This window comes from Chenopodium album, chromosome 2 (genome assembly GCF_948465745.1).
Source record: "Chenopodium album chromosome 2, dcCheAlbu1.1, whole genome shotgun sequence".
NCBI classification, from domain to species: Eukaryota; Viridiplantae; Streptophyta; class Magnoliopsida; order Caryophyllales; family Amaranthaceae; genus Chenopodium; species Chenopodium album.
In genome coordinates this window covers 21,751,291-21,823,379 of record NC_137835.1, presented here as the reverse complement: position 1 = coordinate 21,823,379, position 72,089 = coordinate 21,751,291, and the positions used below count along the sequence as shown (strand labels likewise).

Sequence of the window (72,089 nt, the reverse complement as noted above, 5' to 3'; positions counted from 1 at the left end):
GACTCCTCAAACATCGATCCTTGCCCTGTCATGATTGATATCTTCCTTCCGCTTGGAGTAGTCACTTTGATAGTCTTGCGCCACCCTTGTAGTGATCCTTCGGCTGGAGTAATTAGCTTCGAGGGGTCGAAGCTTTCACTTTTTAGGACTGCTTGAATGAGCGAGGAGTTATCTTCTTCATAAGTTGGCTCATTCTTTTCTCGCCCAAACAGTAATCCCATGACGTTAAAGTCAAAGCATGGGGGTGCTTTTTCCTTATGAACGGGAGTTGGGATTTCATCAGTGAAGTAGCAATCCAAGAAAATCTCGAATCCCGGTTGTCTTATGCCGTTTACAACAAATGGCTCGGGAAATTCATGGCATGGATAGTACTCTCCTTCTTTTATAAACTGACCATTAAGCGTAAGAGGGTACTGATCCATTGGAATTGCTTTCTTCTGAATGCGAGCGTCCCTATGTGCTTTCAACTTGTCCTGGGCTCGCTTGAGATCTTTCCGATTCGGTTCAAAACCAAGTCCGAAAGTGTCTAACTTAGGGAGGCCAGGTGACTCCAGCGGTTCTGCCATTCCTTTCTTCTTTCCTAAAGTCATCCCAGGAAAGTGTCCTTGTTTCTTCCGCATGGCGTTGACAATCATGTTGGAATGGGGGTCATGGAAAAGAGATGTCCTTTCATCCTCCTGGATTAAGGAGACTTCTTCGTTAAAGCCCCATAGGTCTTCATCGTCCTCGTCGTGCTCCACATTAATAATTGGATTTTCTATGGATTTGATTCTCATTGGCGAAGCATCGATGGTGATTGGAATTCCTCCAACTATAGCTTTCACTTGTTGGTGGAGAGATGAAGGGACGACCTTTAGATCATGAAGCCAAGGGCGTCCCAACAATAAGTTGAATGAAGCTTTGATGTATACTACTTGGAAAGTAGTAGCATGTTCTATTGCTCCTGCCGTTACATTTAGGGTAATCTTGCCAAGAGCTTGACGACGAGTATTATCGTAGGCTCTTATTCCTTGTGTGGACGGAGTTAAGTCTTCATCCCTTATGCCGAGCATCCTCGCAGTTCTAAGTGGACAGACATTGATAGCCGATCCATTGTCTACAAGAGTCATAGGAACGTTCATCCTTTTGCAGACTACCGTGAGGTTTAATGCCTTGTAATGTTTGTCACCTTCTGGGGTAAATCTTTGTCAGAAAAGGTGATCAAATTAATCGGACTAGGAAGGTCACTTGTGAGGAAGTTGGCTAGTCCCTCAGGAGTAGTGTTAGAATCTATCCCGATTTTATCCAAGGCATTCATTACGGCCAACCTATGTTCTCGAGATGTTGCCAGAAGTTTCCACACATTCATCTCAACTTTTGTCTTCTTAAACTGTTTAACAATGTCGTTGTCTTCGATGATAGGTATGGGAACTTGATGTACGGTTGGCATAGGTTGTGTTGAAACGGGAGGTTGCATTCTCCCAGATCTTGTGAGGACATCTATTGATGAATCTTCTTCAGCCCAAATGTCATTTGTGGTGTATGATGAAGAAGGTGAAGGTCCTACTATGTCCTTTAGATAGACATCTTCTTCATCACTGTCCCAAACTCCATTAATGGTTGTATCCTCTTCTTGTTGAACTTGGACTAGTTTCTTTTCATCAATCATTTTCTGTACCAAATCCTTGAATTTGAAACAGTTTTCTATAGTGTGACCCCCTGATTGATGATAGTGGCAGTAATATCTATCTGTCCTTTTTAATGACTCAAATGGTCTCGGTTCGAGAGGTTTGACCTCGCCACTCTCGGAGAGCATTTCAAACATTTGCGCATATGGGATCCCAATTGGAGTGTAAATTCTATTGCTCTTCTTGGGTTTTTCAGTGACTTGTAAGGGAAAGCGCTTTGCCTCATAAATCATTCTCACTGGTGTGAATTCTCTTTTAGGTTCTTCTTTTGGAAGTGGAAGCTCATCATATTTCTTATGGAGTTCGTTCATAACTTTGAGAGCTTCACGTAGTAATTGTGATGCCTCCTTCATAGACAATGTGAGCAATTGTATATCTTCCTTATTCGCCGGTTCTGGAAGACTATCCTTGACATCGAAAAAGATCTCCTCTTCTTTTTCTATGGCACTGATTTCTTTGACAGGTTTAATGAGAGAGGAGGGGTCAACCTCGTTTTCTTCATCGGAGATAGCTAGGGTATGAGCTAGAGGTGCATTGTTAATGCTTGGCTTCTTACTGGCAGGGGGCAACGACAGTTTGTTATTGTCGATTAGGTCTTGGATAGCTTCCTTAAGCTTCCAACAACTTTCAATGGAATGGCCCCTACCTTGGTGATAATTGCAGTGTGCATTGGGGTTCCGATTAACTGACCTCTTTTGAACTGGTGGGTCCCCAAATGGTCCAATAGGAGTTATAAGACCTTTTGCATTTAATCGATCGAATGCGGTGTCATAACTCATGCCAATAGGAGTAAAGCTCCTCCTAAATGGTTTCTTCTGTCCTTGGTTTTTCATGGCAAGAACTTCTCCTAAATTAAAGGTGCTAACATTATTTGAGTGGGCGGTTTTGGAAGAAGAAGGATTGTCGTTCTTCTTTCCTTTCCAGCCACTGTTGGAGTTATTGTTGGCAGCTTTTGACTTAGCTAAGTCATCTTCAATATTGATCCCAATGTCATAAACGGCCTTGAAAGTATGGAGATTATTTTGATATTTAAGATGCTTGGAATATTTTTCTTGGAGATTCTTGATAAACAGTCTCACAGACTCTTTTTCACTTGGCACCTCAATCATCGTAGCTGAGGTTTCTCTCCACTTGTTAAAGAAAGAGGTGAAGCCTTCATTCTCTTTCTGTTTGAGGATTTCAAGTTCTCTATGGTCACTCTCGACTTGAATGTTGCACTTGTACCTATCTACGAAAGCGTTTGCTATAGACTCCTAGGTAGAGGTCTTTTCTTTCTCGAGAGAAAAGAACCATTGTTGGCAAACGGTCTCGAGAAATAGTGAGAACAGAGAAGGGAAGACCTTCTTATCGATACCCTTGATACTCATTATGGTTTCGAATGCTCTTAAATGGAAGTAAGGGTTGTCAATTGCTCTGAATTTTGGGATGTCGTTGGCGTTGAACTTCTGCGGAATAAGATCCTTGTCCACCGAGACCCCTTGTGATGTAAGCTCTTGAAACTTGTAGTCGCTGGACAACTTGCTTAAACTCTCTTGCATGAGGTCTATCTGTTGCTGCTTCACGGGATCATCGATCCTAAGTGCGAGAAGCTTCAGTGTCTCAGTCACAGTAGCCAGTTGGTTTTTAAGATCATTGACTTCTTCTTGAGTTGCCATTATAGTCTTAGCTTTTCTCTTGCGAGCTATGGGTTTGTCAAAAAGTTGGACTTGTACGAAGTGGTTGTCTTTGATTAATCGTCCTTCCTTTCTTGACCACGCGCTGTAAATTAACCATTTTGTGTTTTAATTACTTGACTCGAACCATCTTGACTTTATGGTTAGGGAAAAAAGAAAAGGGTGCATATTTTTGGCAAAAATAATGTACATATTTTTAGGGAACTAAGTATTATTATTTTTTATTGGAGGATCAATATCCGACTTACCCCCCTAAAAAAAATGACAGAAAACGCGCACACAAGACTCTCTTAATCATGATCAAAGTATGTGTATTGGTGTGTGCGTTGAGTGTAAGTGACATGCTTGGACTCTTGTGGAAGACCATGGGACTTAGTGCCTAAACTCGATCATCGATTCAATTAAATATTATTGACAGCAAAATTAACCGAATTAAACAGAAGACTGATTAATTAGACTCTAGGTGATGAATCGACCAATAATCCGAACTGTCGGCCAAACGACAAGACTGGCGTCACACTGTGGAGCTTGGCGCCAGACAACATAGTTGTCGTCAGGCGCTACACTCCATAGTGTGGCGCTACAGCTCAGACCTTGGCGCCAATATTGGAGCTTTGGTCTGGGACTGTTTTCGGTGTTATTAGTCAACTGGGGTATGCCTAAAGTCGTACTAGGTCAATTCCGATTAAAACATTAGACTTTATTGACTCAAATTAATTAATTAGGCAAAGTTCTTTAAGTCATTAATTTATTTAGTCTCAACACAAGTCAACAAACGGTTAAGAGAAACATAGAATATATATGCACAACAAATAATGCACAATTAGTCAAGTAGGCACAATATGATGCAATGAGTTCGCAACCTAACCATGGCTCTAGTTCTCTAAAGTTCGGGATATGGTTTAGTCAAAGAGGGTCCATAGTTAATTGTCTGGATACAGCGCGTGGAAGCCTAACCGTACCGTGAAGGGTTGGCGCGAGTGGATGGGACACCGCGAGATTTAGAAAAAACTCGCTTCCATGGTTTGGTGAATTCAAAATCTCGGATGTACCCTTTGTTGCACGGAGCGTTCAATCGGGTAGATGGAGCATGAATTCCCAGAGGGTTATGTCCATATGTAGAACACATATGGGTTTCAGAAAAGTGAGAAAAAATTCAATCAGAAAGTAGGATCGAGCAAACAATACGAAAAATCGGTCGAAATTAGAACGCATATTTCTGGCTCGGTATTGGGGGAAATTGGCGCCAGTAAACAGAGATTAGCGCCAGCTTTTAACTGTAGCGCCTGGCGCCAATACTGGCGTCTGGCGCTACGGCTAAAAGTCTGGCACCAAGCTCTGGCCCCTGACGCTACTTCTCACATGCCTCAGCAGCTTTCTGTGCTCGATAAAATTTTCCAGTTTCGCGCGGTGTTATTTCAGTACTAGTTGTGAAAGACATTCCTCAAATTCCCTACGTGTAAAATCCTATGTTTTTAACTCATTACGGATGGTCTTTCCGTTGAGATATTTTTTATGCATATGACAATAATGTTAATCAAAATTACGCACATGAAATACTTAGAACTTTTCGAGTCTCATCCACTCATTCTAAATCATTGCCGAAACAAATTCAGGAATTAAAATAGAAATCCTCCCCAGTGGAGTCGCCAAAAACTGTAGGGAATAATTTCAAGCCTTTAAATCCCACTAGCTTGAACCCCACTGTGATCATACACTAAAGTACGGTGGCGTCCAAAAGGGAAGAAGATAGAGCAAAAGAGTCGCCAACAAGTTTTTTAAGGAACTTGTAAACCGTTCACGAGGTGAAGGTTACACCCCTTAACGATCCAAGAGATCGTCAACTCCATAAGGTCTAGAACCAAATAAGGGTTCGGGGATGAAGGTACAAATCCAACCTAAAAGAGATTGAACCTGCCCTAATAATAGGCCTCTACTTTACTCTGATCGTATTCATGTGCGCTTTCTGATTAACATGCAATCAATAGGATTAACCCTAAACCTGTTTATCTATGTTGGTTGAATTTAATGCACAAATAAATCTATTATTGGCGATCACTTGAATTAAATCATATTAACCCTAAACAAGATTATTAATTATCTTATTAAGCGTGATTACAAGTATAAAATTCCCTTTAAACATGCATAAAAGGTGTGATCAAGCAATAACAATTATAATCATAATCATGTTCATATTAATATTAAAGCATAATAATAATAGCAAGATCCTAGGCATGATACTAACAAGATTAATAACAAACCCTAGCATGTCACTAAGCAATCAAAATCAAATCTTTAACCCTAACATGATACTAACAATCATAAATATTAACAATACCCTAGACATGATACTAGGAATATCATAACAACAATATAAACATGATGTCTACATCATAATATCAATAAAAACCATTAAAGTACTTACTTTGATGCCTCGTACCTCTTTCTAATAACAAAATACACACGTTACTAACTTCAAGGAAAATAATAAACAAACAAAACAATTAAATCAAATAATTGAAAGAGAGATTTGGGACCAAACCCTCAGAAATTAAACCTTTCACGTCTAGGGTGAAGGCAACTTCGAATATGGCTAGGTGTTTCTAGATCTTGTGAATGCGGAATTTTGTATGAAAAAGCAAAGTTTTGAAAAGAATTGAATGAAAGAGAGAGATGATGAATGAATTAGAGAATACGAATGAAAACTGATTGTGAAAACTGACTATTGATTGTAGGTGAATGAGGAGAATCGATGAATCAAAACGGAGTTTTTAATACGATATTTATAAAGAAAATTAGCCAAAAGATAAAATAAACAAAACAGAGTCTGACGCTCAGAAAACAGAGCTGGCGCCAACCCTGGCTAGCTGGCGCCAGGCACCAACACTAGCGCCAGGCGCCAGGCTTAGTTCCAGGCGCCAATGCCCGGAGTCAGGCGCCAAGCCTGTTTTTAACGCGTTTTCGAAAATCAGATAAGTTTGCCGTACTGGAGGATAAAATCATATAATTTCCTCGAAAATGCTATTTGATTTTAATTAAAACTCTGAAAAGTCAACAAAAGTTAATTTATCAATGCTAATTGAATTAGGAATGAAAAGAACCTTCTAGAAGATTCTAGAAGACTAAAACCATTCCTAATGTAATTAGGAATGATAAATCATATTAGGCCCTCCCCTAGATCATTGGGCCGTACATAAAGCTCAAACCGGGCCCAGTTTAGTAAATTGGCCATAACTTCCTCAATATTCATTGGAATTGGGCTTATAATATATCGTTGGAAAGGTCTTTGCCAGCCCCATCCAACTACACTACTATTGGACCCATATCATGGACCAACCAAACTGGATTGGCTGTTTTCTTAAAATAAGTTTTCAAAAACAGAGAGAAGAGAAAAGAAAAATAAAACTTTCCGCAACACTAGACTTTCCACACTTTCGTTTCATTCGATTATGATTCGACGTGAAAGGTACTCATCACTGGGTTTGGTTTTGGGGAGACACAAATGGGTGTCTACAACCTGTTATAATCTTGACTGCTCACCATTAAGGACAAATTCCAAAATAGATCGTCGCAGGGCCACCATAAGAAAAACCCATGGCCAAAAACACAAATAGCACAATAAAACAACACACACACGTCAGCAAAAAGCTGAGTAATCACCACGTATCGGAATACAGAGTATAATAGGATAATCAACATTACTAGCTCAATTAAATAATGTAGTTCAAAGCTACATAACACATTGTACTCTAAAAATAACCTTTGTCTGACTCAACCTCGAATAATAATACGAACTTTTACTCAATTATTAGCTCATTTATCCCATAAGTGTGCCACACTCTTTGTTTTATACCTAGCCTTGGACATGAGTAATTCGAATAGCAAACCAACAAGTATAAAAACTTGAATACTCTCAATAACCAGAATACACCATGAACCAGACCACATACGGGCCAATTCCTATTGTAGGGGACTATAGAAAAATAAATAATAAAGATTGTACCTCATTCTTAACTCATGATCATTATCTCATTACAACCATGCCAAGGACTAAGGTATATAATGCCGAGCCTCAAACCAAGAACAAAATATAATTCTCAACCTTTTGATCTCATACATTGATCAAATAATCATTAACAAGCTAATAGATTATATCTCCATAATGGCACATGTTCCCAAATTAAATAACATAATAATTCGATTCATAAATATCTCAACTCTTAGGGAAATTATACTAATAACCCAAATATAATCAAATTTCAACCCAAAAATAATACTCTGCACTAATAACCCTAAAACCTCAATAAAACAATACTCCCTATAGAAACAACATTAAAAACCCTAGAAAGATAACACAATCAATAATACCACAAAAATAACACAACAATTGGAATCATATTATACCACACACTAATCATGTATATATATAAATCATGATCATATATAATTCACAAATTATAAAATTTACACATAAAAATACGGAGTACAATTAATATATACTAACGATCTATAATCAAACAAATCCAAAAATTAATTACGGTCGTGTGATTCCATAAAATAAATAATACAATCAAATTATAAACAAACAATTTAAGGGTTGATATATAGTGTGATTACCTTCGACAAATTACATTGGAATAACAATATTCAAGGCAAAAATTGCGCAGCTTTTTTATTGATCTCACCATGTAATGATGTAAATCATCATCATCATCATCGTATCATTATCATATCTAATGTTGGTTTGGTGTGTTTCACGCACAACCAAAGGTAAAGGACGTCTCTATTATTATTATTATTATTATTATTATTATTATTATTATTATTATTATTATTATTATTATTATTATTATTATAGTCTCAAAGCAACAAGAGTCCTACTTGATATTAAATTGGGTTTAAAACTTTTCGAACTCTATATAAAAAAAAGTGAGATTAGGAAAGTTATTTAATAAATAAAAATAAACTATTTTTTTTTATAAAATATAATATATAAAATTATAAAATATTCGAGTATTACAATTTTGGGACTAAAATTAGGCCAAAAGGGTCGAAGTTTTGAGGAAGGAGGGAGTACCATCTTAAGGAAATTTTAAAATGGTTATTACATGTCTCAGGTCGTTCGTTAGCTAGATCCATATTACTAATTTTCTATTAAGTCCCTTGAAAAACTTTTTTTCAGGATTCAAACTTATTTATACTGAACTGCACTTACTTTCGTTGAACTGAATTATGTTTTACTAAACTTAAATTATTGAAAAATTGGTGGAATAAGGTGATGAGAATTAATAATTAATAGTTTATACTAATTAAAAGGTTAATTTACTTATTTTCTATTGCATTTGTTCATTAAATCTACCAAGTTTATACAAATTAAAAGTTTAAAACTTTATTTTTACTAAACAAAATTGATGTTTACTTGTCTTAACTAACAAAATACTTTTATTGAATATTATTAGTATATGGTGAAAAGAACATGGCTTTAGTGCTTCCTTTCTTTTTTTTTTTTGGGTAATTCTCATTATTAGCCCTTTACCTTAGACCTTTTTCTTTCATAACCAATTTTTATTCAATCAGTATAAATAAAAAAATAAGAAAGAACCTTGTAAAGTTTCTTAAACAAGACATTAATGATGAAATTATTATTAAATTTTGTTTCTCTTTGTTTTACTTGACTATGGTAAAGTCATCAAGTTAGCTTGTTCCCTCAATCTTCTACTCTTTCTCCATCTCCTAAATTGAATCTCTAAAGTTCACCATCTATAAATTTAACCACCTTATTTCCACCATCACCACCACTTCGCAACAAAACCTGCATTGCCATGGATACTACATATTATACTCCATGGTGCCAATTAAGGCTGACAAACAGATCAAGTCAAGTCATTTTCGTGTTCGGGTCATTTTGGTTTTGGGTCAGAAAACCCCAACCCTAACCTGATCCATTTAGTTTTTCGGTTGAAAAGTATGACCCGACCTGATTTGCTTAATTTTTGGGTCAACATGAAATGACCCATTTAACCTTTTTTTTTAATGATCTGTGTAACCCAATTTATTTTGTTGCTTTGGGTGTAAAGTGGTAAAAAGCTACACATACATTGAATGAAATTTCATTGGTTCTTTTAAAGGGGCCCAAAATCCACTTGTTTTGATATTTCATTCAAATTTTGAATGAAATTTCATATTTGATTTTTTTTTTTGCAAAAAAATAAAGTAAAATAAAATTATGCAACACTCGATGAACAGGGTAGAAGGGAAAGGCCGAAATGGACAACGATGGAGTCTCGATGGAAGATGAACAAAAAAAACCTTAAAGTTGCTGCATTACAGTTGCAGAAGCTTAAATTTACATCCACCGCAAGGATTATTCGATTTAATTGAACAAAATAATCGTTGTTTACTTGAGAATATTGAGAAATTTAGAGTTAATTAAGTTTATGAAATTTCGATTTGGGGTGTTCAAATAGGATATATTCTAGTTAATTATGTAAACGTGTATATATTATTTGCATAATATATTGTGTTAAATATTTTGCGGTTTAATTGACTTATTCTTCCTTCATTAATCGTCTTCAATTCGTAAACGGGTATATATGTTTGCAAAATATACCCATTTTCAATTGAAGTAGTGAAATGGGTCTTCTCTTCCTATCGATTTCAAATGGATTTGGATTTTTTTGTTGGAATACTATAATTGTTAAAGGCACACAAGTAACCGAGGGCATATTGATTAATAAATAATTAGGAGATTTGAAGGCCAACAACAGCAGTGGTTGAAAATGGTGTTAGGTCGTCGACAATGGTGGAAAAACCCCCAAAATATTCAAACAATGTTAGTAGAAATTTTTTTAGTAACTCAGGAAACTATACTTAGTACGCACAAATCTAAAAACGACACAATAATTCATACTATATATGATTTTTAGTAACATAAGAAAGTATATTTGGTAAGCACATATCGAATCCGAGTTACGTTGTAATACCCCGTATTTTTTTAAGCCACTCACTTATTATTAACTATGGATTTTTTCGAAATATTTTATTATTATACAAAAATATTTTTATTAGGAAGATAATTTTATAAATTATACTTTATAAAGGTTTTAATTGTACGAGTCAAGTTAAAATTTGTCGTATCCAAATCAGATTTTCAACCGCTTATACCTTGTACCCGATTCAAACGACAAAGTATCAGATTTATTTTTAATATACTCAAGTCTAATTCATATTTTTAGTGTACTAGTACTACACAAAAGTACTACACAAAAGCATATGTCAACCTAGCATCCTTCTTCAATGCTACCTTCTCATCTTTCTCCTTATGATACGTAAGTATCATTTCTTTCATTCACCATAGCACCTTCATGGAAGCTCCTCCTCCATTATTACACACCTTTTACCTAATTCCTTCCTCTTAGTGTCAAAAATAAGTTGAAACACCATTAAAATTACCTCAATCCTCCTCCTACCATATGTGGCCTAATCATAATCATTCACTAAGAATGAATTTAAACCAGAATTTCCAATCCAAATTGCTTATAAATAGTAGAAGTTTTATGCTTAATTTCATCCATAATCAGTAATGAAACTCCAAATTCTTTCCCCACCTATTTGTCCACCCGAGTCATGCCGCACCGTTACCCCCACCCGCCTTGCGGGCTGCTGCACACACCACCTCCTCCTTCCTCCCTTGCTATTCCTTCCGTACTCCTACATCAATCAAGAAACCAAGTTGGCCTTTGTTTGTTCCTTGATAAATAAACAAAGAGTAAGACTTTCATTTGGATTTTGAACTATTAGTATTACAATACTATTGGTTACTACTACTTGTGATATCTAGTTATCTTCTTCTTCTACTACTACTACTACTACTACTACTACTTGTGATATCTAGTTATCTACTACTACTACTACTACTACTACTACTACTACTACTACTACTACTACTAACCACTACAATTAATTATTATCCTTATTACCTTGATAGATTATTAAAGATTGATTTATAAAAGTAACTATTAAATTATAAACGGGTTAAATTAATCAATTGTTCATGCACAACTATTGAAGTCGGTATTTTAGTTCTCGTGTCTATGAGTTAATATTTGATTAGAACTATTGGTTTGTTATAGGATGAATTTTGGGTTCGAAATTAGGAGTTCTGTACTTGTGTACAAGGACCAAGGTACGTACACGTGGCTAGATATTTTAAAAAGTGACTTTTATATACAACGTGATTTACATGTTAACTGATTTTGAACCATGTTTAAATGATTGTGAAATATATTTCTGTGAAAAATGTTTTAAGTGTTTGATCTCAAATGTTTAAATATTCTATATGGTTGATTATAAACTTCTACTAATACTCAAGATGTTTTAAAAAGTAAGTTTTATTGTTTAAATTATCCCGAGTATGGGATATTGGAAAGTTTATTTAACAGGATTTACTCCTTGAATTTTTAACTCCCACTATGCGGAGTAAGTTGAAGACTATGGACTTTGTATGACCTAGTCTTTCCCCTTGCTAGAACTATGTAAAGGAGTTACTAGCTTGGGGGGGGGGGGGGGGGGAGGGTGTGCACACTTACATGGGAAAATGATTTATGAAAATATGGATTGATCCACCCTATCTAGAATTATCTTTGAAAAGTTGGTTATTTCTAAATTGGTTCTTTTGACAAGCTTTTATACATGAATTTATATTCATGAATGGTTTGGATAAATTATGATTTATCAAAGTTAAATCTCTTTGAAAGAATGTTTAATTAATTAAACCGATTTACATGTCTAGCATTTGTATGTACTTAGCATTTTGGCTAATACGTATTTGTTTTGTTTTGGCTTGGCCCTACTTATCATTTTGATAAGTAGATAGGTGATGGCGATCGAACAAAGTGAACTATATGCAGCATTGGGAATGATGGACGGTGATCGCCTAGTTTAATTTAGTAAACATAGTTTTAGTGGTTTAGCTACTTTGAAAGTGTATCAAACTATTATTATTACTATTATTATTAATGAAAGATAAGTACTATTTTCCGCTGCAAAACTCTGTTAAGCCTTACGTAATCGCGTGGCGGTAATAATCCCATGCTACTCCCTAAAGTTGGATTATTATTGTTAAATATTAGAGAGTAATTTGGGGGTGTTACAAAGTGGTATTAGTTTTCGGGTCTTAAAAAGATAAAAATTAGTATATAAAACTGATGGGTATACCTAAGAAGGGCATATAGGATAGATTTTCTCATTTTTTTCTGAAATTATATATATTAAGTATATATTTAAGTAAAAACTACCTTCTATTTTAATATGAAGAAAGATTAATAGTGGGGATTTTTGGATTGGCAATGAGCTCTGGCTAGGCAGGACTTGGGCTCAGGGCAACGTTGACCCTAACCTCTTCTACCTGGGATCTCATTGGTCCAATTAATCCACATTATGAATCAAGTATTCAACTTATAAGTATATATAATATTTACAAAATTAAAGAATTTGAAACGTATTCAAAAAGTGATTTCGAACTTTACGTGAATTATGTGCATATGGACTAAGCAAACGACCAAACTATGTCTTAGAATATAAAGATTCGAATCAAATTTCGAATTGCATTAAGATTGATAGTCCTTTGGGAATTTTTATATTCCACGGTATATTAGTGAAGGTTCACGAATTATTATTCGACATTTATTCCAAAATTGGAAATGGATTGGAAGGTGAATTGCACTCTTATGTGATGATTTATATGGTGAAGTGTTTGTTGATTTGTATGTTATAATTGTATGAAAATTATGATAAATCTTGTAATGATTTATTTTGAGATGATTACATAGAGTTGCCTCTAAAATGGCAATTTAAACTTACTAGTTAATTTGATGAACGTTTAGTACTCAAGATATTTTGTGAACAGTAAAGTTATCACATCGCTGATTAAGTCTTTGTTGGATAGATGAACAATTTGTTTGTAAATTCATGTGTCTAATTACCACATTATTCAAAGTCATGTCTCTAAGGCAACGAATTAAGAAAAGGGAGTAGTTCCAAAGTCATCTCTGTCATCAAAAGGCTAACCAAAATAACCGAAAACATAGCTGGTATTGTCTCAAATCAGAGAAAAGCCCATAATGACCTTAGCTTGATGCTTTTGGGGAAGTTTTTAAAAGAGTAGCTGCGGCCAAACCACCCACTTACCTTGGCAAAGTCGACCCAGCAAGCTTAGAAAATTGGGTGAGAGAATTTGATAAACTTTTTGATGCTATTAATTGTCCAAAGGAATTAAAAGTCAATAATGTTGTTTATTACCTTAGAGAGGAAGCCGATTTGTGGTGGAGTCAAAGGAGGAATGACTTGTTGAGCATTCCTAATTTTGAGTGGGCTGAATTTAAGGAAGCTTTAAGAGAGAAGTTTTACCCTTCCTATTTGAGGAAACAGAAGTGCATGGAGTTTACGAACCTTAGGATGGGGAACATGACGATTAATGAGTATTATAGCAAGTTTATTGAGTTGATAAGATTTGCACCGGAGGTAGTACCAACTGAAGCACTTAAGGCACAGAGGTTTGAGCAAGATTTGACTTTGACCCTTCAAGGAAAACTAGGAGGAGTGACCTTTGAAACTTTAGATGAGGTTTATGGGAGAGCAGTGAACCTTTATGGGATCAAGGGGAGAGAACTAGAGGGAAACTTTTCCGGGGAAAAGAGGAAGCCTAGTGGGATTTTCAATGGGAGTGAGAAGAAACCCAAGGTTGAGGGGAACCCGAGTGGGAATTTCAATGGGAAAAGGGACAACAGGGGTAGTTTTGAAAGAGGAAATGGGAACCGAGGGAATGGAGACAAACCCAAGAGAACCTATTTTTGCAAAAGATGTGCGAAAAACCATCCAGGAAGGGATTGTGAGGGAAACCTAGTGACTTTCCGCTACTGTCAAAAGCTAGGTCACCGTGAGTATGAGTGTTACAAGAAGGCCTCTGATGAGCAGTCGGGTAAACCACAAGATGAGAAGAACCAACCCAAGCCAGCTCAGCCCAGTGGATTCATTCCTAAGCCGACACCCAACAACAGTGGAGCCGCTCCCAAGGGTCGTGTGTTCGTGATGAACATCCGTGAGGCTGTAACTGCTTCTGATGTGGTAATTGGCAATTTCTTTATTTGTTCTATGTCTACTAAAGTCTTGTTTGATTCAGGGGTGTCTCACTCTTTTATATCTAGAAGTTTAGTAGATAGACTCAAGTTAGAGAGTCCGATGTCTGTTTCCTTAGATATTGATATCTCATCAGGGGAAGTGGTGAGTTGCACTAAGATGCATCAGGGTGTACCTCTTGTTATTTCAAATATAGAGTTTCCCTCAGACTTTATTGAGCTTGACTTACAAGACCTCGATTTTATTTTGGGGATGGACTGGTTGGGCAATTATAAGGCCCAAATTGATTGCGAGGCTCAAAAGGTCACGTTGTGTGGCCCGGGCAAGGTTAGAGTAACTTATCGAAGGGAAGGGAAGAAATCAGGGTTAAAGATCATATCTGCTTTGCAACTTAAGAAGTGTGTAGCAAAGGGACATCCAGTGTATTTGTGGAGTGTCCAAAGGATAGAAGAAGGAGGTAGAGATGATGGGAAAAATATTCCAGTAGTAAATGAATTTATTGACGTTTTCCCGGAAGAAATTCCAGGGATGCCACCTGTGAGGGATGTTGAGTTTACTATAGACTTAGTGCCCGGGACATGACCTATTTCAAAGGCTCCATATAGGATGGCCCCGGCTGAGATGAAAGAGTTGAAGACTCAGTTAGACGACTTGCTGGAGAAAGGATACATTCGACCGAGTTCATCACCATAGGGTGCACCGGTGTTGTTCGTAAATAAGAAGGATGGAAGCTTAAGGCTATGTATAGATTACCGAGAGTTGAACAACGTGACGGTCAAGAACAAGTACCCGTTGCCTAGGATTGATGATTTGTTCGACCAGTTGAAAGGGGCGGGAATATTTTCGAAGATCGATTTGAGTTCAGGGTATCACCAGTTGAGGATAGTAGAGTCAGACATTGCAAAAAGTGCTTTTAGGACTCGTTATGGTCATTATGAATTCACTGTAATGCCATTTGGGTTAACCAATGCACCTTCTGTTTTTATGGATTTAATGCACCGAATTTTTAGGCCATACTTAGTTAAGTTTGTTGTAGTGTTTATCGATGATATTTTGGTGTATGTGAAGGATCAATATGAGCATGAGGATCATTCGAGGGCGGTATTGTCAACCTTAAGGGAGCATCAATTATATGCCAAACTCACAAAGTGCGAGTTTTGGCTGAAGGAGGTAGCTTTCCTTGGTCATGTGATTTCTAAGGAAGGATTATCGGTGGACCCAGCAAAGGTAAAGGCTGTAAGTGAATGGCCGACCCCGAGGAGTGTGTCAGATGTTCGGAGTTTTCTTGGGTTAGCAGGTTACAATAAGAGATTTGTTGAGGATTTCTCAAAAATTGCAAGGCCTATGACGAGCTTAATGAGTAAAGAATGTAAGTACGAGTGGACTCCGGAGTGAGAAGGCTTTTCAGACATTAAAAGTGAAGTTGACTACGACAACTGTGTTAGCCCTGCCTGATGGAAGTGATGAGCAATATGAGGTGTATAGTGATGCGTCAAAGTTCGGGTTAGGTTGTGTGTTGATGCAAAATCAAAAGGTGATTGCTTATGCCTCGAGACAGTTGAAGCCTTATGAGGTGAATTATCCGACCCATGAATTGGAGTTGGCCGCAATTGTATTTGCATTGAAGATTTGGAGACACTATTTGTACGGTGTGACATGTAGGATTTTCACTGATCAAAAGAGTTTGAAGTACATATTCACTCAAAAGGAGTTGAACATGAGACAACGGCGATGGTTGGGGTTGATTAAGGATTACGACTTGGAGATTCAGTATCATGAAGGGAAAACCAATGTTGTAGTTGATGCATTAAGTAGGAAGTCAAGTCATGCAGTTAATGCGATGATCCTACCAGATCAATTATGTGTGGAGTTCCAAAAGATGAATTTGGAGGTATTGGAACAAGGAGAGGTAAAGAAAATTTTGGGTTCCTTGTTAAGCAAACCGTCGATTTATGATGAGATTCGAGAAAGTCAACTTGGGGACGAGAAGTTCAACAAGATTAAAGAAAAGATCGAGGAAGACAAATATTGGACTTTGCAATAGCCGATGATGGAAGCATGAGTTTTAAAGGGAGATGTTTTGTTCCACATAATCGAGGTGATTTGAAGCAAAAATTGATGGAGGAAGCTCATAGCTCTCCTTATTCAATGCATCCCGGAGGGGATAAGTTGTATAAGGACATGAAAAAGACATTCTGGTGGCCGAATATGAAAAGGGAAGTGGCGGAATTTGTGGCTAGATGTTTGACTTGTCAAAAGGTCACGATCGAGCACAAGAGACCCCAAGGAACAGTTCAATCCTTGGAGGTGCCTAGTTGGAAGTGGGATTCGATCTCTATGGATTTTGTAGGATATTTTCCAAAGACTCGAGCAGGAAATGATACGATTTGGGTCATAGTGGATGGTCGATGGATTAATTAGGAAGAGTGTATGTGAAATTTGTGGTGAAATACCATGGTGTACCGAAGGACATCATCTCGGATAAAGACTCAAGGTTCTTATCTAACTTCTGGAAGAGTTTACAAAAGGCTATGGGGACTAAGTTGTTGATGAGCACTGCATTCCACCCAACAACCGATGGTCAAACAGAGAGAATAATACAAACTTTGGAGGATATGCTGAGATCATGTGTTATGGAGTACCAGGGTTCGTGGGAAGATCATTTGGACTTAATAGAGTTTTCCTATAACAATAGTTATCATGCAAACATTGGGATGGCGCCATTCGAGGCTTTATATGGGAGAAAATATAGAAGCCCGATATGTTGGAATGACATAAGTGAGACAGTTACATTCGGGTCAGAGATGATCGAAGAGATGGTAAAACAAGTAAAGATGATTCAAGAGAAAATTAAATCTGCACAAGATCGTCAAAAGAGTTATGCAGATTTGAAGAGGAGGGATGAGGAATACGAAGTAGGTGAGAAAGTTTTATTGAAAATATCTCCGATGAAGGAAGTGATGAGGTTCGAGAAAAGAGGAAAGTTAAGCCCGAAGTACATTGGACCGTACGAGATCATCCAAAAGGTGGGAAAAGTGGCATACAAGTTGGATTTGCCTAATGAGCTAGAAAGAGTTCACAATGTGTTCCATGTGAGCCGAATTCGGAAATACATACAGGATGTTTCCCATGTTTTACAGCCTGAAACCATCGAGATGGACGAGAACTTGACTTATGAGGAAAGACCTGTGAAGATTTTGGATAGTAAAGTGAGAATCACTAGGAACAAGGATGTTAAGATAGTTAAGGTTTTATGGTCAAACCATAAAACCGAGGAAGATACTTGGGAAGCCGAAGCAGATATGAGGAAAAGATATCCAGAGTTGTTTTCTAAGGTCAGTAGTCGAGTTACGGGGGAGTAACTCCTTTTAAGGGGGGTATAATGCGATAGAATTTCGCGTTTTTACCCTTTTTGGTTAGTTTTGAGTCATTTTGAGTTGTTATGTGTTGTGCCTGAGTCATAGAGTCATTATAAGTTGTGCATGAGTCAATTTGTACTAACTTGGATTACTTAACCAATTTTTACTCAAGTTTCGAGGACGAAACTTCTTTTAAGGGGGGTAGATTGTAATACCCTGTATTTTTTTAAGCCACTCACTTATTATTAACTATGGATTTTTTTGAAAATTTTATTATTATAAAAAAATATTTTTTTACGAAGATAATTTTATAAATTATACTTTATAAAGGTTTTAATTATACAAGTCAAGTTAAAATTTGTCGTACCAAAATCAAATTTTCAACCGCTTATACCTTGTACCCGATTCAAACGACAAAGTATCAAATTAATTTTTAATATACTCAAGTCTAATTCATATTTTTAGTGTACTAGTACTACACAAAAGTACTACACAAAAACATATGTCAACCTAGCATCCTTCTTCAATGCTACCTTCTAATCTTTCTCCTTATGATACGTAAGTATCATTTCTTTCATTCACCATAGCACCTTCATGGAAACTCCTCCTCCACAACTTCACCATTTAAACCTCCCCTCCATTATTACACACCTTTTACCACATTCCTTCCTCCAAGTGTCAAAAATAAGGTAAAACACCATTACAATGACCTCAATCCTCCTCCTACCATATGTGGCCTCATCACAATCATTCACTAAGAATGAGTTTCAACTAGAATTTCCAATCCAAATTGCTTATAAATAGTAGAAGGTTTATGCTAATTTCTTCCAAAATCAGTAAAGAACCTCCAAATTCTTTCCCCACCTATTAGTCCACCCGAGTCGTGCCGCACCGCCACCCCCACCCGCCTTGCGGGCTGCTGCACGCACCACCTCCTCCTTCCTCCCTTGCTATGCCTTCCGTACTCTTACATCAATCAAGAAACCAAGTTGGCCTTTGTTTGTTCCTTGATAAATTAACAAAGAGCAAGACTTTCATTTGGATTTTGAACTATTAGTATTACAATACTATTGGTTACTACTACTTGTGATATCTAGTTATCTACTACTACTACTACTACTAGTGATATCTAGTTATCTACTACTACTACTACTACTAACCACTACAATTAATTATTATCATTATTACCTTGATAGATTATTAAAGATTGATTTATAAAAGTAACTATTAAATTATAAACGGGTTAAATTAATCAATTGTTCATGCACAACTATTGAAGTCGGTATTTTAGTCCTCGTGTCTATGAGTTGAAAAATATTTGATTAGAACTATTAGTTTGTTATAGGAGGAATTTCAGGTTCGAAATTAGGAGTTCCGTACTTGTGTGCAAGGACCAAGGTACGTACACGTGGCTAGATCTTTTAAAAAGTGACCTTTATATACAACGTGATTTACATGTTAAGTGATTTCGAACCATGTTTAAATGATTGTGAAATATATTTCGGTGAAAAATGTTTTAAGTGTTTGATCTCAAATGTTTAAATATTCCATATGGTTGATTATAAACTTGTACTAATACTCAAGATGTTTTAAAAAGGAAGTTTTATTGTTTAAATTATCCCGATTATGGTTTATTGGAAAGTTTATTTAGCAGGATTTACTCCTTGGATTTTTAACTCCCACTATGCGGAGTAAGTTGAAGACTATGGACTTTGTATGACCTAGTCTTTCCCTTTGATAGCACTATATAAAGGAGTTACTAGCTTGGGGGGTGTGCACACTTAGATGTGAAAATGATTTATGAAAATATGGATTGATCCACCCTATCCGGAATTATCTTTGGAAAGTTGGTTATTTCAGAAATTGGTTGTTTTGACAAGCTTTTATACATGAATTTCTATTCATGAATGGTTTGGATAAATTATGATTTATTAAAGTTAAATCTCTTCGAAAGCATGTTTAATTAATTAAACCGATTTACATGTCTAGCATTTGTATGTACTTAGCATTTTGGCTAATACGTATTTGTTTTGTTTTGGCTTGGCCCTACTTATCATTTTGATAAGTAGATAGGTGATGGCGATCGGACAACGTGAACTATATGCTGCATTGGGAATGATGGGAGGTGATCACCTAGTTTAATTTAGTAAACATAGTTTTAGTGGTGTAGCTACTTTGAAAGTGTATCAGACTATTACTATTACTATTATTATTATTAATGAAAGATAAGTACTGTTTTCCGCTGCAAAACTTTGTTAAGCCTTACGTAATCATGTGGCAGTATTACTCCCATGTTACTCCCTAAAGTTGGATTGTTATTGTTAAATATTAGAGAGTAATTTGGGGGTGTTACATACGTGATTATATAAAAGCGATGTTTCTCCCTTTTATTTTATTTTTTTTTATTGTTACCTTTACAGTGATGTTGTGTAATTGTTTTTTTTTTTTGTTACTTATAACTTCCAAAGGTTACAAAAATGGAATTTATAAAGTATTAGAGCGGCGTTGACCTTGTATAATTGTACGTATTTGTTTAAAATAAATTCATGTTTTGAGGAAAAAAGGCCCACCTATCAAGTCTTTTGAAAATTAGATAATGTGAGAAAGATAGCATTAATGCAAATGATGAAAAAGTAAAGGTAATCAAGTAAATAATTTTTTTTCTTAATTTGTTCAATAGGTTAGTACATTAATTAGTAACCATATATATGTTAGAGGAAAAATGTAGAATATATAACTTGTTTTACTAGTAACAAGGGATGCTTATTCATGAAATTAGTTGTAAACAATATGGATTGTTTAGCAATGATAAGTTTTTCAATTGAAATAATTGTTTAATGTAAGATGTCATACATGAGAAAAATAATGAAATAAACACTATAAATTTTGTTGGACGATCATCTTCAACTCTTAAAAAGTGTTTACTTGCCAAAGGAACTTTCTATGCTGCTGAGTATAAAATTGTAATAAATGTATTATTTCTTTTCAAATCCTTACTAGCATCACAATATGATAAGTTCATTATAAAAGATAATCATTGGCTTGTATTTCATTCTATATAAAAGATTTAACTAAAAAGTCTTCATTTGTATATAGTCCTTATATTGATATACAATATATCTTATATATAATAATGAATGATGGTATAGGTTAACAATAATGCAATCTCTTTCTCTTGGAAATAGTGCTCAACTTGATCCCTTGTTAATCAACTTAGATAAAAGTTGTAAGCTTATTATAAACTCATCAAGCAAAGGCCAGATCATTTTTATTATTGTTTTTCTTGTGTTCTTCTTCTTCTTCTTCTTCTTCTTCTTCTTCTTCTTATTATTATTATTATTATTATTATTATTATTATTATTATTATTATTATTATTATTATTATTATTATTATTATTATTATTATTATTATTATTATTATTATTATTAATATTATAAAAAAAAAAAAAAAAAACCTACAAATTCAATCAATTTACAAGAAATTGGTAGGGAGCCGAGATACAATCTGGGCTCCCACCCCTCTAGCTATAGCGAACCCGATCCTACTGAAGATGTGAGCAGCTGCACGAGCACCAATATCCTGAGTCTTAGCGAACGCCTGAACCCGCTTCAGCAACGCAATAGCATCCTTGTCTAATTCCCCTAATGAAGAAAAGGAGAAAGGAAGAAAACCATAACCATTAGCCCTGCAACGTGCCCCATACTTGTCCCGCTTCCGCTGAGCCGCCGCCGACACAACACGGCCAGGAACGAAGTCAGACAACCCCGAATGTGTCAAAGGTGAAGACCCCGTCAAGTCGACACATACATCACGTCCTCTATCCCAGGAATAAAGCAACACATCTGCTGGTCGTAGCGCCCCCTCGTTCCCACCAGTTAACCCAACGTTGACCTCCTTTCGAGCAGAAATCCCAGACCGAAAACAAATATCAACAAGGGTGTCACGAACAACGTTGTGCCGATGTTTAATACCTACTATCCCAGCACAAGATACTGCATGATCCCCATAAATATCTCCATCAAAAACCCTTGAGCAAGTAGAACACGGTGTTGAAACGGAGAACAATGGAACACCCAATCGATAGCAAAGAACACAACGGTAAGTCTTACCATTCATAGTCTGACCCAAACCCGATATCGGGACCGTTCGCAACCAGGCCGAAGAGTGATTCCCCTGTTGGGACTTCCATAAGGCAACCTGACGCGGAGATAAGGAGAAAGTGGAATCCACAGATGAAGTGACCTTCGTGAAATATATATCTGCCAATTTTTTCATGAGTCTGGGGGCAGCGATCTCACTAGGGTTACTCAAAAGGTCAGTCTCCACAGTCCTGTTAAAAAGACTAAGAGCACCATCAAAGGCCGGTCCCCGACCAACAATACCAGAATCGCGAAGAAGCGTAGCCTGAAGACCAGAAGACTGGAGACGCGACGCAAGGAAAGCGAAATGCCGAACATCACCCGCCGAATATACACCCAAACCACCATAAGAAAAAGGTAAGGTGGCAAGTCGCCATTGCCAATCACCAAAACCAGGCCCCGAAGCAATTACAATACGCTCTAAAGAAGCTCGGAGGGCCACGTCAAATGAAACCTGCGCTGTTTCAAAAAGACGAGGAGGACAAGTGCGCATAGCAAAGTAGAGTTTTGAAACCCCAGTACACGCACGAAGAAGTAACAACTCGCATTGGGGATCATCGAGCTTAGCAACAGCATCCATTAGCACAATGGTCTTCGACACTCTCTGCGAAACAAGCTCACCACAGAAAGAGGAATCAGCACTGACAGGACCACCCAGCAACTTAACACCATGCAAAGGACGACCAATATTTGGAGGAAAGACACCGACGAGACGGCTACGAGGGTCCTCCAAGGGCCAGAATACTTCCGTTTTCGCAACGGTGACATGGAGTCCGAGACGAGGTCCCTCCGCCAAAATCAACTCCAAAACTTTCCCTACCACTAAGGTATCACCAATAATAGTACCGTCATCTAAATACCAAGCTTGCAAACATAAGTCAAAAGAATCCCTGATTTGGCACACTAACGGGTGAAGAACCAAAGCAAAAAGCAAAGGACCTAGAGGATCACCTTGTTGCACCCCCTGACATGACCATAAGATATGCTCCCCGTAAAACAACCTGGCTGGAGTAGAGTAACAGAATTCAACCCAACGAGAGAGAGAAGGACAACGGAGACGAACCTCACGCAACAAAGCCGACCGGTCTACCAAATTAAAGGCATTCTGGAAATCCACTAACAACATGGAGAGGCCAACATCACCACCACGCGCCTCAACCAAACGATTAACTGCATGAAGAATAGCCTCACCACCCGCCGGCACCCCAACACCAAACTGAAGACCTCCTAGATAACTTCCCAGACGCGGACCAATCAAAGCAGCACCAACCTTTGAAACCAGACGCCTCCAAACAGTACCCACAGCAATAGGCCGAATACCACCACCAGGCTTGACAAGTGGCGTAAGAGGAGCACTAGCAATGTATTCTCCCAACACAGCAGGACATTTCCTAGCGAGAAAAAGATTAACCACTTGCGTAATAGAGTCCACCAACTCATCCGAAATAGCAACTGCAGCACCACTCAAACAATCCATAAGGTGTTGAGCACGCAAGCCGTCTCTACCGCATGACGTACCTCGCGGAAAACCCCTAATCTGATCCAAAACAACAGCAGAAGTAGCAATAAGGTGCTGATCAACGGGAATATCCGGGAAGATAGGAGCCGGAAAGGAAGGGTGCTTAGCTTGTAAATCTGCAAGAGTAGCGTCATTGTAAGGGGCAAGACCATAAGACGAAAGAACCCTAACCGCAACAGTGTAATGTCCGTCAGAAATCTTTCTCTTACACTGCTTAATATTACACTCAGACAAATCATGGTCCTCATCAGCATCCAACAAAGGTGGAGACACATCAGCCAACGTGTCACGCACAAGCTACACAGAACCACCAGGCTCACACCAAGAACGAATAGTATTAGTATTATTATTATTATTATTATTATTATTATTATTATTATTATTATTATTATTATTATTATTATTATTATTATTATTCATCTTTGTTCATTTTATTAGTGTATTAATTAGTAATAACCGTTTACATGTAATTAGCTAGCCATGTTCAAAGAGCCTTCCAATTGTTGAAAACATTGATGAGGGAAAAATATCTAAACTGATTTTTTAGGGGTATAAATGTCTGCACTGTTCTTAATAGTTAAAAAAAAAAAAAAAAAAAAAAAAAAAAAAAAAAAAGAGATATGCAATTAACGGCAAATACGTAAATAAACATGTTAGAGGGTATACTCTATTAATAAGAGTTTAATCATTAAATCACACAAGGGAAGATATAAATGTTCTCACACTATTCATAAGTGTTTTTATCATACTTTTTAAAAAGTAGAGATAAGATATGAAGTTGAATAAGAGAATTGAGTTAAGTAATAGCCTATTTAGTTCAGCTTAATTTCAGTTCAATTCTAATCAGCCCAGTTCAGTTTTATTCAGTTCATCTCCAATAAGTTCAATTCCTAATTTCCTTCTCTCATAAACAATTCTTTTGATCTCTTTTCAGTTCAGTTCAAGTTCATTTATGTTCAGCCCAAATCAGTTTAGTTTAGTTTAGTTATTTTTAGTAAATCGGAACAGACCCTAAGCTAAATAGCAAACCACTTTCACATTAAAAAAAAAAATAATCGAACAAGATCACATGTACGTAATAATAATTTCTCAATACTAGCTATATAGTATGATCAAATATATACCCACATTATTGGTGCATAATAAAAATAGCAACTTTCTGTCTATCAGAAGGACATATATTCCCACATTATTAAATAAAATTTTCCCTTTTCCAATTTGGTTCATTTATTTAGTATCTTAATTTGTAGCCGTGTATATGTTATTGGTTTTAAAAAAGATATAAACCATTTTTTTAGTAACAACACTATGAATAATCAAATAAGTTTTAACATAAAAAAAAAAAAAACCTAAAATTTTCTTTGTTCTCTATCTCTTCAAACCTAGACATCATATTAAAATTTAAGGGCTACCGTTGATTTTTATCGATGGTAAGCCCTAAATTCTTCTTTATTTTAATGTATTTAGTCAATAAAGATCACCATCAGTATGATGATTATAGTCAGCCCCTCCATGTAGGGTTTAGTCAGTCCCTTCATATAGGGTTTAGTATTGTTTGTTTGTTTGTTTTTAGTGTGTGTAAGGATACAAATTTGGAAGATTTTTCTTGCAAATTTATGGAATTGCAAGTCTGGTATAGGGGTGCAGATTTAGAAGATTCTTCTTGCAAATTTGCAAATCATGATGACCAATCAAGTTTTATCACTTTTGCGACTATACATCAATGGAGCTCCGTCAAAAACGATGCAAAGACATCTAAATTATCCAGGAGCAGTTCAGAAGCGATGCCATTAGTTAGGGGTGTTTAATTCTTGTATTGAGAATTTAGATCTCTTAACTACTACAAAAAGCGTACTTTTTGGACGCTTTTGGTTCGACGTTGTTGGTGTGGCGTCCCCGTATGTATTTTGGTACCATCTTTTCTCGACGCTTTTTCTAGTCGAAGATTGACTCAACACTTAAAAGCGTCGGGAAAATCACGTGCTATGCACGTGAGTATGGATGCCCGCAATTTTGAAATTTTTAATTAATGAAAAACTTAGCGGGTTGTATTTTCATCCTCACTTGAATCAGGCTCCCAAATCCCCCAAATTCCCAATTATTCTTTGCATGTCTTCGATTTTGAGTTGGTGTAGAACAAGAATCGATCTCTTATTGCGAGGTAATTTTTTGCCCTAAATTGGATATTTTAATTTCTTTTTATATTGTTTTTTTTCGTGAATTCTGTTTTCAAATCCAAGGTTTCCATTTTTTTAAAAAAAAAAGTAGTTTTTTGGTTTTTGTTATGATTTTTATGGTGTTTTATGGGTTTTAGTTTGGAATTTTATGGGTTTTTGATATGAATTTTACAGGCTTTGAATTTTCTGGTTTTTGATATGAATTTTATGGGGTTTTGATATGAATTTTATGGGTTTTTGATATGAATTTTCTTGTTTTTGAATTTTATGGGTTTTTTATTTGAATTTTCTATGGTGATTTGGTGGCTGATGATTGCATTTTGTCTTCACATGCTTTGCTCTTAGAAGCAATACTCATTCCCTTATAAATCATTAGACAACAACCCCAATACTCACGGCCGATTTATTTTGAAGAGTACAGCTTGTAAGAAATTTGGATTTGCATTATATCTTTATTTGTGGTTGTTTTTATTTGCTTCACACAAGTGATCATCAGTGGTAATATTTTCTTTATCTTAGAGTCTTAGACCGAATATGAGATTATGTGCTTTATGTCTGCCTTTTAAGCTGGCTATGGTGTTCTAGTTCCTTAAAATCCCTTTTTATGTCTTTTAAACTTTATTTACTTTTATTATAGTCTTGTATTGAATTTATTGGAACAAATATTTTTTTTTTTTTTTTATATGCCACAAGAACTTTCAGTAAAACACACACCGGAAATCATAAAGAAGTTTTACAAACTACAGGTTACATACAAGAAAATCAATAATTACCTGGAAAAGAACAAGTAGTACCATAAGGATGATCACAACAACCATAACACTGCTATAGTAAAATATCAAAGACTCACTGAATGTGGAAGCCAGTGTAAGCAATAACGTACCCAGGTTTAGAAACACAATGCGATATGCAGAGAAATCTGAAAAACAAATGTAAAACAAGATCTGATGAATCAAGTCTTATTGTTAAGAATGTATAAGTTTGTTTGTTGTTTAAGATGATATGTTTATTGCTGAAGAATTAGGTTGAGTTGATAATGAAGGTTGTGATAATTAGCAGGTGTGAAGATCAATTTAAGTTGAAATACATTTACATAGTATAATTTAGAGCTTGATAAATGATAATGCATGAAACTTGTGACACTGTTATAAATCGCTCACTACTGTGGTACTGCCTCCCCTGGCCTAGTTCTCTTTCATTTCCCATATTTTAGCTCTTATTTTGGACCAAGAAGTTTGAGTCTTTATATGTGGGGTGGATTATCATGAGGAGCCTGTATGTATGATCTAACAATCCAATCCAGCAATTTCATTTGCCTAGAAACCAATAGTTACTGCGGAGCTGTACCGAAAAGTGCGTGACTCTCAGCTTGTAGGACTTTCAGGCTACTCAAAAGAGGTATTTTTTTTTGAAATTTCATATTTCCTTGTTGTTGTTGTTGTATTTTTTTTTAAAAGTTTTTTATGGGTTTTTGTGATGAATTTGATGGCGTTTTCTAGGGTTTTAGTTTGGGATTTTTCGACTATGTTTTGATATGACTTTCTTGTTTTGAAGATTGTTGGCTTGATTAGTGTATGTCATATACTTATATCAATTGTGTAGGCTTGATTAGATTTCCCTAATTGGATGTTTCATGTAAACTATCTTCTAATTGCTTGAAAAACTTGTATAACTTTTTATTTGTTGTTTCATGTTTCTTTCTAATTTTCTTCTTTCACCCCTCAACAAATTTGTAGGCTTGAATTACTTACATTATTTTTAAGTGGATAAACTTCTTGATATTATAAGTTTGATGGATGTCTATTTACTTAGTGAAAGTGATGTCCCTATTATATATTGGTTTAAGGATCCTTGTAACATGATTTTTTTTAATTTTTTTTAATGTCATTGTTTTTAATTAGCAATTAATTATATACTTCTTTGTAGACATGGATACTAGTTGGATTGATTTACCAAGAGGTGATCCTGGTTATTTTAAAGGTTGCATGAACTTCTAGAAACTTTCTAAAGAGACTCTTTTACTAAATACATGGGAAACTAAATGCCCATGTAATAAGTGCAAGTTAATAAAACGAATTCTGTAGAAGAAGTTGGAGGCCATATTTTATTTTATGGTTTTTATAAAAACTATAGAAATTGGGTATTTCATTGTAAATATGAAGGGAGTAAGACCTATGATCTAAATGATGATCAAGTAAATGCAGTAGGTCAAGATGATACGGACGGATTACTAAGAGAAGCTTTTAGAGTTAATACACGACAAACCGACAAAACTCAAGATCCATCATTTAATGAACAAAGTATTGAAGATGACAATTCATATGACATGGATGAGGGGTTTACCATTTATCGCGAGGTAGATGATGAGTATCAATCAACTTTCTCAAATGAAGAACAGGCAAAGTATAAAAATCTCATGGAAGCTTCTGAAAAAGGCCTGTATGAGGGGTGTACTACTTTTTCGAAACTTTCATTTCTATTGCATTTGTTTCACCTAAAGTGTATATTCCATTGGTCTGTAGAGTCATTTAATAAATTACTTGAACTTCTAATTGACGCCTTTCCCATAATTAAGGAGTTTCCATCGTCCTATTATGAAGGCATGAAGATAATAAATGATTTAGGGTTAGGATATGAGAAAATCCATGCATGTCCAAATGATTGCATGTTATATTGGGGCGAATTCGCAAATAAAAGTGAGTGTCATATATGCCATACATCAAGGTGGAAAAATGTGAAAGGAAAGGAGGGTGATGTAAAAGAAAAAGGAAAAGAAGCATGTAAGAAAGGCAAGGCAGCTAAAGTAATGCGGTACTTTCCCCTTATCCCTAGATTAAAGAGGCTTTATATGTCATCTAAAATTGCAGAGGACCTGATTAGTCACTTTAAACGTAAGGATGATAAGATAATACGACACCCTGCTGATGGCGAGGCCTGGAAAAAATTTGATGAAAAATATACAGAGTTTGCCGCTGATCCTCGCAGTGTTAGATTAGGCCTAGCGAGTGATGGTTTTAATTCATATCGTCTTATGAACACAAATTATAGTACATGGCCGGTGGTCCTCATTCCTTATAATTTACCACAATGGCTTTGCATGAAACCATCATCCTTTATTCTTTCTATAATTGTTCTTGGTAAATTTGGTCCCGGTATGGATATTGATGTGTACTTGCAACCACTAATCCATGAATTGAAATTATTGTGGGAAGGTGTTGATGCTTTTGATTCTTATAGTGGAAGCAACTTCAAACTGCGAGCAGCCCTACACTCTACTATTAATGACTTTCCGGCTTATGCTATATATGTTGTTAGGTTGGAGTACGAAAGGCTACAAAGCTTGTCCTTCTTGCACTCATTCTACTTATTCAGATAGATTTGGTGGCAAAATTATCTACCCTCGTTATCAAAAATGGTTGCCTATTGATCACCCATATCGTTCACAAGCTAATTTGTTTGATGGGAAAGAAGAATATGGTATTGCTCCGATTCGTACCAGCAGGACCGAAGTTTTGAAGCAACAAGAAGGGGTAAATTATGTATATGGGAAGACAAAAAAAGTTCCTAAAAAAAGAGGGAAAAAAGCTGCCAATGAACTTGATGATGATTGCGATCCCGATGGTGATGATGTTCTTTGGAAAAAGAAAAGTACATTTTTTGAATTAGAGTATTGGGAGCATAATCCTCTTAGACATAATTTAGATGTTATGCACATTGAAAAGAATGTGTCCGATATATTATTAGGAACTCTTTTAGATATGGATAATAGTAGGGATGATGAGAGTGGCAGAGAAGCCCTAAAGAATTTGAATATAAAACCTCATCTATGGATCAACCCTCAATGTTACATCCCGCCGGCTACACCATGTCTAACGAGGAGAAAGAACGATTTTTGAAAGTCTTGAAAAAGATGAAAGTTCCTGATGGATATGGATCTAATTTGCAAAGATGTGTGAATCTAAAGCAACTGAAACTTATTAATATGAAAACTCACGACCATCATATTCTCATGCAAGATATCCTCCCGGTTGCTTTAAGGGCGTCGAATGCCACAAGAGTTATTGACTTGCTTGAGGAGTTGTCTGACTTTTTTAAAAAGATATGTTCAACTTCTATAGATACAAGAGAATTAGATACCACTCAATCAAAGCTCGTGTTGACTCTTTGCAAGTTTGAAAAAGAATTTTTACCAACATTTTTTACAATCATGGTTCATCTACTAATTCATTTAGTGGAAGAGGTCAGACTAGGCGGACCGGTTCATTATAGATGGATGTATCCTGTTGAAAGGTACTTATTATTATTATTATTATTATTATTATTATTATTATTATTATTATTATTATTATTATTATTATTATTATTATTATTATTATTATTATTATTATTATTATTATTATTATTATTATTATTATTATTATTATTATTATTATTATTATTATTATTATTATTATTATTATTATTATTATTATTATTATTATTATTATTATTATTATTATTATTATTATTATTATTATTATTATTATTATTACTACTACTACTACTACTACTACTATTATTACTACTATTATTATTATTATTATTATTATTATTATTATTATTATTATTATTATTATTATTATTACTATTATTATTACTATTATTATTATTATTATTATTATTATTCTTTTTATTTGTATTATTTAATTTTTATATAATAATTTTTCCTATTCTTTCACATTCACATACAAAATCGTTACTGTAATTCAAGGTACTTGGCCTTTTTGAAATCTCATGTAAGCAATAAAGCGCAACCGGAAGGATCTATAGCGGAAGTTACCTTTTGTGGGAGACAATTGCATTTTGTTCGAGATATTTAGAAAGTGTTGAGACTATGTTCAATAGACCTAGAAGGAATGAGGATGGTGTATCAAACATTAACAACTATTTGTATAACTCTGGTGGTCGTGTTGTTGGAAAGAAAGAAAATGTCCGTTTGGATGATAGAAGTTTAAAGCAAGCTCATCGCTATGTTTTACTTCATTCTGATGAACTAACCCCGGTGCTCAAGTAAGTAGCATTATGTGTTTAGTTAAAGCGTCCAATATATACTTGTTACTAACATAAAATTTACAATCTCGATAGTGAGTTCCTAAAACTAAAGAGGCAAGAGAATGATGTTGGAGGAAGTCAAGCTGATGAATCTATTGAAAATCAGTGGATAATTGATGAATTTGCAGATTGGTTGCAAAGCCATGTCATATGCTTTTACATTTAGGGTCTTTTTATTTTCATATTATACAACTTTCTAATTCTAACTTTATTATTCTCGAATTATAGGTCCTTAATTTAGATGATAGCACGATAGATGGAAAGTTAAGAAAAGCCTTAGCCGGTGGCTTGAGTAACCGCGGGAAAAGGATAAAAAGTGTTATTATCAATGGTTACAAATTTGATATTGTGGATCGTGAGCGATTTCGAGTAACTCAGAATTCAGGAATCATAGTGGAAGCAGAGGGTTACGAATATTATGGAAAACTCAAAGAAATTTTGGAATTAGATTATTATGGTTCTTATAAGGTTGTATTGTTTTGTTGTGATTGGGTCGATATCCGTAGGGGTATCAAAAAATATCCAAATGGAAGTGTTCGTATCAATTTCTCAAAGTTGATGCACACTGGTTGATTTTTGCGTGATGATCCATTTGTTTTCTCATCTCAAGCAAAACAAGTTTTTTATATTGAGGATGAGATACAAAAAGGGTGGTGTCATGTTGTGAAAACTAAGCCTAGGGACTTGTTTGATATACCTGAATAATTTGTTTACAACTTTTATAATTTATTATAGATTTGAGTTCATAAATTTGGATGGTTGTGTATTTTTATATTTCATTTAGTTATTCTATTCATCAAAGTTTGTATTTTGTAACTTAATTTCTGTTTTTGTTAACTGAATTCTAGAACTGAAATCAGAACTGAAATTCAAATCTGAATTTAGTTCTGGATTTCAGTTTTGATTTCAGCTCTAAACATCAGAAATGAATTCTAGAACTGAAATCAGAACTGAAATTCAAATCTGAATTCAGTTTTGGAATTCAGTTTTGAATTGAATTCTGAACATCAGAACTGAATTGCAGCTCTGAACATCAGGATTTAAATCAGAGGTGAAATTCAGAATGCTTGTGTGTGTGTGTGTGAGTGTGTGAAATTCAGAGCTTGTGTGTGTGTATTTGCAAAATTCATGGGCTACAGTGTTGGGTTATTTTGTAGATGTGTTTACCTGTTTTTCTTGTGCTTCTTGTTTTTCTTTTTCTTTTTCTTTCAATATTTTACCAAATTTAGGGGTATCAAAATTATTGTGCTTCTTGTTTTTCTTTTTCTTTTGTTAATCTTTCTTGATGTGTTTACCTGTCTTCATGCATTTTATTTATACTTGCTGGTGCTTTATAATAAACATATGGATTATGGTGTGTACTAGAAGCCTAGAAGTGCTAGAAAACTTGATTGCAGTGACTACTTGGAACTTTTGGCTGAAGATGATTGCTTCTTTTGTGCTTTATGGATTGTTTTAAACCTAAATTACCAACTTTGTTTCAAGTTTTCAGAACAGCTGTCTCTAATGCCCTAAATTTACAACCATCATACATTATGCATAGTTTTGTGTGAATCTGCTGTTTTCTAACTTGGCATGCAGTTTCTTTGGTTAACTGATGTGTGTGTATTCACAGATGTATAGTTTAGATGTACATATATTGTCTTGTGTTTATATCAGTTTTGACATACTAATGTAGCTTATCTTATGGTTTTATCAGGTAAAAGATGACTTATCGAAGCAAGAGAGCAAGGGAAATACTTGCTGCCACAGCTAAGTCGCATGATCCACTGTTAGCACAGTCACCAATTACAACTACTGCACGTGAGTCATCTGCTACTGAAGTTGTTTCACAACCCACCAAAAAATAAGCTATTAAGTCACCACAGACTGAGGTACTTAAAGATGACAAATGGGGACCTTTTTCTCCACCCATTACCACTAAAAAATCTGACCAACAACCACCTAATAGTTTAGGATCCATTTGGAAAAACCCTCCTGGTTCAACATCGAGTTCAGTCAAAGAAGCAACTACATCAGGTTATCAGAAAAAATATCCAGCGAAAGTTTCATCAAAAGTCTCACCTAATATCCCACCTAACATTCCACAATCAATTAGACCAGACTCATCATCGAACTCCCTTTCTACTTCTCATAAACCTCTCAAGCAAGATGTGAGACGAGGAATTCAGAACCTTGAGACTGGTGCTGTTAAAACTTCAGCAACAACTCCACAGAATAATCAAGAACGACAAAACAGTGGAAAAGAATCAGAAAAGATCCCGAAACAATCTAAGTCTTTACGACCAAATGCACTTCTGGATTGGCCTGCAGACATAGATTTTGACGACAAGGAGGAGGTTCTAACCATAGGTAAATATTTTATTAAAGTTGTCTGCTGCTGCTTGTTGTTGTTGTGGTGTGTTTCTGCCCTATTGCTGCTGCTTGTTGTTATTGTGGGGGTGTTTGTGAATAGCTTTGGTAGAGTAGATGAGTACATACAAATACACATTAGCTTTGCAAGTGCATAACAGTTACATAATTACAAATACACATTGACTGATTTCTGGTATAATTTTCTATTAAAGTTTGCTGCTGCTTGTTGTTGGGGGGAGGTTAACAAAGGTTTTATGAAACAATTCAAAGCATCTAAGCATATTCCATGGTATATACAAAAGCCCTAGATCCTCAATAAGGAAGAGATCTTAATGTTTAGTCAATGAAATATTGTAAATTAGGATACAAAAGAACGGGTAGATACAATGTAGCTCAAATGTGTTTCATTCATGCCAGATTCTCAACAGAAGAAAACAAAATGCAATTGTAGAGATGTATTCAGCACTCTTAGAGTCTTAGCAAACAACAAATGGCATGTACTCCCCCCATCATAAACAAATAAACTTTACATTACTTTCTTTCCTTTTAAGTAAAAGCAAATAAAAATGCCCAGCATAGAGCGTTATATCAATCCAGGATAGTTGTCAAAGCTAAAACATGAACAATGAAATTATGATGTAATGAAATATGATAATTCAATTGATCTTTTAAACAACAATTTCAACGACTTTCCAACTATCTGGAACATCTGTTTATCAAAATACCAATGTAAATGTATTAAGCTTACTTGAAAGCACAAAGCAAATGGATAATTTATGTCACCAATAGCTAGGCACTATAAATAAAAAGGGCTATAGTCCTGTGGAGACTGTTGTAAAGGCAAGGGTATGGTGTAGAATCTGTAGATTTTTTTAAAAACCACAGTAACATGTATGCAATTATGTTATGTAAATGAGAGTAAGAGCAGTCAGAAATATGTTGAACTTATGCACTTATTGGATTTTGGCTTGACTGTCTTCATAACTTATGTTGAACTTATGCTTGCAATAAGTGTTTACCTTTATACCTTTGGCTAGTGCTAATTTCATGTTGTCTTTTGTTGGTCCGGAGGATTGGGGAGGTTTTTGTCTGAATCAACATATCTAGCATAACCAATTGGAACCGAACATGTTATGCTAGTTCAAGAAAAAAAAGTCCTACCAAAATGATAACAATAACATAGGTTTTGTTTGAATATAAATCTCAAGTAACAGATCAGAGGTAGTTGTATTTTGAGAGAGACAAAAAATGCATCAATGCATAAATTGCTTCACTGATTCATAATATAAGGAATAAAAGCAGAAATTATGCAAATTAAAGGCTTACATAATTGATATTTAAACAATGGCAGGAGCTCAGTTTACCATACATGCTAATTGAGAATCATCATCCTTGTATTCTTTTCTATGTATTACATTCTAAAATACTCATTATTCCTTGACAAATAACACTAATAACACATGCTTATTTACGGTATAAAAATCAGGTAAATGCTACATAGATCCTGTACTACTTCTGTTAAAAATTTCAGCCAAATTCCATATGGTAGAATTAGAGCAGTATGAAATTTTAAGATGTTTGGAAGGGTTGCCTTACAAATTACTAGCTCTGAAATTTCCAGAATGTTCAATAGTCTTTTTCATCTATTTGGTTTGAGGTATAACTAATAATATTACTTGTTGCTTGCCACTTAATTTGCTTGCTAATCCACTTAAACTGATTATTTCTTTTAACTTAATTTTGTTATTTTATTTAGATGCCAAGGGTAATACTACATTAGTAAGTGGTATTATTCTGCCAATTGACGTATGGAGTAATAACGGCGTCCAGTACTTTGTCGAATTCAATGATTTATGCCAGCAAATTAGGAAGGGTGGACATATTTTGGTTAAATTCATTAGTATGATTGCGAAGATGGAGTCACATTGTCCAGATGGGGAAAAAGATTGGCATGCAATCGACAAGCATTTTAAAGGGAAAATAATTAAAGACATAAGAGTAAGTATATTCATCCCTAAGACATCCCCTGTATTGCCTAAATACACATACTTAGCCGGTCTTTTACTTCTAATTGATTACTTATTTATATTTTTAACTAATTATTTTTACTAAAGGACTGTTTTGTGATTCCTACTGGTACGGAATATGACAACCAAGCTTTGAAGCATGCCAATAAATGTTGGAGGCAGTTCAAATACTCTCTGAAACTGATTTATTACAAGCCATTGGAGAAGAAATTGGATGATATTTGTAATAATGTGCCACATGGAATTACCAGTAGTAACTGGGTTAAGTTGGTAAAATATTGGGATTCGCATTACGGGAAAGGAAGGACAATATTTACCTTATTGTTTACTCTATTAAGCTGTAATTAATCTCTAACTAAAAAATCTGAAAATGTGATTGCAGACTATGTCAGTATGCGGTAAAAAGGCACGAGCTTCTCAAAATCAGATTCATACATCTGGCTCTAAAAGTTTTGCAAACCAACAAGCTGATTATGTATGGAATATATATGTCATTTTATATTTACTTAGGATGTTAGTAAGAGCAAAGCCAGGTTATATGCGTTATATACTATTGTACACATATTTAATGCTTGTTTTGCCTTATTATTTATAGGAAGATGAACATGGACAAAAAATGAGCTTGTTAGCGCTGTGGATTAAAACCCATATGGGTAAAGACGGAAGATTTCTTTCTGACATAGTCACTGAAGATTTTGTGGTATGGTTTTGTGACAGATTTCTGGTATCATTTTGTGTAGATTTTGTGGTGCGATTTTGTGTTATTTGTGGTCTTACATTACTCCTAAATGTTGGTATAGGATGATGTTAAAGCTAAGGTTGAAGAGCTGAGGATGATGCACCCTAAGATGTTTGAACAAGAGCTTGAAGATGAAGCATTTCAGCAAACTATGTATGGCAATGAGATTCCCGATCGCCCTGTGGGTTACGAATTAGGGGTTAAAAAGGGGGATATTTTCGGAGTACGTGGTGTGTTAAGGAAGGAAGGGTATGGAAAATTTCAAAAGAGGAATATTGTGATGGATAGTGTTAAAGAAGAAGTGAATGCTTTGCATAAAAAAAATGATACACTATCCCAAGAAAATGAAAAGCTGAAAGACCGGGTCGGACACAACAATCTTCTTCTTAAAGAGCTTGTTGGAAAATTTTCTCAGATTGTAGGTGCAGTTCGTCAAGAGAATGCATCTTCGGATCTTTTAAACAAAGCAACTGAGTTCTTAGAAAAGGCAAAGCATCAGGTAATCTCACATTTGCTTGCTTTGCTCTATGGTTGAAAACATTATTGTGGACCTGAATTCAGAGCTGAATTTAAGAACTGAATTAGTGCTAAATTTAAGAACTGAATTAGAGCTGAATTTAAGAACTGAATTCAGAACTGAATTCAGATCTAAATTTCAGAACTGAATTCAGAGCTAAATTTCAGATCTGAAGTTCAAAACTGAATTTCAGATCTGAAAATCAAATTTGATACATTTATACTTAAGTTGTTGCTTAGCAGACTAATCTGATTTCAATGTGTGTTTGGTCTTTCATGCAATCAAGTTCACTCTTGAGTTCTTGTATGCTTAAAGCTTATTTACAATTGGTGAATGAAATGGCTATTTTAAGTTGTTAATAATCTTATAAGATTATTGTGCTTCAAATGCATCTGAATGCACACAAATTATATTTGATGTGTTAGTATCAGTCATTATGGTATTAATTCAATTCATGTTGTTAATCAAATTGGTAGAATTTTGGTTCTATCTGATGGGTTTTTGTATCTAGTTGATCTGCAATTGTTACAGCCTGTGAAAAAGTTAGGGATTCTGAAGGGTGTTAATGTTGTTGCTAGAAGGGTTTGTAGTACTAAATCTGGAAATTCTAATTGGATTAATGAACAGGGAGTTAGTAGTAGTGGTAGTAGTGTAGGTGGGAGGCTTATGAAAAAGTTAGGTGGCGGGGTTAGATCGAATGGGGCGAGGGTTAAGGAATTCATCTCTAGGGGAGTGGATAATGATGGTGCCTACCTTTTTGTGGTGGCAATGGGGAAGAAAGTGGTGTTCATTGAGCTGAATTCAGGCAGTAGTAAGCATGATCGAGAGGTCGGGTGGGAAACGTAGGTTGTTCGTGTTTTGAAGGAAATGTCGTGTATTGATGGTGTGAAGAGTATGGCTTGGCTTAATGATTCATTGATTTTAGGGACTGATAATGCTTATAGTTTGATGTCCTACATTACAGGGCATGTTGATTTGATATTTTCACAGGCTATAACAATTGCGAATCCATGCAGATTAATTGCTGAGTTGGTGGTACACTGGTATTTGGTAATTCTGGTATTTGATTGCAGATCAACTAGATACAAAAACCCATCTGGTAATTCTGGTTTTTACAATTCATGTTGTTCTGCCTAACACGGCCGCTATTCCTTGTCTCAAATTGTTGTCAAAAGATATAAAGGTGCTTCTACTAGTTGATAATGCGGGCATTGTGGTGGATAATCATGGACAGCCCATTGGTGGTACCCTGGTATTTGGTTGTGCTCCTCATTCGATTGCTGATTTATCTTCGTATGTGGTGGTTGATAGTAATGGAAAGATGGAATTATAAGCTTGTGTGTGTATGTGTGTGTGAATAAGCTTATATTGTGTAATGTACTAATTTATATTTTGTATTTTTTTTTTTTTTGAAGATTGGAAAAGGCAATGTAGGTGCAACAAGAGAATAGGCCGGAACACTTGAGCATCAAAACAAGCGACTACATCGTCTATAACGCCATCATCTATCTATTTTGGTTTTTAGTCTTAATTATATTAGTGATGCATTTATTTAGGGACAAGCTACTATAATATGCGACCTTTTTTAAAAAAATATATATATAATTGTGTTGATGTTTTCGTTTATAAATTTGGTAATTTAATCTCTTATTATTGTTGATTTTTTTTTTTTTTTTTTTGTAATCTGATCTAGTTATATAGAATATTTGTTTACTCTAATTTTAATGTTATTAATTTAATTTATGATAAATTTAAATAACTATAATGTATGTATGATGGTAATAATTTAATAAAAGGAAAAAAAAAAGCTTAAAAAAAATTCTAGACGCTTTTTAATGTCTACATATTTTGCATATTTTCACATTTCAAAAGTTTCCCTCCATACCATAGGCTGACACGAATAAACGCAAGACAACAAAAAACGTCGCTAAATTTGAGTATGTGGACATGTAAAAGCGTCGCTAAAAACTACACAAAGTTGGGAAAATGCGCGAAATTAGTATTTTATGACACTTTGTATATTAGTTTAGACACAAAAAAGCGTTTAAATTCTTGACGCTTTTCTGTGTCCCTCAAAATTCTCGACTCACGGATTCTCGACGCTTTTTAGCAGCGTCGAGAAATTTTTTTTCAACGCTTTTTAGCGTCGAAAAAAGACCTAAAAAGCGTCCAAAAAACACGCTTTTTGTAGTAGTAAAGGGATAATAGTAAGTGTCGAATGACTATTATTATTTAATGAAATCACCACCTCCCTATTCCATTCAAAAAAAAAAAAAAAAAAAAAAAAATTAAGATAAGCTATGCTATAAAATTAGGAACTTAGGTAAGAAATACAGTTACTTTCAATTAACATAACCATGTATGTGTTGTAGTTTTGAGTAAATATATAAACCATATTTCTAGTAACATGATTATGAATAATCAAATAAGATGTAAACATAAGTTGCAACTTTGGTAAGAAATACAATTTCTAGTTACAATTTATTTTTTACACTAATAAGTTTAAACACTATAATTTGTACAATATGATATGTTTGAATGTTTTTTAAAATATAAATAAATAGCATGAATAATGGGTTCTTCCCTTCTTGATTATACTAACCAATAGGTACTAAAACATGTGGTTTGTTAGTTTGGTACTAAAATAATATAAAGCTTTGCAGAAATTGTATGAGACACAAATAATTACTAAAAATATGTGGTTTGTTACAAAATAAATGTGTTTGTTACTAAAATAATATCAAATTTTATTTGCAAACAATGTATAAGCAAGGGACGTTGCAATAAAAAAAAAAAATTTAAAGAAATGATAACCGAATAGATCATTGTCATTTGTTGAAGAAAAAAAAAATTAAATTGACCTAAACTAATAAACAAGCTTGCGAATTAATTTTTTATTTATTTTAATTTCATGATAAATTAACCGGTAATGGAAGTTGTCATCTTCTCCAGAGCTGACATCTTCTATATTCCTGCTAATCACCGAAAATGATTTTTTTTTTTTTTTTTTTTTTTTTTTGCTACACCGAAATCATTCACCAAAAATTGAAGTTGTCAACTTCTCCGGTGGGGGTATGTTCATCTTCTAATAATATTTCTGAAATTATAAACCTTTCACTGTTAATTGATTATTAAATATTTTCAAAAAAAAAAAAAACAAATAAAATTCCTGCAATAAATGTTTGTGTCTTGCAATAAATGCAAAGTTGACACCAAAAATTTACAGCAAATTGTTTCCCGCTCAGCTTCATGTAAGGCGCAAGAATGGGTGAAAAGTTTCCCACCCATTTTTCCCTCTTTTTTTTGGCTAATGCTGATGTGGCATCATTTCATTGGTAATGTATGTTGGGACCACATATGTATGTGTATCATTGTCCGTGTAAAGTGGGTCAACCCAAACATATTAATTAGAATATGAAGTTAGCGATGTTTATATATAATCATTGATTCTTGAATCATTGGCAAATAACAATACACAACCAATTAATAAAAGAAAAAAAAAGAATTAATATTTTGTTAGATTGATAGACGACGACCATGTTGAGACTTGGAATTGACTGACTTTTCACCAAGCAGACGGAAGTGGAGGTAAATTGTGGTGGCCGGTGTTTTTTGTGGAATATGGAGCAAACAGTAAAGAGATGAAATGTAAAAAAGAGATGGGATTTGAGGCAGCCACAACATTTGAAGTTTGAGGAAGTGAGAACACTGGAAAAAAGGAAAGGTTATATATACTTAGGGTTACGTTGAGAGTTTATTTTGGGCTGAATTTGTTGGCAGGTTGGATTAGTTTTACACTTGGTTTTGGCACATGATTATTTTCGTGTTACATGGGTCGTTTTCGGGTTGAAATTTTCAACCTTAACCGTCCCTTTAATTATCAGGTCGGGTTCGTGTCAACCCATTTAAGTTTGGGGTCAAAAACCTCAATCCAAATCCGTTATTTTTAGTTCGGGTCGGGTTTTCGGGTCGTGTCATTTTTTGCCAGCCCTAGTGCCAATGGTGCATTTTCTAAGTTCTTAATAAGAGTGATAAACTGGCTTAGACTTGTTCTTTTGAGCTTCTCTATTCAGCCCTGCTGAAATTTGTTATGCTCTGCTGAAATCTGCTCTGCCTACTCTACAGTGTGTGGAAACCATGTTTTGTCTGCTCTGCTGAAATCTGCTCTGCCCTGCTCTACAGTGTGTGGAAACCATGTTTTGTCTGCTTTGCTGAAACCATGTTTTGTCTGCTCTACTCTACCCTATTCTGTCGTACCCTGCTAGAAGCTCAAAAGAACGGGGTCTTACAACTATAGATTTCATATAAGGTGTACAAAATAGATGGGTTTAAGGCGTTGAAGGATGGAAGAAGAGTGATACAATTGCGGTTGAAGTTGCAGCAACTAGGGGTGTGCATATATAGAAACAAATCAGACTAGATCAGTCCATTAAAGATCGGTGCCCAAACCTAAGAAAAGTGCGATTTTGAGTTTTCAATACAATCTGGGTTAAAATCTATAATTTTTTTAGTTTTGACCGAAAACCCGATTCAATTGAGAGGGTAGCTTATGTATGGGTGGATGATATTCTTATTGTGCACCAAATACAAGCAATGAATTACATCTGATCAATCAAAGTTGTCCTAACAATAGCTCTATTAAATTGTACAAATAAGCCGCTAATCCAAATAAACTGTTGGCGACTCTACTAACCTAAACATCCAACTTAAGACTAGAACACTGGATCACCTAAAAAGGAGGTGAAACTATCTTCCAACTTCCAACCATACATAACAAAAATGCTTGAACCTTTCAACATTTTCTATTTCCAAAATTGATATCAATGATTATAAATAATATACAAGCCACAGAGTAGCTTCTGATTTTTGGTGGAAACCCAAGTACTTAGATCAACACATACATGTGATGCAGAACCAAGTTCCAGCATATTCAATTATGTGGACGGCAGCACAGTGAGATAAAAGGATTGGCCTGGAAAGATCCCAGAAGACTGCTTAGAGTCTGCATCACAAACATCACCTTCTGATTGCAACAATTCCCAGTGCAATTGGTAATTAGATATATCAAAAGTGCCCGGTGCAAATACACAAATTTGAATTGGTACTTCGGTTGTGGACAATGGTGCCACTTTGACTCTGGTAGAGCTTGATCCACACCACATAAATGGGGATGCATTCTCTCCAGACATTTGCTGGTCATGTCGAGTGTTTCCAAGGGTATCTGAGGTGATCTTACCTTCAGAAGCCAAGGAAACTTCATGCCATCCAGCTCGGTTTTCAGAAGAGACTGCACTAAAATTATTTGACTGGCTGGTGCTAGAGCCAGATTCGTTTGGATCAATGCGCACAGACACTGCAGCGTCAAGAGAGTTGTGGATTCTAATCCTTAAATTTATTTCACATAAAGAGGTACCAAAATTATGGTGAATCATTCTGGGCCCATCCATCATCCAACCAAGAGGGCCATTACTTGCAACACTACAAAGAAGGAAGCAGTTAGCACCAGAAAAAGGAGGAAGTGGTTTCAATAGGCAAAAGATGGAAAACTAAATACTATACAGAACGGATAATTAATCTTGACACAGATCTAACCTGGAAAGACAAATGTGATGAGAAAAAAGCCGAGAATGATCTGCAGACTCAGTGCTCATATTATGAGGATGAGAGATTAAGATGAAATCCACTGTTTCAGCATATCTCCGCTGATGAGCCAAAAGTAAACTAAGTCAAATCATATACAACAACAAAATTCCAAGATCCTTAGTTCTTATCTAAATCTATAAATCTTAACCCAATTTCTATTTTGTAGATCAATACATTAACAACAAATCACATTCACGAGTTAATGATACGGCAATGTTACAGCACAATATACTAAAGTGATAGTCAAGCAATATCTACGAAATTTTCTTCTAGATTGACCCAAATTTACTTATTTAAAGATAACCAATTTAACTTGACAATGCAGTGATTCTTAACAAGTTTGGTAACTTCTTCCGATGAAACATACTTGTCAGTAACAAAATTGCATTTAGGAGGGCAAGGGCCCTCAGGGCAACAACAGCTAGATGTATGCATCCTTATTTTTAAGGCAAAGACACTATCTCCTAGATGTTATACAGAGCTAGTGAAGCTAAAATTTAGTCAAATTTATTTTCAACATGTGACAGATCACATGTGGTGACATCTATCAGTGTACAAAAGTCAATTATAATGGTAAATTTTACAAGGCAAAAGCCATACAAACCTGTAGCCAAGAACTGAAAATGCATAAAAATACAGCCATATTAGGTTTGATGGGTTGGAGTTGTAGAAAAGAATATGCAAAAGATGGTGAATTTGGGTGCAAATTACTTACATAGAATCATAGATTACTGGAGTGGCCTGTAGCATGGGTTATCTATCAATGGTGTTAGGCAAGAAATGGTGAAATAACAATCACTCTGTACAATGGTTCATGCAAGTGTAGCGCTGAAGGCAGACACAAACAATTAAAAAGGAACATACCTGTTGACCTATATATTTCCCTTGGTTTCTATATTTCCTTGCACGTTTTTTTTTTTTTTTTTTTTTTTTTTTTGTTTGTTTTTTAAATGTATACACCGCTCTATTCAGATATAGTTCACTTTTCCTCTGTTGTAAATCCCAAATTAATTGTTAAGTTCTCTGTGGTAAGTTGGTAACAATTAAAGCATTTAATAAACTTATACAAAACTAAAGATACATAGCTATAAAAGAAAATTTCCATAATTTATTTCATTTTCCAAGTACTTATGAAAAAAGTCAATTTTCCAAAGTTTTACTCACTTAATGTAGCTCTAATAACTAAGATTCCAATTTAAACAAATCTTTGATATTGTCAGATTGAACAAAACAAATGCTAAAAAAGATAATCTTAGATGCCACAGGACATTAAGGTAGGAGGTGATTCAGTGATTCTTTCTCATGTTTGCAAAGACTGCACCATCTGATGGGACTAAAGCTCCTCTTAAGACTCTTAAGCAAAAAATTTCCCCACTACTGCAGCTCTAGTAATAATAAGCTACAATCAAAATGTCCTTTGAGGGGCTACAACAAAATTTAAAAGAGACTAAATCTAACAAGACTTTCAAGGCATTACTCCTAGAAAAGAATACAAGGGAGAAAACTACATAAACTAAAAACGTTCAGAAGGCTTGAGGTTTTTATCCCATGATGTTTGTTCTTGTGCAGAAAAAATCATCATTAAGTTTCTCTGAAAGAAAAGATGATGCTATTTTATATCTAGATACGCTAAGTACACCAATAATATAGCCAAGTTTCTTTTTTCCTATGGCTTTTAAAAAGACTCCAGATGCTTGTTCGGCTGTTCCTAACTACCCTCAAGGCCTTGAGAAATAGTTATCAGAGATAACCAAGTTAGTTTTCTCTTAGATAGTTCACACAATTGAGAAGGTAACTAAGTATGAGTCAAAAAATTTGTGTTAAGGAAACCAGTAAATATTGGCTCACATTGATCGTCATTGATGCAGCCTTTTCGCAGATAGATACGTGGATCATACAAGTTTAATTTGTTAAGGAGCCAAAGGAGAGAAAATTAACCTGCTCAAGTTTTTCTTCATGAAATCTTTCATGCTTATGGAAATCAACAAAAGGTGAGGCAGATACATCAAACAAATCTTCATTGTGAGCCTTAGCACCTAATCTTACATGGCTTCCTCTGCTTTCAAAATGAGAAGTTTCATCTTCTTTGACGGTTGCTTTCCTGCCATTCTAAAACCAAGGAAAAGAAACAGTTTAAGGAAATCGAATGATCAGGTATTTTCTTCTCTCCTTCAACTTTTCTTCCACTAATAATTACATTTTCTGATGTGAAGAGTCCATGGGTGGATAAGGGGAGTTAATAATTTTTATTTTTTGGGGTCGGGTGGGGAGTGGTGTATGTTTTCTTTTTGAAACAAGAGGCACAATGAGATCTCATAGCATGTACCAGAAACTGTTTAACTGACCTGCAGCTTGAAAAAGCAAGATAATGCTTGGCCTGCCATTATAGGAGAAGGGATGTTCATAGGTTGGAGCATTGTGATGTCCCAATGGTCTCCTAAACATGATAACTGATGAATTTCAAAACTCTGTGAACTAGCTTTGTTTACAAGATCCATGTGTACAAGAAATTCCCGCAATCTTGATGGGCAACGGCTGACATGGAAAGACACATCCAGCGATGGCAAAACCTATTGTACAAAGATTTTTTAGTTGGCCAATTTGTTACCAGGCACAGGTGTTCATGTGTTAACCAAACAAATATGACACTTTATTAACAGTCTTACTTAAAAGAAAAGACAGCTGAGCCTAAACTTCCCAAATTTTGGTAAAATGGAAAAGTATCATTAGTTTCTTACAAGTAGCAAGAGTATACTAGTTAGAGAAGATCTGCATAACACAGCATGAGAGAAGGAAGTGGTTTACCTCACAAATATGACACATACGAAGGGTACGATATCTCATGACGCTTGATACATCTCCCACCTCATAATAAATTGTTAAATACAAAGAAATCATTCCTGGTAAAGCAGCTCTAAACCATATAGGCCACAAGACTGGTTCTTCTCCTAGAATCACAAAATCCTGGAAAACAACCAACACGTAATAAATATAATGCACAGCAACTACTAATCAAGCATTACCTTATAGAGAACTGCTTTTACAGACCTCAGGAAATTGGAAAAGGGAAGTCGTTTCATCACTCTGAACAGCATGACCAAGTTTTTCATTATTATCCATCCGAAGACTAGCAGGAAACTCCAAATTCAAAGCTTCTCGACTTCCAAAAGCCAGGAATCTAGGATGACTGATCCTCACCTTCAGATTCTGCAAGGCATCCGCCTCAAATAAAGCTCACACATATAGGCAAAATGTTTATACTACAAACATACAAAATTCAGCTTATCCCTTTTTCATATTGATGTTCAATTGGAGAAACAAATCAGTAATAATAAAGGTCAATCATGAAGAATGATACTGGGCTAGCTAAATGTTAGAATTGCTTCCTGTCAGAAAACAATTCCTAAAATATGAAACACCTTGAAACAGTGAAAAAAAAGTGCAATGGAAATTTTCTAGCTTAGTGGCATTAAGCCATATACTGTAAAATTTACAACTCTTTGCAACGAAAGTATATAGACTTTCCTCATTGTATTTAACCACCGTTGCAAATTCTTTAGTAGCAAAACCGAATTAAGATCAATTAGCCCAAATTGTAGATCCGATTAATCTACAATGAAAGGTAACTTATTAAATCTAATCGAGTAATAATAGTTTATGAACAGTTCATCAGACAGGAGAGGGCATATAGTGTCAATAATTTCACAATGATTAGGAAGAACGTTGGGTGTACACCTATTGAATATAAGATGAGAAGAATTTATTAAGGTGGTCAGGGGCGGCGCTGGCATAGTGCACGTTGGGTGACCGCACAGGGCCCCACAATTAGTGGGGCCCCAACATTATATATAATCTTATTTCGAGTATATTGACTGATATAACTATATAAGTTTCCTTGGTTCATTGGTAAGGTGCTAGTACATAGAAAGGAAGGTTAGGGGATCAAATACTGATTCTAAAAAAATTTTTTTTTTGAAAAAAAGAGCCATTTAATTTGTCAGTTGTACCCTATTCACCTATTGTCCCCTAGTTGTAGTGTCGTACAGCGGTAAAACGGTAACTTTTTTTGTTTTTACCTTATTTAAGAAAACTTATATATCTTCATTATTTTATTTATTTACCTTGTTACTCTTTCTCTTTCTAATCTATTTGCTTCTATCTTCTCTCTATTTCTTGAATCTACTTTCTCTCTCATTCAAGATTTCCATTTTTTTAGTTTTAAACATAATGAGTCTAAAGTCTCAAATTCATCACAACAATTAATTTCTTGAATCTACTTTCTCTCTCATTCAAGGTTTTTTTTTTTTTTTTTTTTTTTTTTTGGTCATACCTTATTGTAACATATGACAATTTTGCAATCTTTAATTTCTTGTATTATCTTGAAGTATTTGCTACATAATGTGACAATTTATTACAAAGTAATATTTGAGTAATAATATTCTTTAACCGAATTTCGTTTTAAGGGCTCAATTTTAAGATATTTGCCCCGCCCTTGAAGGTGGTTTGGCCATGTAAGATGGAGCTTGCATGATGCATTGGCTAGGAGGCTTGAAGAGTAGCAAAGTGATGTATTTTGAAGGTTAGAGAATAACCTAAGAAAACTTGGAGGGTGATTGAGAGTGATATGAGTACACTAGGGAAGATAGTTGAATGGAGCAAAAATATTGCATAAAAGGTTTATTGGAGAATTAAATATTATGAAAAAGTGAACGTGGCTTAAAAGTTTATTCAAAAGCAAGAGACGTGAGTGGAAACATATAATAGTTAAACAAAGTACGAGTTGGGAACAACAGATAAGGAGAGATATACAAGCCCTATTTGGAAAATAGGAATGAGAGGTCAGCTATAAGCTAGTTATTTGTATGAGCTGGTTTGACTCGCTGCCTATACTAGCCATGTGCATAAAATTGTACAGTGTGCTTGAGTGTGTGAAGGTTAAGAAGGAATCATAACCATTCATTTGTAATCAACAACCACGATGGAATATATGCAACACACTTTTGTGCATATTTTCATAACCAAATGGGCATATTTATTAAACTAACTATGCAACTTTTTGAGCATGTGCAATTTATTTGAACATTGAACAAAATGTGCATATTTCTACATCAGGACATTGAATATACGCACATTAAGTATTATTTAATACAAAAAAGTTGCAAAGTTAACCATTAAACCCTTCTCAATTAAAGAATCATCTCATATATTATGGTTGGGATCCAATGAGAACATTCTTAAAATGAGAAGGATTAATGTGCAAAAAAAATATTCATTGAATGTGTATATTTTCAACTGAATGTGCAAATTTTGATTTTCAAGATGGTGATTTTTTCAAATTTCTGGAAGGATGAAAATTACTCACATTCAATTAAAAAAGTTATGCACATTCAATTCAAAAAAATGCAAATAAAATTATTTTCATCGTTCTCATTTTAAGGATCTTCTCATTTAATTTTTTTTATATAAGATATTTTATTTTAATTTCCCTCAATTTGCATATCTTCTTAGCCTTTTTGATAAAACGTCCCTCCTTTGGGTTTCTGCTTTATACCACCCTCGTATACTTGCTCCGTATGTTTTCTATCAATTTCTTCCACTTTTTCGCTCTCACTTTTCTCTACTTTATTTCTTTAACTCGTCTCTTCGTTTTCCTTCCACACTTCATGGACAGTTATTCAATGATGCACGGATACACCAATCTTCAGCCGTCTCCCATACTGGGGACGTATCGGGGACGGATACGGTACGGGTACGGCCCGGATACGTCCCCATGGAGTACCCTTGAAAAGTGGCACACGGAGATATTTTGGGGACGGGTTTTCTTCTTTTCTAACGCCCCCAGCCCATTTAAAAATAAAAATCCCAAATTTACTTATCTGATTTCAATTTCTCAAGAACCCTAAAAATTGGAGAAGCCAACTACAGAGTGCGACCCACGATTCCATGGAGGCGACTCCGGCAACCACCTACGATGGACACCAATAGCCGTAAACCGGCGACCAGAGACCAGCAGCGAACCTTGCCAATTCCTCTTTTCTTCAATTAAATTGATCGAGGTTTAGATTTTTGTATGTTTTTTTTTTCTTTCTTTTTTTATATGATTATCAGATACGAGTACAAAGTACTCTTTTTTGAAAGAAAGTACTTCGTATTAGTATTAGTAAGTTTTTTTTTTTTTTAATTTACCGTAGCTGTAGCCTGTAGCTTGTAGTTAGTAGGTGGTTTTTTGTTTTCTTTCCCTCTATTTCTTTTAATTTGTAGTGTATGGAATAAATTTTTTAAAAAAATATTTTATGAATTTATAGTTTGGTGATTTTTTTTGCCGTACCCATTTTTTGGAATTTTGATTTTGCCGTATCCCGTCCCCGTACCCGTACCCGTTTTTGTACCCGTATCCGTTTCCGTGCAACCTAGCAGTTACTTATACCCAAATTCATTTTGAGACCAATGCTTTGTTGATTTTGCTGTTGTTGTAGTACAGGACCCCACACATGAAATTCATGGTTTGAAATCTCAGATGCAGTCACGATCGCATGAACAGTGACTATACCACTTTTGCAGGCAATGCGGGTGGTATGTGGCTGTTGTAACTAAAATTTTGGCTGCAGTAATCCCAAAATCCATTAAAATGCAGCCGTGATATGGTGATGCGGCTAAGATATGATACCAAGATGAAGATAGTAGATTACACCAGAAAATTTGGACTTACATACATATGAAGTCGATAAATTAACTTAGCAATCTGCATTCCATGAAAACAACTGATCCCTGGGCTCTATTCTCATAATTGTTCCCCAAATGCATTCTAGGACACACTGAATCAAGTGCTTCTTAATAGTAATCTAACCTCTCCCATTACTACAATATTTTATCCAACAGTAATTCAGAACAAACAGTCTGTAATACACTGCATTGTGGATTTTAACCACAAAAAAGATAGGAGCAGATACAGCGAGTCAGTTTACAGCCAGCCATCACACTGTAAAAATTTGGATAGGTTTTATCTATGGTCATTGGGCCTCCTAAAAGGATCTACTGAATTCATCAAGCTGCTCCACAGATTCAAAATGGTATTAAAGGAATTCCTTGTCGGCTCTCTATGAAATATGCTAAGTTGAGGGCTTCTAAACACATCATAAAGCTAAACTCATGCTGAGGATACCAACCCGCAACGAATATGAAAGGTATAGTAATACTGTGAATAACCCAATATTGAATTAATTAATAGCATAGCAGTTAAAAGTACAATTTGACTTTCACAACTTTCAGTCAACAAAACTCTCTTTTACATCACAAAAATTCTAATCATCCAGGAACTCAGATCCCATCTCTACATTATCTACCATATAAAATTGCAATCACCGCAAAAAATGAGATTAATAGAAGAACATCATAAAATGTAAAATAAGAATCCATATTGCATGATTTTCAAAGGAAATATGCAAGAAGTATATATACCAATTAAATCCACCAGTATATCTAGTAAATACATACCTTTACGGGCACCTTGGAGTGGTTTTTCAGCTCCAAAACAAGACGATGCACCTCACCAAGATATGATTTTTTAGGCAGGGATCGGATGGAACCTTCAAGCTTTGGTAAAGACTAAAAACGAAAAAAAAAATTAAGCATAGTGAAAAAGATCAATAAGCACACAAATGTAAAGAAAGATAAGACAGTCGCAATAGGAAGCACCTTAATAACCAAGAATGTAAGTTCATTTCCATTAGATTGTTTAGGTTTCCTCTTATGTGCATTTTGCCTCTTTACTTGATCAGACTCAAAAATTTGAAATCCGACAACTGAGCCTGATAATTTCCACCTCACTCCAACCACTTTCAGTATCCCTTCTACTTTGGGGGTAACAGTTAAATGTACCTGAAAGCATGCATGCAAATGAAGTGAAACATTTTGAATGTAGGGATTTCAAATTGATTTATTTGTTGAAAATACAGTATAATTCAGCACCATCAATTCAAACAACCGAGTAATCCAAGTTCAAAATCACATCCATCCCAAAATCAGGCCTTGCCAAGTAGTTGATGCTTGCTACACTTTAACCAACAGAGAATAACAAGACTTCCTTATTAGAGCTCATCAGAACAGTATTTAATTATTTATAGAGTAGAGCTTACAAGTAGTGTTTCACCCCCATTGAGAGAAAATTCAACTTCAGACAATGTAAATGTATCTTTGTCTGCATTTCCACCACTGCATCCGTAAAGCAAAAATTCAGAAATAAGTCAATGCTAGACATCTTTATAGGAATATCATTAATCAATATTATGTAACAAGTCTCAGAAAGAATACCCTCCAGCAATTAACTCCCTCAGCTGTTCATCATTTTGTAAATTTGTGGAAGACCCAATATCATCTGTGGCAATACAAAAAGATGTGATAAACAATAAAGGGTAGATGTGCGCAAGATCAGAAGTATAACACTGACCTCTTTCCATTTCGTCACTTGTAATGAAGTACTTGCACATCAAAGAAACATTTGAGATTAGAATTGGGATTTGAAGTGGGTTTGAAAACCCTATATCAATCTTTATTGCTTCTGCAGGATACAAAAGAGAATATAAGAGAACAAGAATTCACCTCTAGCACAAGCAAAAAAACTGACCTAGAAGCCTCCTGTTTTTGTTCTATTAATTTAGCACCAACAAGGACAACAACAACAACAACAACAAAATTAACCTGCACTTCCCTAATGTAGGATGGAAGCATAGCTATATCATTGCCACAACTTCCCATATAAGCCCAAAGCTATAAAGCACATGATCCCATTGCCAGGAGAAAAACTCGGCGTATTACAGCAGAGTTAAGTTTTGAAATTCTTCCCAACTATACTTGCAAGCCTAGCTAGAGCACTTCTAGAATACTAGTCTATCCATTTTATTTTCAGTCCTCCAGCAACCAACTCCTTTAGATTTTCCGTTGACTACCTATCTTTCACTTATGACATCAATTTCTTTAAGAAATTTTAATAAAATAGCCCTGAACTTCAACAATGTACTTGGGATGATTTCATCCTTGTACCCCAGAACTTCACATCATACCCATTTACAACAATAAATTACTCCCTCTGTCCCCAAAAGTTCGACCCTTATGGCCAAAATTTAGTCCTAGAAATGATCATCCCACTTGCATTAAAATACTCCAATTTGCAACAATATTTGTGCAAAATTAGCTTTCCCATGTAGATTTTTGCATTTCCATGTACTTTTACTACTTTCTCTCTCTACTTTTTTGCAAACCCCATGTAAACTTACCTTTCCAATGTACTTTTACTACTTATTTAACTTTCTTAATACGCGTGAAAATTGTCCATAACGGTCGATCTTTTGGGGTCGGAGGGAGTATGTGGTAAGCTCTTAACCTTACCAAAAATAATCACGATTTACCATAAGAAGTTCAACATATACCACTTAACATTGTGAACTATATTAGACTTAGAGGTACATAACAATAAATGAAAGGAAAATTTGTGAACTTATTATGACATACATCTTGTAAATAAATAAATGTTTTTTATTTATTTAACTACCTAATATGAAACTTTTCTTTTGGTGGTAGTGGTACTAACAATGGACATAACAAATAAGAAATAATATAAAAAACCTACCCACCAACCTCTCATATAATCCTCCGGTATAATCTACCACATTTAATTTTTACCCCCTTAATAAGTTGATGAATGCCAGGCATGCCCTAAATGAAAAATCACAATAACACTGCACCTCTTAGCCAAGGTTTAAAAATGATGCAAGGATAACTCCCAAAATCAAACCTTATCCTCAATACCAGCAGCTTTACACCTTGCCAAGGGAAGGTATAATTTATAAACATTACTGTATAGTCTATACCAGTTCAACCAGATGTCCAAAGCATAATTCAGAACCATTTTCTTACTCCTATAATAAGTAAATATTCCCCTTCAACCCCAAACACCTCCAATGGGATATATACTTTGTCAAACAACTTTCAAGCTCTTCCCTCTCAAAATTAGCATACTTTACATGAAAAAGCTCATTATTAGACCATTTCATTAAACACTTTGTCAAACAATATTCAAATTTTTCTCTCTCGAAATTAGCATACTTAACATGAAAATGTTCATCATTAGACAATTTCACTATACACTTTGTCATACAATTTTCAAGTTCTTCTCTCTCAAATGTAGCATACTTTAAATGAAAACGCTCAACATTAGACAATATTACTGATACATTGTCAAACAATTATCAAAGTTTTCTCTCCCAAAGGTAGAACAGACAGTTCACATGAAAAGGTCATCATTAGACCATTTCACTTACTTCCCTACCACCCCACCCCCCTCCCAAACAAATCTAAGGCCAAAAGAAATTAAGGAATTATTCACATAGATGCAGAAATTCCAAAGATTAGGAATAAAGGAATTCTAGTCTCCCATTTTTCTTAAACAAGACCCGCAAACTAAGGGAAGAGCAATATCCAGCCTTTTGATCTGCAGCCTACCATTTAGTCACTTACTTTATTTATCCAGGTACAATAGTTCAAACACCTTTTTTCACAATTTTTGAAATATAACAATTGATTTTCAACATCACAGAGTAATGAGGTAGAAAAGCAGCTGACTATAGAAATAACTGATTGATAAATATTTGCAATTAAGATAGTGTTTGGATGTGGTAATTAAGCAGAACTAAAATATAATTCAACAAAGACTATCATCCAACTTTTCTGGTTAGGTCAGTTAAGAAATGCAACATAAAATTGCAAAAAGTAGTTCTAATATGCTGTCCCCAATCCTCAACATATCACTATTTGATATAAAAGATGGAAACAATTACACCAGCTATTCTACTACCCTGAAAATCTGAAATCCTCATACCTCCAGCAATGCAGATGCTTGATTGCTTACATTTCTTCGGCACAAGCTTCGTGTGTAATTCCAACCAGTTAGATTTGGCATTCGATAATGATGGAATCATGTCTTCCTCCAATGACTTCCATATGCTTTCTCTTACACCAACCTAGATTATAACAACACAGGTTTGTCAAACCCTTGGTTCTATCTTTTCTTCTCTCTTTTTTTTTTTACATTTTTATTTTGAGAGACAAAGGTACACAATTAGGTTAGGATTGTCTTCTCCCAAGACAAACAGCCAAACAGCCAAAAAAAAAACTATTTAAATCAGAGACATTTAGGAAACAAATAGCATATGGAACATAGGTTTCATTGCAGAAGCAATATAACTCACAGCAGCAGGTGAAGCATATGTTCGATGATCTTCAAAGACGACTCTAAGTGAAGGGAGCTTGACAACAGGCAAACGAAGTCTGCAAACTTCAAATGTTTTCCCTGTTTTCTGTAGAGTATCAAATACAATGTCAAAGGAGCCATACAATATTTAACCTGCGACCCTGACTTTAAAGTTTTAAGTGCCTCAACCACTTCAAGAAGAAAGCCAGTTTGTTAATGTGGAACCAGAAGGAAATTTGTGCTCAAAAAATTCCGGACTAGGAGACAGTTCCAATAATATTTTAAAATCCAGGTCTTTGTAAGGTAGACTATCAGGAGAAGACAAAACTGAAGGCTGCTGAACTACTGAAACAGTACATGAAGCACAATGAGGACAAACTTTAACAAATCATCATTACTTTAGTGACCTACCTGAACAAGTTCAAGAAAATCCCCAAGAAATAACTCCTGTGCTGCCTTGGATTGATGGGTACAGGCCAGAATTTCTAGCATATGCTCAATTGCCACATCAAACATTCCAAGTAAAGCAAACCACCTGATGACCCAGATAAAATGTGAAGACTATCAGTTTTTAACAAGTCAATTTTAAGGTGCACCAATTCATGTATATCATTCATCTTACTTGCCAAGTTGGAAATGTATGTGATCTTTGATTAGACCCCAGGAAGTCCCACTGAATACAGAAAGAGCGGTTTTGTATGTACGAATAGCGTGCTTCATCTGATGCGCATGATTAACATTAAATTTACAAAACAACAACAAAAAAGAAAATATAAATACAAGGGGGGGGGGGGGGGGGGGGGGGGGAAGAAGAATTACACAGTAATAAGAAACCTTGAAGGCCCTTGTTGTTCAGTAAATGTACCTGATCACATTTTTTATAAGAATCACCCGAAAGAATGAGGTGAAATCCATACTTTCGCAACATTTGTGGCACTGAAAATAAGTAACAGTAAGATGCTTGCTCAAGCATTACTGCTGACTGCAATGGTTCCTGAAGAAGTTGGTGAATGTAAGACTTTGAAGCCATGTTCACAAGACAAGTTGGTGAAAAAGGAGCATTACCTCACCAGAAACACGGAAGTAAACACTGGCTGCCTCTTTATACTGATCCCTTGCTTTCAACATTTCAGCCCACCATAGCCCACAACGAACAGCATTTTGCTGGCCTCGCAGCCCAAGTTTCTGCAGCATTTTAGAAACATTGTCACACAATGAAACCAAACAATTGGTTACAGCACCATCATCCATGGACAAAATCATCTTCATAAACCCAGTAACAGACTTTTACATTTAAGTAAGATTTTCTTAATCTAAATTCAACTATAATAAGCTAAAAACAGCTGCAAGAGAGAAGAAAGATGCATACTAAGTATGTAGTGAAGGCACTATCCAAGCAGCTCTCTGCTTCCTTGCTTGCTTGATCCATCATAAAGTACGTCAATGCCATCATTTCCTGCAACCAATAGATTGAATATAAACCACAAGAAGAAACTTAAAAGCAAAAAAACAATGCTAGTTTGATTGCCTATCATGAATATAGTTATATTGCATGTTTAAACACTTTCAGACAATTGTAACAGCCTCTCTATTCTGTGCTAGACTTGATTTTGACCAGTTCCTAGAAAAAATCCATTACAAAATCAGAGTAGTAAACATTCAGAACATAATTAAAATAGGAGACTGTGCATCCATGCATAAAATTAGCTAAGGCCTGGAAAACTCAGAGAGTTGCACCAAACGGAAACTAGGTAAACACCTCTATCCCACAAAAAATACACCCTAAGAAGAATGCATCTATAGAAGAGAATATATAATCCACTGAAGCCAGAAGACCCAAACAGTAGACTGGCAAACCGAACCAGTTTTGTCCAGTTACAGGTAAAGCTAACATATATGAAGCTATTCAAGCCCCAATAGCAAGATACATATTAGAATGTTGTTGGAATTGTTGCTGCTTTATGTTTAATGTTTAAGAAAATTGGACAACGTATCAGACATTTATAGCCACAGCTGTCCAGAGTGTACAGAATTCTTCTTTAGTAATATTTCACAAAGAAGGGACTGGGGAGAAGAGAAAAAAAAAATGATGGATACACAAATGAGGATTCACAAAATCACATTGCTTGTTTGGTTAACACGAGGATCAGATTCCCATGAGAAGTTATTTCCCTAATTAATTAGAAATTTCCTTAATTTGTTTGGATGGCAACATGGGAATTTAAAATTCCCATGAATTTTGATTGACCAAGGGGGGCCTTGGTAACTTACTTTCCCTGTTTTGTGGGAAATTAGATTTCCCCAATTTGTTTTTTTGTGTCAATCAAAAAACAATCCAACTTATCAATTCCCATGAATTTCCACTTCCCTCATTTTATGTTGTCAACCAAACAACTCAACAGTAACATTAAACAAGTTTTGCAGCAAAATGGACAAGGATCATACTTGACATAAAGGCTACAATTTGGGACTAATGTCAGAGCCTCCTTAATATACACATCAAGCAGCTCAAATGACTGATAAGAAAATTATTATAAAGACCCCTATAAATGACAGCAATATATGAAAATGAAAGATACCTGAACACCAGCATAACGTTTCCAGGATTTGTCAAGCTTATAGTCCATGGAAATAAGTCGGTAATTTGATAAAGCAAGATCATAGTCTCTTAGCATGAAGGCATAATCACCCAACACTCTAATTTGTGATTCAGTGGAGCTGAAAGTATACCTTTAATAAAGGAGAAAAGAACAGCATGATTAAAATTTAATATAAATAAATATATGCAAGCAAGCAAAGAATACAGATTAGCATACGCTGGGCCATCAGGGGTATCTTGTGTATCTTCCTTCCCTTTTCTCCACCACAAATTTTTTATTTGGTTCTTGAAACCTTTCCTTGTAGCAGAAACCTAAATACACACAAAGATGCAAATTCCCATACCCAAAGAGGCAATTAATAGGGCTAAAATTTACGAAAATATCGGGACTATTTAATTGAAAAGATGCCAAAAATGGAAAAAAGAAAAGAGAAAAAATTATTAGGAGAGAGATAGAGAGAGAAAGAAAAGAAAAAGACAAGAGAGAAAGATAGACACAAAGCACAACAAAAGAAACCTGCTGATTAAGGGCCCGTATCTTTTGCTCCATGTGTGGAATTACGTGTTTGGTTGTTAGATCTTGCATGAGGACCTTAATCTGCTCAGTTCAACAAAAATATATTAAAAGGAGGCTGATAGATCTAAATCTAAGGATGTAAAAAATGACAGAGAATCACCTGATCAATATTATCAGTGTCGAGAAAATGTTCCTTGATTTGTTTCTGCAACCAGAATGCAAAAAAGAAAAAATGAAGAACCAAAAAGCAGAAAAAATTAAAAAATAAATAAACACCACTTTGTACCTATGACTTAATCTAAACCATGCATGGATATAGAAACCAAGGACGAAGTACAAATGCATATATACCAATACAAGGTGAGACACACTCTGTTCCAGTCCAAAATGAGTATTTTTATCACTAAGAAAGTCTCAAGTGAAAGATTAGATGTAGATATAAAGAATAGAGTATTAATATATACAAAGAAAGTGAAAGATCATTTAAGACATTTCACATCTTGGTATAACATTAGATCACTTTGCTAAACTTACACAAGAAGAGCAAGGGTTCGCCTCACTATAACACTAGGTCACTTAGCTAAACTTACACAAGAAGACCAAGGGTTTGCCTGACTATCTACTGATCCACCCTGTGAAGAATTGATGCACAACAATTGGCAATCATTTGATCCATATGTGTTTTTCATCTCTGACAAGATCTTTGATGCCCTAAAACAGAAAATGGTGGCACACAATTAGTATTCAATGTCACACTTCAAGAGTTCAAGATAAACATAACAATACAAGTGCATCTTAGGAAAGAGAAATTCATGATCAGCAACCTAAAAGTGTTACTGTAAGTAATGCCACAGTTACAAATATACCTCTCAGAAATCCAGATAGAGAAGTACTTAATTAATAATGATGTAAGACGCAATTTGGAAGAAATGATACAGGAAATTGACTAATAGAGCTCCCTAATCATGGTACATATTAGTATACGGAAGAAATAAATTAAAAGAGCGGTGTTTGCTATGGAGACAAGGTATAGCCGTATAGGGACCAAATGGGTTCACAATGGCTTTTTTCCAGGATTGTTGGGATGTGATTGAGGAAGAGTTTCTTACTTCTTCCTTTACTATTTAGAATTTTGTGATTAAGAAATTATTGGAAAAAGAATAAATTCCATCTTTATTGTCCAATATTCTAATTCTTTAAAAAGACCAATCAATCAAGGTGATGGATTACCATCCCATCAGTCTCCTTATTAGTGCCTATAAGATTGTGACAAGGTGTTAACACAAACTGGTTGGGAGAAATTTTGTCTAAAACATCACTCAGTCTCAATGTACTACTTCTGAGGAAGAAAGACAGATCTTGGATACTGCTTTAGTGGCTCATAAAGCAATAGATGAGGCACATTGAAAGTCAGACAAGGGGATCGTCTTTAAGCTGGACTTTGAGAGGGCTCATGAAAAGATGAGTTGGAACTTTTGTGTATTTAAGAGTAAGGGATTTGGCGATGGGTGGAGGCTTTGAATTTGCGGATGTTTGTCTAATGCTTAATTTTCTAGTTGTGGTGTGCCCCAAAAGAGTGTTTTTTCATCAGCTCAAGGATTACAGCAAGGCACTTTCTCTTTCCTTTTCTTTTCAGTTGTATAGTTGATGTCCAAGAATGTTAGAAAGAAGTATGGTTGACACTAATTTATTTTTGGCTACTGACTTAGAAAGTTTCAAGAACATCCTTAGCTATTTACCATGTAGCAGATATATGAGGTGGTTACAGGATTACAGGTTAAAAATAGTTTAGCAGAAATTAATATTGCTCAGTGTGAAAGCCGGGTTTGTTTATGTCACCGAATTTCTGCTTGCTTTGCTAGCATTGAGTCTTGTCCACACGTCTCTTTACACATCGGAGTAGCAAGTTAGATTGGTGGAGTTTGTTTAGCTTCCATGATGAATTGTGGGCTTCCCTTAAGAGATTACATATAGGTCACATTGTTGCTTGCAATAATAGATATATTTTTCAAAAGATTCACATAAATGCATTATAACCTCATTCACATTTTTCAGTCTAAACACATTCTTTTTACATAATATTACCAAACCTATCATCATATAAGTGGGTTATATATATGGTAAATGAATGATTGCTGAGATAAATAAGTTTCATTAACTACATACATATATTTTGGCCAGTTTTGACAAAATAATAGACGTATAAGGAAAAAAAGAAGCTCTAACACAGCGAGTCGCCGTTACATAACGGACAACTCAATGAAAAGCTGTGGTTTTAATGGAAAGGTTTCGCCAAACAGCAACTCCAAAATCCATTACAAAACAGAAGTTATGTGCTTGACTTGGCCGTGTTTTAATTCCATGATTTACCAGGATTAGATGGATTTTTGTTTTATTTGAGATGACTTTGCATGGAATTGGTAAGCAACTGTTAACTTAACCATGGATTTAACCTATGACAACAAGAAACAAATTAGCAAACTCAGCATGTCAACCTGACTAAGAGGCACATCTTCAACCATATATTTAAATAAATTAACAAAACTGCTCACATCAGAGAAACATGCCTTAAGGAAATACTACTCACTTTTCCAGAGGACCATCTTGATTATCATGCAAAACAATATAGTGTTTTAGAATTTTAGGATCCATTGCACCATCATTCAGAAGAGAGGGCAACTTGGTATTGTTGAAAAGGTCAACAAATTTATTTATTGGTTCTTCATCCTTCGATGAAACAACCAAAAGGCCTGCACAAGATTTAAACAGGAGTTAAAGCGTCACAAAATGCTTTCCATTTCTTTTCTCACAATTCTTCAGTCTGTAAAAAGTAAGATAATATGATACTAAATACTAATTAGCAAGTGCTAAAGAGGATGCACAAACTGACAAGTGCCCATCTGGGACCTGCACAAGTGAAATTTAACTAGATACTCACAAGCAACAGGATGGTCAAATGCTTCATGATCAGAAAATGATGAGGCTTGTATTAGCTCTTGGTTGAATATCTGGAACCAAGATGGCAATGCCTTTGACTCCGGAACTGCAAATATTGCAGAAAGATATTAGTTTTTAAGACCCAGATTCCAATTGCCTTCATTAAACAACTGTAAATTTAATGCCAAAGATTATGGATCATCAAAAATTCAAAATCATAGAAAGACGAGCAACGGGACCATAAGGTACAGAATAGGATATACAACAAGCAGAAAAGAATATTCTCTTGCTCAACCCTAGCCCCCATGCATGGCACACATAAATATTGAAGGTCAACTCAAACATTCATACATAGTATGTAATAATGCCATTGACTGCGCAACAGGAAATACAAGCAGAAGAATTATTCTCCATCCAGATTTCCCAATCAAGAGCACACACACACACAGCATGTTACAGAAATATAAAGAACATGCTGCTTGCCTTCACAATTAGGATCAGCAGAATACACAGGTGACAGCCTTATCTTTATAAATCAGATAAATAATTAATAGATACCAGAAGTACACTCACGTGGGAGGATATTTTCATTCCTATGTAGCTCTGAAGATTCGTGATAATTATCCTTTTCCCCAGCATCAGTAACAACTTTCTTCAACCACGCTTTTGCTGTCTAGATGAACAACAGCAAATTAAGCATTCATGCCCATGAAACCAAATAAGTTACCCCCTCTTTTGAAAATTTAAATTTAAGCAACGAAACCTTTTTCCAATTTCTTTGCATTCATGCTCTCCAATGAAAAGAGGAAATTAATAGGCATTTAGACAATTTATATTGAAAGTGCAACGAAAACACAAGACATAAATCCTCCTAAAGATCCTAATCATTTCTTCTTTTTGCAGAAAATGTTTCATAGTTATTAAAAAGAACGAATAATGGTTCCGACAGCAATTGCAAAACAATGTATAAGATAAAGTTGTCCCACAACCTAAAAGTTAACTTTTCTCCATCTTTGAAATTTCCATTCAGTAAACCCATAGACTAAAATGAAAATATACCTCAACTTCTGGTTTTCGAATATCAGAAGCATAGAATAATCGCAATCTGAACTTCCGAATCCTGTAAGGCTGGTCACTTGCTGTTCGTACAGGCACTGCAGCACAGTAAAACACAACATAGTAAAAAAAAAATATAAGTAAAAAGTTTTGTTAGGACCCCACTCTGGCTCACATATAATTTAAAAAAAAAAAAAAAAAAACCACTATATTCTATCCCATTCCCTTTTTCAATGAAATAATAGCCACTTTCTCTAATCACGTTCACTTTTCAATTAAAAACCTTTTAATTATATCATGGTTTGTTTTTACATATTAGTAATAACATGGTTTAAATTAGTATCATAAAAGTCAAAGGCAATGAAAAACAAAGGAGGTACTTTTTATCTCTATAGTGGTAATTGTCATGTTTGCTAAGGGCGAGCACAAATAGGAAAGATGTAAGTCAAGAAACAAGATTTAAATGGAACACAAACAATATACTCGAAAAACCCCTCACTAACAAGTAGAGGAAAAAATTTTAGATACCTAATTTCCGGTGCAATTAGTGCCATCAACAAAATCACTCTACCCACAACGTCATATAAACCCCTTTTTCTCATAAATGTTAACAAGCTTCCTAAGAATGTCAGAAGTCTCTAACTGAATCGTCACTATTGTAGAGGAGTTAATGACCCACAACCCCTTGTTTTGAGACTTAGAATTCTATTCTTTCCCGAATTACAAGATATTCTATCTCTTATAATCTAAAATCATACAAGAATAGGGAAAATCAAAAATATCATGCAAGTGTCCTAACTTCTAAAAAAAAAAAAAAAAAAAAAAAGGGCAACTGTCACAAGTTAAAAAAATACTCCCTCCGTCCCTTATTGATAGTCCCTTATGGCCAATTTTAAATCCCAAAATGATAGTCTTATTTGCTTTATTCAAGTACCATTAAGATGTTGTTTGGTTTACATACAAAATCAAGGGAATTGAAAGTTCCTAGGAATTGCAAAATGAGTAAGTTGTTTGGTTGAATAAAATTTGGTGAAATGGGGGAAGTAGAACTTCCTAAGAATTTCCAATTCCCACAAAATGTAGAAATTTACTAACCTAGCCCCCCTAGGTAAGTTGAAATTCTCATGGGAATTTACTTCCCTCACTACCAACCAAACAACTTTAAGAACTTCCCATGAATTTGATTATGGAATTTATTTCCCATATATTAGAAGTTCATGGGAATTTTCCATACCTATGTTATCCAAACGACCCCTAATATTAATTATTTACCAAAATTTGCTCCAATTTGCAACAATATTTGTGCAAATTCAACTTTCCCATGTAAATTTTACTTTTCCATGTACTTTTATTACTTTCTCTCTCTATTTCTTTGCATATCCAATGTAAATTAACCTTTCCGATGTACTTTACTACTTCTTATTTATGTTTATTAATTCCCGTGAAAATTGTCCATAAGGGACGGAGGGAGTATAAAAGATATAGATAAATAAATAAATAAAACATAGGAAGCATATAATAGCACTGGATTCATCTTAAATACAAAAGAAAAAGACCCAGAAAAAAAAAAAAAAAAAAAAAAAAAAAAAAAAAAAGGATAGTTGCATCCAAGGGGCAAAACAGAGAAGTAAGAACAGACGCACGTGAAAGTTAAAAAATGGACATATTGACCAATAGTCTACCTCCCTCAACTCTATGTCTCTTTCCCACAATAACATGCAGATTAATGCTGGCAGCTACCAATGACATAAGTGCAAGCAAGGGAATCACCTCACTACAATGACTAGAAGCCCTACACTTTCAGCCAACCTAGTAGGTCTTTGAGACTTTTTTGGGAAAAAGGAAGAAAAGGCCAATCTGATTAATCTTGATGATTCATAGCTACGTCCGATTTCCCCCCAGGCCCCCATCCTCTCTTCTGTGTCCATACCTGGGTCTGGTGGGGTTGATACATCACATTTTTAACTTATCATAATATCCTTCATTTTTCCACAGGACCATCACATTAAAACACTTGAAGCCATGACGTTAGGCCACAATAATTCTAATATAATTTACACGTAGCCATATAATTATAATCATTCACTTTATTATGTGTCAATTACAATACTCTGAATTGAATTGAATTGAATTTTATTTGATGATTGGAGAGGTTCTCCATCACTCATATCACCCATAAGACCCAATTGAGTACAAAACCATTCACAACCTTAAACATCCTTATTAACACTTAACTCATACCACATGTGATTGACTAACAAGAGTAACACCTAACTGTGGATCAGACTATTGGAAGTAAAACGACAAAAGTACCTAGATTCACCCGTGATGAGGTATCAACTGATTATTTCTGCTGAAAAGTCTTAAGAATTTTCAGGTTTGTGACCACTGCAGATCACTGCTCTAACCCACATATGGTGAGTGCATTGCAGCAATTCATCAGGAAACATTGGATAGGCAAGCTAACCACAAGTTTTAAAATATAACAAACAGCTGAAACGAGTAATAGACAAGACCCACGTTTCCTTCAATTGCATACAGATTACAAACAGTGTATGGTTATCCAAAACCATTGCCAACCCAATCTACCACAATTCATCTAAACCCACTATCTATAAGGCTCCTCTCAAGATGTCGCCCAAAGCAAGAGACTTTTTACGCACTCGGAAAAACTAAAAACATCACAATCGTGAAATCAAAATACTCCATCTCAGTTAGATATTAAAACTGAAATGGAGTATTCATCAAAAACTTCCAGCATTCACTTCATTCATAATAATCTACTATCTCAGTTACAGTTAAGATTGTTCAAAAATATTAAACACCCAACAAATAATTTAGTTGCACAAGATCAATTAAAAGTTAAAACATCAAAATCGTGCAATCAAAATACTCGAACCAAACCCACTCATCAATTCGCAATGGCAATTCAAATCACAAACAGCAAAATCCAAACCAGTCCCAGAAAATCACTCAGCTAAAACAACATCCCACTAACCAAATCAAAAGAAATCAACGATTCAATGAAAAATTCAAGAGAAAAAAGATGTACCGTCGACGTTGTCGAAAGAAGAGAAAGGGGAGAGCAGATCAACAAAGCTAAGACCATTCTTGTGACAAGAATCTTCAACAAGAGGAGTAGAAAGCACCATAACAACGGGAGTTATATGGTCCATTAACATCTTACCAAGCGTTGTGTTAGCAGGATCCGCCATTTTTGTCTCTCTCCTAAGAATTAGAATCACAATTCACAAATGTAATTGATTGATGATGGTATGAATTGATTTTGTGAAGGTGCAAAGTGCAAACCCAATGTCCGTGAAATGAAGCAGTGGGCACGGCCGTGAGTCGCATCGACCAGATCAGATCGTGCTTAAGAGTTAAGAACACCCTCTTCTTCGCTTCGTCAGCACACGCAAACAAGCCTCTTTTTTTTTTTTTTTTTTTTTTTTTTTTTTTTTTTTTTTTTTTTTTTTGGAATACTACCTTTTGATAAGGAAAATTTGTGAGAAACAACTTTTTAAGGGTGTGTTTGGCATCATTGCTGTTTTTGGTTTTTTTGTTTTTTACCCCCAAAATAAAACAAATCAGTGTTTGGTAAAATTGCTTTAAAAAACAACTTTACAACTATTTTATAAAAAATAAAACAGTAAACCTAAAACACCTAAAAGGAGTTTTTGAGGTTTTGTTTTATTTTTTACAAATAATAAACCCTATTAAGCGTATTATCATTGTAAGTATCTCCTCCAAATTCAATATTTCATTTTTCTTCCTCAAGCCCTAATCATTCTCAAGATTCAAGAAGCAATTATAGGTATGGAGCGTTCTCCATTCTCGTTTTTTTTTTTTTAACTGTAAGTAATCACCATGTTTCTTCCTACTGTTCTTTCTTAATTTATAAATTTATTGATGTTTTTGTTGTTAAATTTGGTTGTATTCAATTTCGTTGATCAAATTGATGATCTTTGTTCTTTATTTTTCTGAATTTTAATTGTTCTTTGTCTAATTTGTATATGATTTAATTTGGGTTTTATATTTAGAGATTTTTTTCCTGAAATAATATGATTGTTGATTAATTGTTAGTGTAATTGAATAATTATATCATGTTGTAAATTGAATTTATTGAATTTATGGGTAGAATATCATGTGATTCATGTCAATTCTATAAGTTAATTACAGTATCTACTATCTAATATCATGTGATTTATGTCATTTGTGCCTTACAAAGTTACAACAGTTGCCTATGTCCCTATGAATGCATTGTGCTGGGTATTTCTGAAGCTTCAAGGGTGTTGGCTGTATGACCTCGGCATTTCTTTATCTAATATAGGATAGACCTGAAGATGAAGGGGGTTGATTATATTGTTAGGCAGTTAGGCTATGCTCTTTGTGGTTGTATCTGACATCAATTTGTTGCTTGATTGCAAAGGAGAGGTTTATAGGAAATGATATAGTCTGACACTGATTAGCTTTAGGTAGTGTTTTGTTATGCTTTATTATTCACTATTCTCTTGCATTTTTATTCTTTATTATTCAGTATTCTCTTGCATTTTTTCCTTTTACTTGAGCTGTCTTCTTTAACATCGAGTCAATGAAAAGTATTGATATAACTTCCTCAGTCAAAAATAAAAAAAAAAAAAAAAAAAAAAAAAAAAGAACTGGTTGTGTGACTTGGGATAGCTCGTCGATTTTAATCTTCTAAGTGTTTTTGTTGCTAATAAGTCTAGGCCATAGACATGTCGTTTAAAGTAATATGATTTATACATATTGGAGAAAAACTAGTATTAATTTTGTAGTACACTTTATGTAAGCTATATGCCAAGTTAGCTTAAATAATAGGATCAATTACTTTGATAAAGTTTGTATGTTTGATATACTGGTAATGGGAGACAAATGGTTCTGCTTTCTAAGGACCTACAATGGAATTAGGTAACTCTTAATAATTTTTTATCTCTAATTCTCTTTCACACATTTGTGACATCAGCAATAATGAAATTTTTAATCTTTGTCCTTAATAAGTTCATTATTAGTCTACTAATAATGGCGTAATGGAGTGTATTGGATGTGTTGTGCTCTTTTTTTTTTCTCTTCTTGCTTTATCTTGTTGCTAGTATGATATTGGTGAAGTTTACATATGCTATTGTTTTTCTAGTTGCTGCACATTGGTTGTTTAGTTGAATTAGATGATTATTATGTCTAATAGTGAATTACTTTATAGATGTCAAATTTGAAAAATGATGAGTACGAAGATGAAATTGTTGAGATTGAATCTACTGGAGTAGTTGGAGTATGGAATGAAAATATTGAATCTTACCTTATAAGCTTGATAGAGGAGGAGGTAAAAAAAAAAGGAAATAGACCAACAACCACTCTAACCAAGCAAGCTTGGAGGCTTATCAAGCAAAAACTAAAGGAGAAGACAAAAAAGGATTATAGTCAAGAACAACTTAAGAACAAATATAATCAACTAAGACAAAGATGGAAGGAATTTAGTAAACTAGTACAAGAAACTGGAATGGGATACAATGCTATGACTTATCAACTTTCTGCTGAGGATGCTGTATGGAAAAAGTTGTATGAGGTAATTGTCAATAAGTTTATTTTGATATTCTTTTATGGATCAAGTAGGGACATTTTTAAACTAATACGATTTTATTTTTGTGATATTTGATGTGAATGTATGGTTGTTACAGAAACATAAGTCTGCCAAAACTTTTAGAAAGAAGGGATGTAAGCATTATGATAAATTATGCACAATTTATGGGGATACAACCGCTACTGGTGCTAGTTCACATCCTTCTACTAAAAGCCCTTCTGAGAGTGAGGATGAAGATGACACAGATGGAGAAGGGGGTGACTCAAGAAAACAATGTGAAGAGGGTCCTAAAAACAAAAAAATCAAGCCTAATGTCAATCGTAAGAAACTTAGGGAAAGTGTTAATGTAGCAATGGCGGATGCCTTTGTAACACCCCAATAATTCTCTCTTAAAAACCTGTGAGAAACCTGTATATAACCTGAACAATTTCAAGAGAATTACTGGTGTGCTACCGCCACGTGTTCAAACGTTAAGGCTATCTCAGAAATTAGCAGCGGAAAACCAAAACAGTTTTAAATAAACCTCAAAACAAAGGAATTAAATCAAAATAAGTATTACAAGTTGGAACCGTTAAGGCCCTTATTCAAAACCCAAGAAAAGTAGTAAGTGATTAAATTCAGAGTTCCAATAATTTCAACCTCAAAGAAATTAGTGTCAACTAAAAACGAATTAAAATAAATTCAAACTTGGCAAAATAAATAATATGGAAACAACCAACTCTCTACTCAAGATCTCACAACCCTGATGAATGCTGCATGTGTAAGAACCTATGGTTATTCTGCTCCCCAATATTACAAGTGTAAAAATTGGATCGTCACAGGGTCATTGAAGGGCGAAGGCCATGACCAAAGAAAGACACACACAAAAGCACGCAGTCAGCAAAGCTGAGTACATACAAGTTGCGAAAACAAATTGAGAAAATACCTAACATGCTACTAATATTCAAGCACAAGCATCATTAAATATAGACTCAATTCACGACTCGATTAACAAATTTATCAAGACCTCACTAATTAATATTAACTGACTCGTTTATTTATTTAATTGGATTTAGCAATAGACAAGGTTGTCCAACCCATGTCCCATTTGGAACATCAATAAAGAAAAACCCCATGCTTCCTTTCGGAAACATCAATAAACATCCAACGACCACGGGCGCGACTCCGTGACCGTAGTTAGTATGAGATCTCACCTAACTCCTAGTTTTAGAAAAATAATATTTGAAAGAAGAGACTCGTAGATCAGACGGCCTCGAGAAAAGTACACGGCTAATACCCCATGTACCCCAACCCCTGATTGTCATTACTCCAGAAGTGCACCAATCCAGAGTTTTATTGCTCATCCATCTTGCACTTTACGTGATTTACAGGTTTAAACTTGGTGATGACTCATATGCATAACAATACAATCAATCCAATATCAATTCAATCAAGTAAAACAACTTTTCAATTTCAATTCTTGATTTATTAGTGGCAAGCAACATTTATTATTTATTCCATTACTACCTCGGTGTATAAACACCTTGAGTGCACAAGGCACCCCAAAACCTTAACCTCGTCTTACAAGACTTGAATTTCTCCTTTACTCATCCTGTTTACATAATCCTGAACGAGTAATAATTTGATCTTTACACCAATCACATACCTTTGCCTTTAAGCGCACCTTGCATAAATAAAGCACAAATAATACTTGCATTATAAACTAGTGCACATCATTTGAAATTCACAATGTATAACCAGACAATTTAACCCAGTCAATCCTATACATGATACTAAGTTCTCGATCCGTCCTTAAACATGCACCTACAAGCAAGGTTTCGCATCTTGTACGTACCTTGTGTAAACAATCCGGTTGGCCACTTTAAAACTAGAAGTCGCTTTCTACAAAGTCCTCTCCTAAACCAAACAATTAGGAATAAATCAATACCAAATCAATTAAAATTACAGCAATACTAAACTACTTTAAAACCTCTTAAATTACCAAAACAAAGTCTTTAGATTGTCCCCAAAAATCAAAGTTAGTAATATAACATCCCAACTTTAAGTTTACATGTTAGAATTATGAAAATATAGTGTTTTATATCAAATTACAGCAACTTTAAAATAGGTAATTAAATCTGGAATTTTGTTTTAAATATATAAAATAACCCCATAAGCATAATTGCTTGAAATAGTCATTATATAGCAAGTTAGTGTGTTAAAAACCCAAGAATATATCAATTCAATGCAACTAGAGGCTTCAAAATAACAGGTATAAAATCTGAAAATTATTTTTAAAGTTAGAATATCAAGTTCAAAGCTTTTTTAATCCCAAAATACTCACAATAATTATTTTATAGGTTTAGAAGCATAAAAACATGAAATTAACACTACTTGTTCATAAAAATTGAAACTTTAATAAATCTGAAAATTAATATACAACCAAAATAATCATACTTTGACATACTTTGAACATAGAATAATTAGGTAATTTGTTTAGTACGTTATTAAGCCTTAAAACATGAAAAATCAACACTTTAAACCCTAAATTCATACATACCCAAATCTGAAAATTAACATAATAATTTAAACATGTTAAAACCCATAAATTTATAATCTTTTGTAATTTATACATACTATTAAAGCCTAATAACAATAATTTTATAATTGAAATCAAATAAAAATTGAATCTTTAAATCAAAATAACAAGAATAAAGGAAGAGAAATAAGAGGAAGGAGAAGAGGGAAGAGCGAACTGCAGGGGGGAGGTCGGCTGCTGGGCGGCGCGGCGGTCAGGGGGGCGGCAGTGCAAGGTTTGTGTTTTTTTTTTCTTTTCTTCTCTTGTTGAATGCCGTGAAGAGGGAGGGTGAAGAGAGTGAGGGTTTCTCTTTTTTTTTTTCTCTCTAATCCCACATGAAAGAGGAGTAGAGGAGTTAAGGTGGGTTTTTTTTTTTTTTTTTTTTTTTTTTTTTTTTTTTTTTTATAAAAGTTTGGCCTAAATTCCTAACCCAAGTAGAATTAGGAGTAGGAACTTGCAATTTGGGCTAGAATAAGAGGAATTAAGTGTTTGGGCTAATCACAACTTAGTAGTTTTAGTTTGAAAATAATTAAAATCTTAATACTTTACCTCAAATAAAATTCATACTTATAAAATAAGAAAAATATAAAAGTATTTGTAAAATAAATACTAAATAAATACATTATTATTAAATTAAAAATATGGGGGATTACAGCCTTGGTTACAATGAGTGAAAATTCCAAGAAAAAACTTGAACTTATCGAGAGAAAATTTAATGGCAATGATGAAGGTGGGCATCAGTCCAAGGAGGATCATGATTTGCTCATAGAATGTGTAGATGCACTAAGTGCTCTTGAGGGAATTGATGGAGCTTCATTTGCAAAGGCAACTAAACTAATACATGATGATCCATTGTGGAGGAAAATGTTTCTTAGATTTCCAAATGATAGGAAAATAGATTTTGTGCTCAACCTTTAAGCATTGTTTCGTTAGTACAATTTTTATTTCCCTTCAATAATGCATGTTTGAGTGTTTAAACTCAATTTAGATCTTGTCGTAAGTATGATTTTTTTTTTTGAATTTTGTATCTGTGTTTGATTTAATAAATATAATAATGGTGATAATATTATATATGCTTGCTTATAATATTTATATGTACTGATAATATACTATATGCTTTCTTATAACATTTATATGTAAAAAATGCAGATAGTTATGGATTTCGACATTGAAGATATCTTATCGGATTCTGATGAGGAAGATTTTCCACAAATATTGACAATTTATATTAACTTACAAAATAACGGGTTCCTTAAAAAGAATTTCAAAGTTGACAGGTCACCAATATGTCCTTGAATTGCTTAACGGTCATCCAATGACATGTTATGATTTGCTTCGAATGACTCCTCAGATCTTTATTAGCTTGTGTGAAGAATTGAAAAAAAGGGAAAAGTTGAAAGATTCCAAATTTATATCAATTCAAGAACAAGTTGCAATGTTTCTTCTTATTATTTCTCATAATTCGAGGCACAGATTTATAGCGAATAGATTTCAACATTCCTTAGAATCTACTCACCGCCATTTTCGAAAGGTTTTGTATGCCATTGCATCTTTATCGAAGCATTGGATTGTTCCTCAGGCATTTGACGAAACACCTCTAGAAATAAAAAATAACCTAAGATACTATCCGATTTTCAAGGTAATTTTTTGTCATTAATGTTTAATTTTTACATATTATCTATGTATTAATTCATTAAGTATGTAGTTTGAATATAACGATTTATTATAGAATTACATAGGAGCTATTGATGGAACTCATGTATCAGCACGTGTGCCACAAGATGATCAAATTCCCTATCGTGGAAAAGAAAAAAAGCCTACAATGAATGTAATGTGCGCTTGCTCATTTGACATGAAATTTACATTTGTGATGGCTGGGTGGGAAGGTTCGGCAAATGATTCAAGAATTTTTTGGGAAACAATTACAAATGTAGAAGAGACCAAGTTTCCTATGCCTCCTACTAGAAAGTATTATCTTGTAAACTCAGGCTATACAAATATGCCAGGATTTCTTTCACCGTATCGTGGAGAACGATATCATTTGCGTGATTATAGAGGAGCAACGAGCCCACAAGGTCCTGAAGAAATATTTAATTATACACATTCTTCATTGCGAAATGTTATTGAAAGATGTTTTGGGGTATTAAAAGCTAGATTTCCCATTCACAGAGATATGCCTTCATATGACTTAAAATGACAAAAATATATAATTTTGTCGTGCTGTGTTATCCACAATTTCATAAAAATGTGCAAGGACGGAGATCCTTTGTTCATACAGTATGCGGATGAAAATGTCGAACTGGAAGATGATGCAATCAACAACAATGGATCCGAGGACCTAGTGGCTCCTTCTGTAAGTCAACAGGAACTTCAAAGAATGGCTCAATTTCGAGATCGTTTGGCAACAAGATTGCGGGAAAGACAAAATTCACAATAAAAGTCTTCAACGAGGAATAAATATTACATTGCATTTGACTATTTTATTGTTACTTTTTTTTTTTTTCCGTAGTTGTTCCTTTAAATTTTGTTATAACCTTATTCAATCAATAAATTTATTATTGAAATATATATATGTATATATATATATATATATATATATATATATATATATATATATATATATATATATATATATATATATATATATATATATATATATATATATATATATATATATATATATATATATATTGTGAAAATAAATAAGCAGCTATTAAAAAAAATTAATATATATATATATATATATATATATTTGTGAAAATAAATAAGCAGCTATTAAAAAAAATTAATAATAATAAATAATTATCGGTAGTATAATTAGTTGATTAAAGCTATAAATGATTTGGTAGTATTTTGAGAGTTGATTGTAAACTCAAAAATGAAAAATGAAAACAGTTTTTAAAAACAAAGAATAAAAAACTGAAATCAGTTTTCAGTTTTGAAAAAACAAAAAACTGAAAACTGAAAACGATGTCAAACAAACCCTAAAGTGTCCACTTTATTTAAAACAACCTTTTCAATTTTTTTTTTTTGCAATTTCAGATCACATTATAAAAAAATTTTATCAAAGGCAACCAAATGCTACTTTTCGGCGTTGACTCTATTTTTCCCGATGTTGGCTACTAGTGTGCAACGCACATGAACTCGTATATGGCTTAATACACCAATTTTCCCGTCAATTCACTCGTACTAAAAGAGGGATGAAAGAGAAGCAGGGGTTTTAATAGGAATTAATTGGAGGGAAAAGGAGTGTATTAAGCAATATAGGAGGTCACGTGACTCGCACACTCGTGGTCAACATCGGGAAAAAAAGAGTCAACGCCGGAAAGTAACAATTGGTTGTCTTTGATAAACAAAAAAAAAAAAAATTATAATGTGGTCTGAAATCGCAAAAAAATAAATTAAAAGGTTGTTTTAAATAAAGTGGACACTTTAAAATGTTGTTTCTGGCAAATTTTCCTTTTATTAATCCCAATTTGGACCAATTTACTTTGAATAATCTCAACTTTTGATTACTATATTTTGCAATATCTCAACTT

General features: G+C 34.5%; 4 protein-coding genes across 4 annotated transcripts; 3 read left to right on the top strand and 1 right to left on the bottom strand.

Annotated features, from left to right (window-relative positions):
* The first annotated feature begins 13,804 nt into the window (after positions 1-13,804).
* LOC145570482 (uncharacterized) lies at positions 13,805-15,058 on the top strand. The gene has a single exon (XM_081629593.1). The coding sequence runs from the start codon at positions 13,805-13,807 to the stop codon at positions 15,056-15,058; it is 1,254 nt and encodes a 417-aa protein (XP_081485719.1).
* A 20,702-nt stretch (positions 15,059-35,760) lies between these two features.
* LOC145570461 (uncharacterized) lies at positions 35,761-38,016 on the top strand. Its single transcript, XM_081629559.1, has 3 exons — positions 35,761-35,844; positions 35,945-36,382; positions 37,816-38,016. Exons 1-3 carry the CDS (start codon positions 35,761-35,763, stop codon positions 37,849-37,851), a joined length of 558 nt encoding a protein of 185 aa, XP_081485685.1. The 3' UTR covers positions 37,852-38,016.
* A 3,164-nt stretch (positions 38,017-41,180) lies between these two features.
* LOC145597276 (uncharacterized) lies at positions 41,181-63,807 on the bottom strand. The gene is made up of 28 exons (XM_081653414.1): positions 63,450-63,807; positions 60,401-60,495; positions 59,915-60,014; positions 59,343-59,447; positions 58,992-59,154; positions 56,995-57,115; positions 56,565-56,609; positions 56,405-56,485; positions 56,105-56,199; positions 55,868-56,018; positions 54,658-54,744; positions 54,354-54,473; positions 54,154-54,282; positions 53,911-54,008; positions 53,700-53,823; positions 53,287-53,394; positions 52,917-53,058; positions 50,490-50,600; positions 50,354-50,417; positions 50,179-50,254; positions 49,739-49,921; positions 49,538-49,648; positions 45,092-45,250; positions 44,849-45,007; positions 44,389-44,613; positions 43,982-44,152; positions 41,993-42,102; positions 41,181-41,878 (listed from the first exon to the last, which is right to left on the bottom strand). The coding sequence occupies exons 1-28, from the start codon at positions 63,610-63,612 to the stop codon at positions 41,335-41,337; spliced, it is 3,840 nt and encodes a 1,279-aa protein (XP_081509540.1). The 5' UTR covers positions 63,613-63,807; the 3' UTR covers positions 41,181-41,334.
* Positions 63,808-65,615: 1,808 nt separating this feature from the next.
* Positions 65,616-66,375, top strand: LOC145570453 (L10-interacting MYB domain-containing protein-like). The gene is made up of 2 exons (XM_081629548.1): positions 65,616-65,978; positions 66,091-66,375. Exons 1-2 carry the CDS (start codon positions 65,616-65,618, stop codon positions 66,373-66,375), a joined length of 648 nt encoding a protein of 215 aa, XP_081485674.1.
* Positions 66,376-72,089: the final 5,714 nt, after the last annotated feature.

Excerpts from the sequence above, each read along its gene's own strand:
- LOC145570482 (XM_081629593.1), top strand. The coding sequence starts at position 13,805 with ATGACGATTAATGAGTATTATAGCAAGTTTATTGAGTTGATAAGATTT.
- LOC145570461 (XM_081629559.1), top strand. The coding sequence starts at position 35,761 with ATGAGCTTGTTAGCGCTGTGGATTAAAACCCATATGGGTAAAGACGGA. Across the intron at positions 35,845-35,944 it reads TAGTCACTGAAGATTTTGTG|GATGATGTTAAAGCTAAGGT; the intron begins GTATGGTTTTGT and ends ATGTTGGTATAG. Across the intron at positions 36,383-37,815 it reads TAGAAAAGGCAAAGCATCAG|ATTGGAAAAGGCAATGTAGG; the intron begins GTAATCTCACAT and ends TTTTTTTTGAAG.
- LOC145597276 (XM_081653414.1), bottom strand. The coding sequence starts at position 63,612 with ATGGCGGATCCTGCTAACACAACGCTTGGTAAGATGTTAATGGACCAT. Across the intron at positions 50,255-50,353 it reads AGGGAGTTAATTGCTGGAGG|TGGTGGAAATGCAGACAAAG; the intron begins GTATTCTTTCTG and ends TTACGGATGCAG. Across the intron at positions 49,922-50,178 it reads ATGGGGGTGAAACACTACTT|GTACATTTAACTGTTACCCC; the intron begins GTAAGCTCTACT and ends GCATGCTTTCAG.
- LOC145570453 (XM_081629548.1), top strand. The coding sequence starts at position 65,616 with ATGTCAAATTTGAAAAATGATGAGTACGAAGATGAAATTGTTGAGATT. Across the intron at positions 65,979-66,090 it reads TATGGAAAAAGTTGTATGAG|AAACATAAGTCTGCCAAAAC; the intron begins GTAATTGTCAAT and ends TGGTTGTTACAG.